This window comes from Cervus canadensis, chromosome 5 (assembly GCF_019320065.1).
Source record: "Cervus canadensis isolate Bull #8, Minnesota chromosome 5, ASM1932006v1, whole genome shotgun sequence".
Lineage (NCBI taxonomy): Eukaryota > Metazoa > Chordata > Mammalia > Artiodactyla > Cervidae > Cervus > Cervus canadensis.
The window spans coordinates 47,662,096-47,734,184 of NC_057390.1; the positions used below are offsets into that span (position 1 = coordinate 47,662,096).

The 72,089-nt window shown below is 43.4% G+C and overlaps 1 long non-coding RNA gene, 1 other non-coding gene and 1 pseudogene across 2 annotated transcripts; 2 read left to right on the plus strand and 1 right to left on the minus strand.

The window, feature by feature from the left end:
- Positions 1 to 8,164: 8,164 nt before the first annotated feature.
- On the minus strand, positions 8,165 to 46,896 carry LOC122442487 (annotated as a pseudogene).
- A 9,912-nt stretch (positions 46,897 to 56,808) lies between these two features.
- Positions 56,809 to 58,484, plus strand: LOC122441268. Its single transcript, XR_006269309.1, has 3 exons — positions 56,809 to 56,923; positions 57,003 to 57,487; positions 58,363 to 58,484. It is a non-coding gene; the product is annotated as an uncharacterized LOC122441268 (long non-coding RNA).
- Positions 58,485 to 71,621: 13,137 nt separating this feature from the next.
- LOC122442801 lies at positions 71,622 to 71,744 on the plus strand. The gene has a single exon (XR_006269786.1). It is a non-coding gene; the product is annotated as a U6atac minor spliceosomal RNA (small nuclear RNA).
- The last annotated feature ends 345 nt before the right edge of the window (positions 71,745 to 72,089 follow it).

Sequence of the window (72,089 nt, forward strand, 5' to 3'; positions counted from 1 at the left end):
CTGCTCTGGTTTGGGGCCGCCTTTGCTTTTAAGTCTCTCTCCCGTGTCTGTTCACTGCCCAGACATGAGGGGGTGAAAGCAGCAGTTTATTCAGGCTCATTTGCTCAGCTGTGCTGAGGTGTGTAGGGAGTGGTCACTGCAGCGAGGCTGTGCAGGGGTCGCCCCAGTCTGAAGAAGGTCGTGGGCTTCCCCAGGGCAGTTGGTCCCAGGTTGTGGGACCCTTTGCAGAGCCAAGCCCCTAAGGTTCCCAGGAAGATGTGGGTGGTGACACTCACAGCTTGGCAGTAGTTGTGATCTCTGGGGCTGGGTTCATAGTGTTCTTCTGCCTTCCACCTCTGGCACCATGCCTATCTCTTTGTCTCTGGGGCTGCAGACCACAAGCAGCTCACCCCCTTTCAGCATCTGCTTGGGAGGGGTCCCTTGTTCTGTGAGTGTGCGTAATCGAAGTGTAGCATTAGAGCCTTCTTGCAGGAATGATCCTTTGTTTCTCTGGCAGATTGAGAGTTTTCCTGGTTTGCCTCAGAGTATCTCTGTGGCAGTCAGCACTGGCCCCCCTCTCTGAGGTCTGACTCCTGAAGCCTGGGCTTTGGCAGCTAGCCGCCACTCACTGTGGGCCGAGGAGAGTGTCAGGGAATGTTTGATGGGAGGATTCCTACATGCTGTCTCTCATGAGTCCTTTGTCCCTCTTCAAGCGGAACAGCACGCTGCTCCCAGGGACTGAGGTCATTGTGTGAGGCAAGCGTGAGTCTCCTTTAGTAAACATTCTCCATAGGACAAAACAGCTTAATCTCCTTCCCCTTTCTTGAGATATGGTTTGTCTCCTGACCTTGTGACTAACATTACCCCTTGTTCCCTTGGTAACGGTTGCTGTACATTTGGTTTTCTGATCTCTATCATTCCCGAAAGAAGTTTCTTGTACTGCAGCCTATATATACTCATAGAAAAATCATTAAAGCACATTTGCTCCATCAGAACTTAGGTCCCCGGGTCTTTTTTGTCTCTCTCTCTCTCTCTTTCTCTCTTTCACTTTCTTATCGTCGACTCCGTACCACAAGGTTCCGGCCCATTAAAGGACCCCAACAGGAGAGCACTTGAGCCACTCCTCAACTGGGAAGTGCTCTTTGGCTGAATCTCTGTGGTGAATTTTCTCTATTTTGCCTTTGGAGCACCTGTCTTGCTGCACTGCACTCCCCTCTGAGGTTCCAAAGCACCCCCTGATCCCGCCTGTGAGGGGTTTCCCAGCGTGCAGAAACCTCCTCTCCTTCAGGACTCCCTTTCCCAGGGCACAGGTCCCCATTCTGAAATCCTTTGTAGCCCTTTTAGTATCTATCTTTTGCCCTACTTCATTCCAGGGAGATTGGTTTGAACTTCTGGAAGTCTGGGGTCCTCTGTCAGCATTCAGAAGATGTTCTGTGGGAGTGGCTCTACATGCAGGTTATTTTTCAATATATTTGTGAGGGAGAAGATATTCTCCCCATCCTATGCTTCTGTCATCTTGAAGGTCCTCTTGATCATATGGTTTTTATCTTTCAATTAAAAAAATTTTTTTTAAAACATTTTTTTTAATTGAAGGATAATTGCTTTACAGAATTTTGTTGTTTTCTGTCAAACCTCAACATGAGTCAGCCATAGGTATACATACACCCCCTTCATTTTGAACCTCCCTCCCATCTCCCTCTCCTTGCCACACCTCTAGGTTGATACAAGCCCCTGTTTGAGTTTCCTGAGCCATACAGCAAATTCCTGTTGGCTATCTATTTTACATATGGTAATGTAAGTTTCCATGTTGCTCTTTCCATATATCTCACCCTCTCCTCCCCTCTCCCCATGTCCATAAGTCTGTTCTCTATGTCTGTTTCTCCATTGCTGCCCTGTAAATAAAATTCTTCAGTACCATTTTTATAGATTCTGTATATATGCGTTAGAATATATTTACCTTTTGCTTTCTGACTTACTTCACTCTGTATAATAGGTTCTAGGTTCATCCACTTCATTAGAACTTACTCAAATGTATTCCTTTTTATGACTAGTAATATTCCATTGTGTTATCTTCAAATTTTTTAATATGGTCTATCACATTGATTGATTTGCTTATATTGAAGAATCTTTGGATCTCTTGGCTGAACCCCACTTGACCATGGTATATGATTCTTTTAATGTGTTGGTAGATTCTGTTCATTAGAATTTTGTTGAGGATTTTTGCATCCATGTTCATCAGTGATATAGCCTATAATTTTCTTTTTTTGGTGATATCTTTGTCTGGTTTTGGTATCAGGGTGATGGTGGCCTCATAGAATAGGTTTGAGAGTTTTCCTTCCTCTGCAAATCTTTGAAACAATTTGAGCAGGATAGGTGTTAGCTCTTCTCTGGGTTTTGATAAAATTAGACTGTGAAGCCATCTGGCCCTGGGCTTTTTTTTGTTGGGAGATTTTGATCAGCTTCAATTTCAGTGCTTGTGATTTGTCTGTTCATATTTTCTATTTCTTCCTGGTTCAGTTTTGGAAGGTTGTGCTTTTCTAAGAATTTGGCTATTTCTTCAAGGTTGTCCATTTTATTGGCATATAACTCATAGTACTCTCTTATGATCATTTGTATTTCTGCACTGTCTGTTGTAATTTCTTTTTCATTTCTAATTTTATTGCTTTCCGTTTTCTCCCTTTTTCTTTTAATGAGTCTGGCTAATGGTTTGTCTATCTTATTTTCTCAAAGAACAAGCTTTTAGTTTCGTTGATCTTTGCTATTTTTTCCTTCATCTCTTTTATATTTATTTCTGCTCTGATTTTTATGATTTCTTTCCTTCTAGTAAATTTGGGCTTTTTATTCTTCTTTTTCTAGTTGCTTTCAGCATCTGGTGAATTTTTACCATGCTTCTTCATGTGCTGCATGTTTCTTTGTCTTTTCATTTTGTTTAATTACTATGTTTGGAGTCTCCTTTCTGCAGACTGCAAGGTCCCAGTTCATCTTACGTGTGGAGTCTCCCCCCAGTGTGTGCAGTTGGACCAATGCTTTGTGAAAGTTTCTTCGTGAGGGGACTGGTTCCTGTGTTCTGGTGAATGGAACTGGATCTTGTCTCTCTAAGGGGCAGTGTCATGCCCAGTGGTGTGATATGGGATGTCTGTGAGCTTGGTATGACTTTGGGCAGCCTGACTGTTAATGGGTAGGATTGTGTTCCTGTTTTTGCAGTTGTTTGTTGTGTGATGTCCAGTATTGAAGCTTGCTGGCCTTTATATATGGCCAGGTCTTAGTGTTAAGATGGAGGCCTTTGGGAGAACTCTCACTGGTTAATATTCCTTTGGTTTAGGGGTTCACTGATGATCCAACATATTGGATTCAGGTCTCTCATCTTGGAGGTTCAGGCCCAACCCCTTGCTGAGCACCAGACCTTCACAAGTCACATGGTACAGAATTGTAAAAGAAAGAGAGAGAGAAAAAAATGAAACCCACCCAAAAATGAAAAAAATTGGCAGGCAGACAAATCCCCAACATAAGCAGTAAAACAATATTAATTAGACAGGAACACACAAAGAAACTCAAACTCATACTCAGAAAAAGGAAGAAAGAAAGAATAAAGAGAAGAACTAAAGAAAGAAAAGAACAATCAAATCAATAAATAAATTCATAAATGAAAACAATCACTAAAAACTTGAGTAGCAAAAATACAAAACCAAAACATGGGAAAATACATTATAATGAAAATGTATTGTAGAAATAGGAGGGAAATAAAATAAATTTATTTAAAATAAAACATAAAAAGAATAAAAGGCAAGCAAAAAATAAAAATTAAATGATTATTAAAAAGGAATAAAAACAGAACAAAACAAAAACAGAAAAAACTATATATAGATATATAGACAGAGAGGTACTAAGAAGAATATTATCCTGTGACATTAGTTGTCCTCACACACATTTTGCTCCAGTCAAAGTGCCTACTCAGAAAGTCCTCCAGTATTTCTCAGAAGGTCTCTGGGCCTGCTCCAGGCACTGTGGAGTCAGCTCCTACTCAGATATGCCCTAATTGAAGCTTGTTCTTGCTTCCAAAGTCCACAATTGCCCCCAGGGCCCACAGTCTCAAGCTAATTGTAGGGTTTAAATCCAAAGCACCTGCTTCTGCAAGAGTGAATTCTCTCCTTTTCTTTATTCACACAGCACCCGTGTTCTGCTTTGGTATTGGTCCTGCCTCTTTGCAGGCTTGCTTGCAGGCTGCTCTCCAGCATCTGTTCTCTGCCCAGAAAAGAGGGAGTGAAGGTCCAGGCTTATTAAGGCTTATCTGTTCAGTCGGACTGGGGAGAGGGAGGGGTATGGAAGCCACAGTTGGAATGTACAAGGAGTGCCTGCGGGAGTAGAGGCCTGCCATATGTTGCTATAGTCTGAGGCAGGTCATGAGCTCTCCCAGAGGAATTAGCCCTAGGTCATGGATCCCTAGAAAGAGGCAAGCTGCACAGGCTCACAGGAAGTTGTGGTTAGTGATATGCACCTGCTCACAGGTTGGCAGTCACTGGAACCACCATCACACCCACCTCTGGGGTCACAGACCCCAGCCTTGTCTCATCCACACTTCTGGCACTCATGACCTTGACAACAGCAGGTCGACAGGTGTGCCAATCTCTGGGTTTGCAGACCACAGCCAGCTCATCCCACCTATGGCACTTGTGAAGGCAGGATCCTGCAATCTGAGAACACTTAGAGTTACAGGATCCAAGGAGTTAGAGATTCCCCTAACAATGATCTCTTACTCTCTGGCAGGTGCAGAATTTTCCCTGGAACCCCTCAGCTTTGTCATATTAGTCCCTCAGAGTTTCTTCACAGCAGTCAACCTCAGGCTTCTCCCTGGGGTCCAACCCCCAAAGCCTGAGCCTCAGCACCCAGCACCAATTTTGCAGCAATGGACTTACATACAGCTTCTTGGTTGTGAGTTGCTAGTCAGCACTGATCTCTCTGCCAAATTCTCTCCTCTTTGTCTTCCACACACTTGTAGCTGCACTTCCCCTCTGAAGTTCTGAAATTTCCCCTGGTCCTTGCCTGTGAGAAGGTTTCTGAGTGTGCAGAAACTTTTCCTCCTTCAGAACTCCCTCCCAAAAGTGAAGGATCCAAAGGATGCAACTTCAGCAAAGGGAATAAATTATTATAAGAGGCCTTTTCCGTTGCTCTCATTTACATTGTCTTATACAAAAGCTCTATCAACTGTGTAGAAAAATTTGACAAAAGCAGGTAAGAGAGACGTTAAAGGGTAAACAAGAGCATTTAAAAATTTTATTTAGTTTTAATTGAAGGATAACTGTCTTACAATATTGTGTTGATTTCTGCCATTTATCAACATTAATTAGCATATGTATATATAAGTCCCCTCCCTCTTGAAACTCCCTCCCACCTCCCACCCCATCCCAACTCTCTAGTTTGTCACAAAGCATGGTTTGAATTTCCTGCACCATACAGCAAATTCCCACTATTTTACATATGGTGATATGTATGTTTCCATGTTACTCTCTCAAGTCATCCCACCCTCTCCTTCCCACATTGTGTCCACAAGTCTGTTCTCTGTGCCTGCATCTCCACTGCTCCCCTTCAAATAGGTTCATCAGTATCATCTTTCTAGATTCCATGTATGTGCATTAATATATGATATTTGCTTTTCTTTTTGATTTACTTCATTCTGTATAGTAGGCTCTAGGTTTATCCACCTCATTAGAACTGACTCAAGTGCATTCCTTTGCAAGGCTGAGAAATATTCCATTGTGTATATATATACCACAGCTTGGTTATGCATTCATCTGTTAAAGGACATCTAGGTTGCTTCTATGTCCTAGCTTTTGTTAACAGTGCTACAATGAACATTGGAGTACATGTGTTTTCTTCAATCATGGTTTTCTCAGGGAATATGCCCACTAGTAGGACTGTTGGGTCATCTGGTCATTTTATTCCTAGGTTTTTAAAGGAATCTTCATACTGTCCTCTAATACTTTGGCCACTTGATATAAAGAGCTGACTCACTGGAAAAGACACTGATGCTGGGAAAGATTGAAGGCAGAAGGAAAAGGGGATGACAGAGAATGAGATGGTTGGATGGCATCACCAACTCAATTGATATGAGTTTGAGCAAACTCTGGGAAATAGTGAAGGACGGGGAAGCCTGGCATGCTGTGATCCTTGGGTTTCCAAAGAGTCAGACACAATTCAGTGACTGAACAACAAACAGTACTGTTCTCCATAGTGGCTGTATCTATTTACATTCCCACCAGCAGTGCAAGAGGGTTCCCTTTTCTCCCCACTATCCCCAGCATTTATAGCTTTTAGATTTTTTGAGGATGGCCTTTCTGACTGGTGTGAGGTGATACATCATTGTAGTTTTGATTTGCATTTCTCTGATAATGAGCAATGTTGAGCATCTTTTCATATATTTATTAACCATCTGTATGTCTTCTTTGGAGAAATGTGTTTAGGTCTTATGCCCACTTTTTGATTGGATTGGTTATTTTTCTGGTGTTGAGCTGCTTGTATATTTTGGAGATCAAGCATTTGTCAGTTATTTCAGTTGCTATTATTTTCTCCCATTCTGATCTTGTCTTTTCACCTTGTTTATATTTTCCCTTGCTGTGTAGAAGCTTTAAGTTTTATTAGATCCCATGTATTTATTTTTGTTTTTATTGCCACTACTCTAGAAAGTGGATCATTGAGTATCTTGTTGTGATTTATGTCAAAGAGTGTTCTGCCTATGTTTTCCTCTAAGAGTTTCATAGTTTCTGGTCTAACATTTGGGTCTTTAATCCATTTTGAGTTCATTTGCATGTATGGTGGTTTCATGTTTGGTTTTCATGTATGGTATTCTAATTTCATCCTTTTACACAAAGCTGTCCAGTTTTCCCAGAACCATGTATTGAAGAGGTTGTCTTTCCCTCATGGTATATTCATGCCTTCTTTGTTGAAAATAAGGTGTCAGGATATAGTGCATGGGTTTACCTCTGGCATCTCTCTCTTGTTCCATTGAGCATTATTTCTCTTTTGTGCCAGTGCCATACTGTTTTGATGACTGTAACTTTGTAATATAGTCTGGAGTCAAGAAGCTTGATTCCTCCTGCTCTATTCTTTTTTCTCATGATTGCTTTGGCTATTTGGGATCTTTTGTGTTTCCATACGAATTGTGAAATTTTTTGTTCTAGTTCTGTGAAAAATGCAATTGGTAATTTGATAGGGATTGCATTTAATCTGTAGATTACTTTGTGTGGTATAGTCATTTTCACAATATTCATTCTTCCAGTCCTGAAACGTGGTATACTCTTCATCTTCTAATGTCATCTTTGATTTCTTCAGTTCAGTTCAGTCGCTCAGTCATGTCCGACTCTTTGCAACCCTGTGAATCTCAGCACACCTGGCCTCCCTGTCCATCTTAGACAAGAATATTCTGAAAACCTATACCAGAACATTCTCATGTGTCTCCTTGATTGATAATTGCTTCAGTTTTCTAAAAAGCTTGCTAGGATTGCTTTAGGCAAATATAGTTCATAAGCTTAAAAACATTCTTAGGAGGAAGAATCTTCACTAGTGCAAGTTGCCAATATAATGTATTAGTTTGTTAACATCCCTAATTAAACTATGATAAATATATATCAATCTGCTTACATGTGTCATTTTTTAAAGATTTTCTTAAAATTTTCCTGTAAGTCTACAATTTATTTTGCAGTTTTGTACATAAGCAACTTTAAGCATTAAGCTTAAAGCATTAAATCCTTTGGATTAAATTTTTTAAAATTAATCATAAACATTTATTGAATCATTAAATGACAGTCTCTAATGGCAAGTCTAATACTACTGTAATTTTTGAAAAATTAAGACATTTTTATTTTTAGAAACATTTTGGGTTTACAAAAACTGAGCAGAAAGTACAGAATAGATTTATTTTAAATTGGTGCCAGAATTTTTTTACCTTCTAAATTCTACTTATGATCAGCTTCATTGTTATTATCATCATTCTAATCATCAGATTGTCTTCATTCTTTTTTTTTTTCCTTAAAATCTTTACTTTTGAGACAGAAGTGTTACAGGTACACATGGGAAAGCAATACGTGATCACAGTTGAAAGTGAAGACAATCTAGTCAGAAAGTTTTTACACCTGTCAGCTAGTGCTGAAGCTCTGATTACGATATGCTGCAGGGCTCAAAGAAATGGTAATTAGTATTCCTCTCCTTCCTCTCCCTTTCCTTCAACAGAATCCACACCAACCTCCTCATAATCTTTCTCAAGGGCAACCATGTCCTCACAGGCCTCAGAAAACTCTCCTTCCTCCATGCCCTCACCCACATATCAGTGAACAAAGGCATGCTTGGCATACATCAGGTCAACTTGTGGTCCAGGTAAAGCCCACACCTCAGTGATAGCTGTGGTGTTGCTCAACACGCACATAGTCCACTGGACTTTGGTCAAATCTCCACCAGGTACCACAGTGGGAAGCTAGTAATTAAAGACAACCTTGAAGTCAGTGGGGCACCAGTCCACAAAATGGATGATGCACTTGGTCTTGATGGTGGCAATGGTGATACAACATCTTTGGGAACCATGTCACCACAGTACAACAGGCAGCAGGCCATGTATTTACCATCACGAGGGTCACTTTTCACCATCTGGTTGGATGGCTCAAAGCAAGCATTGGTGATCTCTGCTACAGAGAGCTGTTCATGGTAGGCTTTCTCCACAGAGATGACAGGGGTGTATGTGGCCTGAGGGAAGTGAATGTGGGGATAGGGCACCAGGTTGGTCTGGAACTCTGTCAGATCCACAGTCAGGGCTCCATCAGACCTCAGGGAAGCAGTGATAGGGGACACTATCCGGCTAATAAGGCAGTTAAGATTCATGTAGGTTGGGTGCTCAATATCAAGGTTTCTACAACAGGTGTCATAGATGGCCTCATTGTCTACCATGAAGGCACAATCAGTTGCTCCAGGATGGTGTGATGGTGAGGATGGAGTTGTAGGGCTAAACTAATTGTGGAAACCTGGGGGGCTGGGTAAATAGAGAATTCCAGCTTGGACTTCTTGCTGTAATCAACAGAGAGATGTTCCATCAGCAGGGAGGTAAACCCAGAACCAGTTCTCCCAGCAGAGCTGTGAAAACCAAGAAGCCCTGAAGACCTGTGCACTGGTGAGCCAGTTTCCAAATTCGGTCCAAGACAAGGTCAATGATCTCCTTGCTAATGGTATAGTGACCTCAGGCACAGTTATTGGCAGCATCTTCTTTGTCTGTGATAAGCTGCTCAGGGTGGAGGAGCTGGAAGTAGGTCCCAGTGCAAACCTCATCAATGACTGTGGGTTCCAGGTCTACAGACACTGCCCTGCCAGCACCTGTCTTGCTGAAGAAGGTGTTGAAGGTGTCATCTCCTCCCCCAATAATCTTGTCATTTGGCATCTGGCCATCAGGCTGGATGCTGTGTTCTAGGCAGTAGAGCTCCCAGCAGGCATTGCTAATCTGGACACCAGCCTGGCCAACGTGGAAGGAGATGCACTAATGCGTGGTGGCTATAGGTCAGCAGGTGCAGGCAATAGGAGTAGACACCAGATCCTGGTTACCATCCCTGACATACTAAGAGTCGAGGTAAGTAATGCACTCTGTCTGCACTCTTTAGCTATGTATTCATTATTTAGCTATTTCTCCAGAAGTCTGATGGAAATTCTGAGCTTTATTTTTTTCCACCTCTTGCTGTATAAAAGAATAGGCTAGTCAGGCACATTATCAGGACAAAATCAGAATCAAGACACTCTCTCTCATGAATGTTACTAAAGGTACACAGATCCTCAACTTTTGGAAAAAGTCTCTTTTTGTAAGTAGGTAAAAACCAGAGGAATTGACAGACTCCCAGATACTGCTCGAGATCCTTGCTGTTGTTTAGTCACAAAGTCATGTCTGACTCTTTTGCAGCCCCATGGACTGCCAGGCTCTTTTGTCCATGGGATTTTCTAGGCCAGAATACTCAAGTGGGTTGCCATTTCCTTCTCCAGAGGATCTTCCCAATCCAGGGATAGAACCCATGTCTCCTGAATTGCAGGAAGATTCTTTTATCTGTGAGCCATCTGGGAAGGACAAGTTTATTAAAAGATGAATAGGAGTTTGTTTTGTGAAAAATATTAGTGTACATGCTGGAGAGGGTACAAAATAGGAAAAGAGAATGAGTAAAATGAAAAAGACCTCAAGAGAAATGACAATTTTTTGATAAAATAATAAAAGGGAAATAAATTCTAATATTACTACTAACTCAAGTTTTTGTTAAACTTTCAGAAACAAGGGAAGGCTGTTGTTTCTGGAATGGAGATCACTCTGGATTTGATAGACAATCTGAGACTCAGTAGTTCTAACATTAGAACGGAAAGTATACCTGTCACTGTGATCCTCCTTTTCTGCACATAAGGAAAGCAGAAATGCTTAAGAAAAATACAGAAGCATAACTCTGCTAACAGCATTGATATCTACAGAAGAACAAATCATTCAATATTATTTTCTTTATTAACTTACTCATGTTGGCCAGTACTCTATCCTCATATAGGATCAGACTGGAAGACAGTGGGGATTCAGTCATTGAGAGTTCATCAAGTAACATGCAAACAACAGTCCTTTCTTCTGGTTTCTACCTGTAAAAGATGCCTGGTATTCCATAAAAACAATAATCAGCTTATGCTTAAATGCATTCACATCTTTAGATATATCCAAATAGCATTTTTGCCTTTTCATAGTGTTCATGGCGTTCTCAATGCAGGAATACTGAAGTGGTGAAAAGCTGGCTTAAAACTCAACATTCAGAAAACAAAGGTCATGGCATTTGGTCCCATTGCTTCATGGCAAATAGGTAGGAAAACAATGGAAACAGTGACAGACTTTGTTTTTGGGCTCCAAAATCACTGCAGGTGGTAACTGCAGCCATGAAATTAAAAGACACTTGCTCATTGGAAGAAAAGCTATGACCAACCTAGACAGCATATTAAAAAGTAGAGACATTACTTGGTCGACAAAGGTCCGTCTAGTCAAAGCTATGGTTTTTCCAGTAGTCATGTATGAAAGTGAGAGTTGGACCATAAAGAAAGCTGAGCCCTGAAGAAGTGATGCTTTTGAAGTGTGGTGTTGGAGAAGACTCTTGAGAGTACCTTGGACTGCAAGGAGATGAAACCAGTTCATCCTGAAGAAAATCAGCCCTGAATACTCATTGGAACGACTGATACTAAAGCTGAAACTCCAATACTTTGGCCACCTGATGCAAAGGACCGACTCATTGGAAAAGACCCTGATGCAAGACAAGACTGAAGGCAGAAGGAGAAGGGGATAATAGAGGGTGAGATGGTTGGATGGCATCACTGACTTGATGAACTTGAGTTTAAGCAAAGTCTGGGAGTTGGTGAAGGACATAGAAGTTTGATGTGCTGCAGTCCATTGGGCTACAAAGAGTCAGACATGACTGAGTAACTGAACTGAACTGAAATAACACTTTTAAATCTGGATAATTTTAAAGATTTTTCAATTGACAAATTGATTTCAACTGGAAATCCCATTTGAGAACTGATAATATTAATAAGCCATTGACAACTGACGTTAGTTAAACCCATATTGTTATTTCTTTGAACAGGATTAGATCAGTAAGAACAAGGATGGAAAACAGACAAGCAAACACAGAGCATGTGTACATTTGTATCTATGAGTGAGTGATCATTTACAAAAATCCCTGAACTAAGAACATGAATCCTAGTCTACCCTAAGCTACCATAGGCATCCATCCTGCAGTCTAAGTTCTTATATTGATATTATCAACCCATAAAACTCACAGTTTGTCCAGAAAAGTCTATTAATAGAAGTTCAACAAAAAAGACAAGTGTGCATAGGAAAATATCGAATTTTTGAGAGGTACTCCAGAAGTTATCTCAGAACTAAAATAAAATTTGAGAGCCCAGAACACAATTCTGTTGTTAAAATGCTTGTAAACCATTGATATACTTGAATTAATGTATGCTTTCCTCTTCTTCTTTCAATTTCACCTGAGATTTTAAAATTAATTTTTATTAGAGTATAGTTGATTTACAATGCTTTATTATCTGTTATACAGCAAAGTAAATCAGTTATACATGTTGCACTTTTAAAAATATTTTCCCATATAAGTCATTACAGAGTATTGACTGGAGTTACCTGTATTATACAGTAGGTCCAGATTAGTTTTTATATATTACTATATATAATATATATATACTATATATATAGTATATATATATAGTAAATAGTATATACTATTACTATATATAAATAGCAAATAGTATAGTATATATAATAGTAAAAAATTACTATTTTATATATAGTAATGTACATATTTCAATATCAGTCTTCCAATTTATTCCCCCCTCCATTTCCTCTTTGGTAACCATACATTTTTTTCTATACCTGTGACTATTTCTGTTTGTAAATAAGTTCAGTTGTGACTTTATTTTTAGATTTCACATATAGGCAATATCATATTTGTCTTTGTCTGACTTATTTCACTCAATATGATAATCCATATTGCTGCAAATGGCATTATCTCATTTTTTATGGCTGAGTAATATTCCATTATAGCTATCTATCTATCTATATATATATATCAGTTCAATTTAGTCCCTCAGTCATGTCCGACTCTTTGCGACCCCATAGACCACAGCACACCAGGCCTCCGTGTTCATCACCAACTCCCGGAGTTTACCCAAACTCATGTCCATTGAGTCGGTGATGCCATCCTACCATCTCATCTTCTGTTGGCCCACTTCTCCTCCTGCCTTCAATCTTTCCCAGCATAAGGGTTTTTTCAAATGAGTTAACTATTAGCATCAGGTGGCCAAAGTATTGGAGTTTCAGCTTCAACATCAGTCCTTCCAATGAACACTCAGGACTGATCTCCTTTAGGATATATACCACATCTTTTTTCATTCATCCACTCCTTAATGGACATTTAGATTGCTACCATGTCTAGCTATTGTAAACAGTGCATATATCTTTTTAAATTTTGGTTTTATCTGGGTATATGCCCAGGAGTGGGATTGCTATATTATATGGTAGGTCTATTTTTAGTTTTTTAAGGAGCTTCCATACCATTCTCTGTAATGGCTCTACCAATTTACATTCCCACCAACAAAGTAGGAGGATTCCCTTTCCTCTACATCCTCCTATTGTTTGTAAGTTTTTTGATGATGGCCATTCTGACCCATGTGATGTGACACCTCATTGTGGGTTTCCTTTGCATTTATTTAAAAATAATTAGTGATGTCACATGTGTCTTCATGTGTTCTTTGGCCATTTATATGTCTTCTTTAGATAAATGTCTTTTCAGACCATCTGCCCATTTTTGACTGAGTTGTTTGTGGTTTTAATATTCAGCTAAATAAGCAGCAAAGCTGTTTTTGTGAGCTTGGATATTGGGCCCTGATGGCAAAAGGATTATTTTCCCCTTGTGAAAGCTAGAAAGTTGCAGCCTCAAACCTGCCTCTGGTTCATTTATCTTTTCGTTACAACAAAAAGTTTGGTCAAGCATTTGGGTTTTCTGAAAGAAACAGTCTGCTTGTCCCTACTTGCTGGGAAGTCAACTGACAGTACAGTTTCAGCTAATCAGGGTAACAACCTATATGGAAATCAACACTCATAGAACTCTTTTCCAAGATATGTTTACTCATGAAAGGGTGCAGTGTGTCCTATGTATGTCTTTTACACTGCTCAGAAACTGCAGGGCCAGATGGCAAAAGCAGTGTTTTCCCACTTTGAGGCTAGAAAGTTGTAGACTCAAACCTGTTCAGAAAATACTCTGATTCTTTTATCTCTTGATGTCAGCAACAACTTTTGTCTGCATCTGAGTTTTCTGAATGAAACAGGCTGCTTGCCACTCCTTGCTGGGGTTTTCATATAGTAGAGTTTGGCCTAATCAGGGTAACAACAGGTGTGACAGTCAACACTCACAGAATATTCTCTCCATTCACCTTTACTCATGAAAGTGTGTAGTGTGTCCTAGGTGTGTGATTTACACTGCTCAGAAACTGTAAGGTAAGTAAGGTTAGTTGTTTTTGAGAGTCTGGGTACTGGGCCCTGATGGTAAAAGAACTATTTTCTTCCTGTGAGAGCTAGAGAGTTACAGTTTTCAAACCTGCCGGAAAAGCAGTCTTGATCATTTATATCTTAATTACAGCAAAATCTTTGGCCAAGCATTTGAGTTTTGTGAAAGTAACAGGCTGCTTGTCACTGCTTGCTAGGAAGACATAGATAGTACAGTTTTGCCTCATCAGGGTAACAACAGGTATGGCAGTCAACACTGAAAGAACACTCCCCCCAGATATCTTTACTCATAAAATGGTGCAGTGTGTCCTAGGTGTATCTTATACACTGTTCAGAAACTGCAGGGAAAGCTGCTTTTGTGAGCCTGGATCTTAGGGACTGATGGCAAATTCAGTATTTTCCACTTGTGAAAGCCAGATAGTTGCGGCTTCAAATCTGCCTTGAAAGAAATCTCTGGTTCCTTTATTTCTTCATTGCAGCAACAACTTTGGTGAGCATTTGAATTTTTTGAGTGAAATGGACTGCTTTATGGCAAAAACACCTGCAATATTGTGAAGTAATTAGCCTCCAACTAATAAAAATAAATGGGGGAAAAAAAAAAAGAAATGGACTGCTTGCCATTCCTTGCTGTGAAGTCATCACACAGTACAGTTGACTTAACCAGGTTAACAGAGGGTATGGCAGTCAAAACTCACAGAACTCTTGGCTCAGACACCTTTTCTCATGGAAGGGTGCAGTGTGTCCTAGTTGTGTCTTTTACGCTGCTCAGAAACTGCAGGGAAAGCTGCCTTTGTAAGCTTGGTCATGGGAGCCTGATGGCAAAAGCAGTATATTTCCCCTGTGAGAGTCTGAGAGTTCCAGCCTCAAACCCACCAGAAAAGCACTCTGCTTCATTTATCTCTTTATTACATCAAAAACTCTGGTCAATCATTTGAGTTTTCTGGAAGAAACAGGCTGCTTGCCAGTAGTTGCTGGGAAGTCTTCAGAAGGTTCAATTTTGCATAATATGGTAATAAATTGTATGACAGTCAACACTTACAGAACATTCTTTCCAGACATCTGTACTCATGAGAGGGTGCAGTGTGTCCTAGTTGTGTCTTTTACACTACTCAGAAGCTGCAGGGAAAGCTCATTTTGTAAGCATGGATATTGGGGCCTGATGGCAAAAGCAGTACTTCTCTCCTATGAAAGCTAGAGTTGTAGCCTGAAACCTGAAAGGAAAACACTCAAGATCATTTATCTCTTCTTTACAGCAAAAGCATTATTTTATCCCTGCGAGAGCCAGAGAGGTCAGGCCACAAGACTGCCAGAAATACACTCTGGGTCATTTATCTCTTCATTGGAGCAAAACATTTGGTCAAGTGTCTGAGTATTCTGAAAGAAACAGGCTGCTTGCTATTATATGCTCGTAAGTCATCAGGCATACAGTTTCACCTAATCAGGGTAACAACAGGTATGGAAGTCAACACACACAGAACACTCTCCTCAGACATCTTAACTCATGAAAGAGTGCAGTGTGTCCTAGCTGTGTCTTTTACACTGCTTGGAAACAGCGGGGAAAGCTGCCTTTGTTAACCTGGATATTGGGGCCTGATGGCAAATGCAGTATTTTCCCCCTTTGAAATCAAGAGAGAGTTTCGGCCTCAAACCTGCTAGAACAACACTCTGGATCATTTCTCTTCATTACAGCAAAACCTTGTTCAAGCAATTTTGTTTTATGAAAGAAACAAGCTTCTTGCCACTCTTTGCTGAGAAGTCATCACATAGTACAATTTGGCCTGATTAGGGTAACGGCGTCTATGGCATCAACGTATACTAAAAATTCTCCCCAGACATCTTTTCTCATGGGAGGGTGCAATATGTCCTAGGTGTTTTACATGGCTCAGAAACTTCAGGGAAAGATGCTTTTTTTGAGCCTGAATATTGGGGCCTGATGGCAAAAGCCATACTTTACCCTGTGAGAACTAGAAAGGTCAGCCTCAAACCTGTCAGAAATATACTCTGGATCATTTATCTCTTCATTGAAGAAAAAATTTAGTCAAGCATATGAGTATTCTGAAAGAAACAGGATGCATGCCACTACTTGCTAGGACATCATCAGACAGTATAATTTCACCTAATTAGGGTAATAACAGATATGATAGTCCCCACTCACCAAAAACTCTACTCAGACATCTTTACTCATGAAAGGGGCAGTGTGTCTTGGTGTGTCTTTTACACTGCTCAGAATCTGCAGGGAAAGTTGCATTGTTGAGCTTGTATGTTCGGGCCAGATGGCAAAAGCAGTGTTTTCCTCCCTGTGAAAACTATAGAGTTCCAGTCTCAAAACTGCCAGAAAAACACTCTGGATCATTTACATTACAGCAAAAACTTTAGTTGAGCATTTGAATTTTTTGAAAGAAACAGGCTGCTTGCCACCCTTTGCTGGGAATATATCAGACATCACAGTTTGGCCTAATCAGAGTAACAACAGGTATGGCAGTCAACACTCAAAGAACACTCTCCCAAAACATCTCTTCTCATGGAAGTGTGTAGTGTGTCTTAAGTGTGTCTTTGACACTGCTTGGAAACTTCAGGGAAGTTGCTTTTGTGATCCTGAGTATTGTGCTTGATGGCAAGAGCAGTTTTTTTTCCCTGTGAAAGCAAGAAATTTGCAACCTCAGACTCCCCGAAGAACACTGTTTCATTTATCTCTTCATTAAAGCTAAAAATTTGGTCAATTAAGTGAGTTTTCTGAAACAGGCTGCTTTCGACTATTTTCTGGGAAGTTGTCAGATAGTACAGTTTTGCCTAACAAGGATAATAACAGATATGGCAGTCAACACTCACAAAACACTCTCCCTAGACATCTTTACTCATGAAAGGGTGCAGTGTGTTCTAGGTGTGTCTTTTTACACTGCTAAGAAACTGCAGAGAAAGTTGCTTTAGTGAGCCTAGATCTTGGGGTCAGATGGCAAAAGCAGTATTTTACCTGTGGAAGCTGGATAGTTGAGGCCTACCTTGAAAAACTTTGGTTCTTTTATTTCTTCATTACAGCAATACAGAGTGAGACACTTTTGGCTGCTGTGTTTTGCCCTAAAGAAGTAGCTGTTATGGGTATTGGCCCTTATGGTGAAAGCTTTATTTTGCACCTGTGGAAGCTGGAATATTGGAGCCTCAAACTTGCCTGAAAAACACACTGTTTCATTCTTATCTTCATTGCAAGAACAGCTCTGGTCAAGTTTTAAGTTTTCTTAAAGCAACAAGCTCACCAATCTGCTTGGCATGTTTTACTGGGAAGTCATCTGACAATACGGTTTCACATAATCAGAGAAACAACTGGTGTAGTAAACAAGATTCACAAAACACTCTCCCCGGACATCTATTTTCATAGAATGATTCAATGTGTCATAGAAGTGTCTTTATACAGCTCTGAAACTGCAGGGAAATGTGTTTTTCTGAACCTGGGAATGGGACTAATGGCAAAAGAAGTGTTTTCACCCAGTGAAAGCTGGATAGTTGCTGGATAGTTGCAAGAAAGCTTGATAGTTGTAGAAAAACACACTGGTTTATTTTTCTCTTCTGTAATTACAACAACAGTTTTCATGATTTTGAGTTTTCTAAAATAAAAAGGATGCTTCCAACATCTTGCAGGTAAGTCATCTGACAAAAGTTTCTTGTCATCAGAGTAACAACATGTATAGCAGTCAACACTCACAGAACAGTCTCCAATGCCATCTGTTCTCAAGGAATGGTAGGGTGTGTTCTAGGTGTGTTTTTAGACAACTCTGAAACAGCCAGGAAACTTGGTTTTGAAGATGGGAATCGGGTCCTTATGATAAAAGCTGTATTTTCCACTTGGGGAAGCTGGATAATTACAGCCTCAGATCTACCAGAAAAGCACACTTTTCTCTTTATTACAACAGCTGTGGTCTAGTTTTTGCATTTTCTGAAAAAGCAGGCTGCTTGTCATATCTTGCTGAGAGTAATATGATATACCATTTCACCTAATCAGGGTAGCAACATGCATGGCAGTCAACATTCAAGAACACTCATCCCTGCCCTCCTTTCTCATGGATTTGTATATTGTGTCCTAGGAGTGTCTTAAAAAAACTAAGATCATGGCATCTGGTCCCATCATTTCATGGCAAATAGATGGGGAAACAGTGATAGAATTTATTTTGGGGGGCTCCAAAATCATTGCAGATGGTGACTGCAGCCATGAAATTAAAAGATGCTTACTCTTTGGAAGGGAAGTTATGACTAACCTAGACAGCATATTAAAAAGCAGAGACATTACTTTACCAACAAAGGCCTGTCTCGTCAAGGCTATGGTTTTTCCAGTAGTCATGTATGGATGTGAGAGTTGGACTATAAAGAAAGCTGAGTGCCAAAGAATTGATGCTTTTGAACTGTGGTGTTGGAGAAGACTCTTGAGAGTCTCTTGGACTGCAAGGAGATCCAACCAATCCATCCTAAAGGAGATCAGTCCTGGGTATTCATTGGAAGGACTGATGTTGAAGTTGAAACTCCAATACTTTGGCCACCTGATACGAAGAACTGACTCATTGGAAAAGGCCCTGATGCCGGGAAAGATTGAGGGCAGGAGGAGAAGGGGACGACAGAGGATGAGATGGGTGGATGGCATCACCGACCCAATGGAGATGAGTTTGAGTAGACTCTGGGAGTTGGTGATGGACAGGGAAGCCTGGTTTGCTGTGGTCCATGGGGTCACGAAGAGTCGGACATGACTGAGCGACTGAACTGAACTGAACTGAATTGAGGAGTGTCTTTGCACAGCTGTGAAAATACAGGGAAACTTGTTTTTGTGAACCTGGGACTTGAAGCCTGTTGGCAAAAAAAGTGTTTTCTCATCGTGAAATCTGGATAGTTACAGGCTAAAACTGTTAGGGGAAGCACACTGATTGAAACTGCCCACCCTGGCCAGGCACCATAGTAACCATTTGCATGAGTTGTTTTATGACAGGAGATCCTGATAAGGAATACGGAACTAATAAGCCACCACCAGCTGGAAGATTTTGGGAAAGGTCGAGAGGAGACACTGCCTGTCTGTCCACTTCCCAGAATCCCTCTTGCTAGCATCCATCTTGGCTGAGCGATGCGTGCGCCACCAGGAAAGACTCTGAATTAGAATGATTGGCCAAAGACCACCCGGAAACTAATCCCATCACCATAAAACCCAAGACTGAGAGCCATGCGGCAGAGCAGTTCTCCTGGGTTCCCTTACCTACTGCTCTCCACCTGGGTGCCCTCTTCCAATAAAATCTCTTGCTTTGTCAGCATGTGTCTCCTCAGACAATTCATTTCTGAGTGTTAGACAAGAGCCCAGTTTCGGGCCCTGGAAAGGGTCCCCCTTCCTGCAACAAAACCTTCCTGGAAGACACATGGTGAATGGTTGCAGCTGTGAGCTGTGAGCTATGTGGGGATTTGTGGCCTCCAGAGGAGAGGATTTGAATCCTGGGTCAGAGACGAGGCTTGATTACCTGAAGCTTTTGTGTAATACAGTTTTATTAAAGTATAAAAGGGATAAAGGAATCTTCTGATGTACACACATCAGAAGGGGGCAGAAAGAGTGCCCCCTTGCTAGTTTTTAGCAAGGAGCTGTATATCTGTTAACAAATTGCTAATCAGATAAAAAAATCACATCAAAACTGAGAGAGTTGCATCAGGAACCACTCCAACAACATGCATTTTCAGATAGCACTGGGACAAGGTGAATCATCCCTGACCACAAAACAATTGACCTGAATCTTAAAGAAAGGCAGATTTCCAAGCAAATACACAGCTTAAGAGAACATTTCCATGAGTAAGAAATACTGGTTTGTTGAGCCATTATTGGTTCAAGGTTTGAGTCTTAGGTGGAACAAATGAAGAAAGGCAGATTCCAAGGCAAATACATAGTTCATTAAGGTAACTTAAGATAAACATTTCCACCAGAAAAACGCATTGATTAGTTCAAGGTTTGAGAAAAGTTAAGTTCAAGTGAACCTGGTGTCGTCATGACAACACAGAATTTAAAAGAAACCTCTTTTTACGTTTGTAAAGAGAAGGGAAAAAAAAGGTCTGTGATTTGCAATTTATTTCCTACTTCCAATTAAGAAAGAAAATTCCTCTGCCACTTGCAGTTTATTTCCTTCTCATGGGGACCCCTGGCCTTCCTACCTGCTACCCTCACGAATCTCCACGAAGCTCACAGCTCACAGCTGCAACTAACTGTTCACAGTGTGTCTTCCAGGAAGGTTTTAGCCTGCAACTATCCAGATTTCACAGTGCGAAAATACTTTTTTTGCCAACAGGCCTCAAGTCCCAGGTTCACAAAAACATGTTTCCCTGTATTTTCACAGCTGTGTAAAGACACTCCTAGGACACAATATACCAATCCATGAGAAAAGAGGATCTCAATTGGTTCATTTTTCTTTTCACTACAACTACAGCTTTCATCAAGGTTTTGAGTTTTCTGAAAATTGCGAAATGCTGGGCTGGATGAAGTGCAAGCTAGAATCAAGATTGCTGGGAGAAATATCAATAACCTCAGATATGCAGATACCACTCTTATGGCAGAAAGTGAAGAGGAACTAACAGTCTCTTGAAAGTGAAAGAGGAGAGTGAAAAAACTGACTTAAAACTCAACTTTCAGAAAACTAAGATCATCGCATCTGGTTCCATCACTTCATGGCAAGTTGATGGGGAAACAATGGAAACAGAGAGACTTTATTTTCTTGGGCTCCAAAATCACTGCAAATGGTGACTGCTGCCATGAAATTAAAAGATTCTTGCTCCTTGGGAGAAAAGCTATGACCAACCTAGACAGCATATTAAAAAGCAGAGACATTACATTGCCAACAAAGTCTAGTCAAAGTTATGCTTTTTCTAGTAGTTATGTATGGATGTGAGAGTTGGACTATAAAGAAAACTGAGCACCAAAGAATCAATGCTTTTGAACTGTGGTGTTGGGGAAGACTCTTGAGAGCCCGTTGGACTGCAAGGAGATCCAACCTGTCCATTCTCAAGTAAATCAGTCCTGAACGTTCATTGGTAGGACTGATGCTGAAGCTGAAACTCCAATACTTTGGTCACCTGATAAGAAGAACAGACTCATTGGAAAAGACCCTGATGCTGGGAAAGATTGAAGGCAGGAGGAGAAGGGGTCGACAGAGGTTGAGATGGTTGCATGACATCACCATGAGTTTGAGCAGAAGTTGGTGATGGACAGGGAAGCCTGATGTGCTGCAGTCCATGAGGTCTCAAAGAGTCAGACATGACTGAGCGACTTAACTGAAAATTGGCTGCTTGCCAATTCTGCTGGGCAGTCATCTGACAAAACTGTTTTCCACTAATCAGGGTAACAACAGATATGGCAATGGAAACTCACAGAAAAGTCTCCCTGAACATCTTTTCTCATGGACTAGTACACTGTGTCCTAGGTTTGTCTTTACAAAACTCTGAAACAGCCAGGAAACATACTTTTGTGAACCTGGGAATTGGGCCCTTATGCTAAAAATCTATATTTTCCACCTATGGAAGCTGGGTAATTGCAGCCTAAACATGCCAGAAAAACACACTGGTTCACTTTGCTTTTCATTACAAAAACAGCTTTGGTCATGATTTTGAGTTTTCTGAAAGAGACAAGCTGCTTAACACTTCTTCCTTGAAGTCATGTGACAGTACATTTTCACCTAATCAGTGTGACAACAGGTATGGCAGTCAACACTCATAGAACACTCTCCCCTGACCTCTCTTCTGATGGAATGTCACCCTGTGTCCTAGTAGTGTCTTCACACAGCTCTGAAGCTGCTGGGAAACATGTTTTTGTGAACTTGGGAATTGGGGCCTGATGACATAAGAAGTAGTTTTCTACTGTGAAACCTGTATAGTCGCAGCCACAGACCTGCCAGGAAAGCACACTGGTTCATGTTTCTCTTCATTATAACAACAGATTTGGTCAGGTTTTTGATGTTTCTGTAAGGAACAGGCTGCTTGCTTCTTCTTGCTGGGAAGTCATTTGACAGCAGTTTCATCTAATCAGAGTAAAAACCGGTATGGCAGCCAACACTCACAGAACACTCTACAATGACATCTTTTTTCATGGAATGGTACAATGTGTCCTAGCAGTGTCTTTACATAACTCTGAAACAGCTAGGAAGCATATGTTTGTGAACCTGGGAACTGGGGCCTTGTTCAGTTCAGTTCAGTTGTGTCCAAATCTTTGTGACCCCATGGACTATAGCACACCAGGCCTCCATTTTCATTGCCGATTCCTGGAATTTACTCAAACTCATGTCCATTGAGTCTGTGATGCCATCCAACTATCTCATCCTCTGTCGTTCCCTTCTCTTTCTGCCTTCAATCTTTCCCAGCATCAGGGTCTTTTCAAATGAGTCAGTTCTTCGCATCAGGTGGCCAAAGTATTGGAGCTTCAGCATCAGTCCTTCCAATGAATGTTCAGAACTGATTTCCTTTGGGATTGACTGGTTTGATCTCCTTGCTCTCTGAAGGACTTTCAAGAGTCTTCTCCAACACCACAGTTCAAAAGCATCAATTCTTTGGCACTCAGCTTTCTTTATAGTCCAACTCTCATATCCATACATGACCACTGGAAAAACCATAGCCTTGACTAGACGAACCTCTGTTGGCAAAGTAATGTCTCTGCTTTTTAATATGCTGTCTAGGTTGGTAACTTTTCTTCCAAGGAGCAAGTGTCTTTTAATTTCATGGCTGCAGTCACCATCTGCAGTGATTTTGGAGCCCCTAAAAATAAAGTCTGTCGCTGCTTCCATTGTTTCCCCATCAACTTGGCATGAAGTGATGGAACCAGATGCCATGATCTTAGTTTTCTGAATGTTGAGTTTTAAACCAGCTTTTTCACTCTCCTCTTTCACTTTCATCAAGAGGCTCTTTAGTTCTTCTTCACTTTCTGCCATAAAGGTGGTGTCATCTGCATATCTGAGGTTATTGATATTTCTCCTGGCAATCTTGATTCCAGCTTGTGCTTCATCCAGCCCAGCATTTCTCATGATGTACTCTGCTAGAAGTTAAATAAGCAGGGTGACAATATACAGCCTTGGCATACTCGTTTCCCAATTTGGAAACAGTCTATTGTTCTATGTCTGGTTCTAACTGTTCCTTCTTGACCTGCATACATATTTCTAAGGAGGCAGGTTAGGTGGTCTGGTATTCCCATCTCTTTCAGAATTTTCCTTGGTTTGTTGTGATCTACACAGTCAAAGGCTTTGGCATAGTCAATAAAGCAGAAGTAGACGTTTTTCTGGAATTCTCTTGCTTTTTCTAAGATCCAACTGTTGTTGGCAATTTGATCTCTGGTTCCTCTGCCTTTTCTAAATCCAGCTTGAACACCTGGAACTTCACAGTTCATGTACTGTTGAAGCCTTGCTTGGAGAATTTTGAGCATTACTTTGCTAGTGTGTGAGATGAGTGCACTTGTGCAGTAGATTGAGCCTTCTTTGGCATTGCCTTTCTTTGGGATTGGAATGAAAACTGACCTTTTTCAGTCCTGTGGCCACTGCTGAGTTTTCCAAATTTGCTGGCATATTGAGTGCAGCACTTTCACAGCATTATCTTTTAGGATTTGAAATAGCTCAACTGGAACTCCATCACCTCCACTAGCTTTGTTTGTAGCGGTGCTTCCTAAGGCCCACTTGACTTTGCATTCCAGGCTGTCGTGCTCTAGGTGAGTGACCACACCATCACAGTTATCTCGGTCATGAAGGTATTTTTTTGTATAGTTCCTCTGTGTATTCTTGCCACCTCTTCTTAATACCTTCTGCTTCTGTTAGGTCCATGCCATTTCTGTCCTTTATTGTGCCCATCTGTGCAAGAAATTTTCCCTTGGTATCTCTGATTTTCTTGAAGAGATTCCTAGTTTTTCTCATTCTATTGTTTTCCTCTATTTCTTTGCAATGATCACGGGGGAAGGTTTTCTTATCTCTCCTTGCTCTTCTTTGGAACTCAGCATTCAAATGGGTATTTCTTTCCTTTCCTCCTTTGCTTTTTGCTTCTCTTCTTTTCTTAGCTATTTGTAAGGCCTCCTCAGACATTTTGCTTTTTTCATTTCTTTTTCTTGGGGATGGTGTTGATCCCTGCCTCCTGTACAATGTCGCGAACCTCTGTCCATAGTTATTCAAGCACTCTGTCTATCAGATTTAACGCCTTGAATCTATTTGTCACTTCCATTGTATAATTGTAAGGGAATTAATTTAGGTCATACCTGAATGGTTGAGTGGTTTTCGCTACTTTCTTCAATTTAAGTCTGAATTTGGCAATAAGGAGTTCATGATCTGAGCCACAGTCAGCTCCTGGTCTTGTTTTTGATAAGTATATAGAACTTCTCCATTTGGTTGCAAAGAATATAATTAATTTGATTTCAGTGTTGGCCATCTGGTGATGTCCACGTGTAGAGTCGTCTCTTGTGTTGTTGGAAGAGGTTGTTTGCTATGATCAGTGAATTCTCTTGGCAAAACTGTTAACCTTTGCCCTGCTTCATTTTGTACTCCAGGGCCAGATTTGCCTGTTACTCCAGGTATCTCTTGACTTCCTTCTTTTTCATTCCAGTCCCCTATAATGAAAAGGACATCTTTTTTGGGTGTTAGTTCCGGGAGGTGTTGTAGGTCTTCATAGAGCCACTCAACTTTTGCTTCTTTGGCATTAGTGGGTGGGGCATAGACTTGGATTACTGTAATATTGAATGGTTTCCCTTGGAAAGGAACAGAGATCATTCTGTCGTTTCTGAGATTGTACCCAAATACTGCATTTTGGACTCTTCTGTTGACTATGATGGCTACTCCATTTCTTCTAAGGGATTCTTGCTACCGTAGTATATACAATGGTCTTCTGAGTTAATTTTGCCCATTCCAGTCCATTTTAGTTCACTGAATCCTAAAATGTCAATGTTCACTCTTGCTATCTCTTGTTTGAGCACTTCTAATTTACTTTGATTCATGGACCAACACTCCGGTTCCTATTAATATCGCTCTTCACAGCATTGGACTTTACTTCCGTCACTAGTCACATCCACAACTGGGTGGTGTTGTCGCTTTGGCTCCATCTCATTCTTTCTGGAGTTTTTCTCCACTCTTCTCAGGTAGCATATTGGGCACCTACCAGCCTGGGGAGTTCATCTTTCAGGTTCTATCTTTTTGTCTTTTCTTACTGTTCATGGGGTTCTCAAGGCAAGAATACTGAAGTGGTTTGCCATTCCCTTCTTAAGAGGACCACCTTTTGTCAGAACTCTCCACCATCTCACATAGTTTGCTCAAACCATCTAACCATCTCATCCCCTGCCACCCCTTCTCCTTTTGCCTTAGAATGCCAGTAATAGCTGCCAGTGGCAGAATCCTATTATTGGGTTGGCAAAAAAAATTATTTTTTCATAAGATGTTATGTAAAAACACAAAAGAACTTTTTGGTCAACCCAATATATGTCAAGCTTAGTTCTTAGTGTTGTACCTGTACTATTTATTTAACCCTTTGGGAAATTCTATGGGGTAGGTTGTTATTATTATTAGTGAGGTCTACCCCTTCCTGTGATGTAGGATCTGTCACAGCCCCTATTCTTCAGAAAAAAATACATTAAGATTTCCTTTTAGACATGTTCTTCTTCCTGCTCAAATTCTGATTTGGATTTTATGTGATCAAGCTGGTGAGGCTCCTGACAAAGCATTTGTGCTTAAAGGTGGAGAGAAAAAAAGCACAACCACGTGGATTCTTTGTAAGGAAAATGCACTAACAAAATTCTAAATAATTGTCCTTGTCTGGGTGTTGGATGAAAGCACCATGTAAGAGCATTGAAACTGAACCAATTAGCACTTTTATATGATGAAAACCTGACATGCCTTCTAACAAAACAAAAGAGTCTGAACCAGTCTCTTGAGACTCATTGAATTCAGTCTCATTGCAGTGGTGTTCCCTTTTGTGGCACATGGGCATGGGAGTGTGAGCTTCAGTAGCTGTAGCAGGTGGGTTCAGTAGTCACAGCACATGGACTTAGTTGCTCTGCATACCACATGTGAAATCTTCCCAGACTTCCCAGAGCAGGGATTGAACTCTTGCCTCCTGCATTGGGAGGCAGAGTCTTATCCACTGCACTACCAGGGGAGTCCTGAGGCATACTTTCTGGGATACAAACACATACATTGTGCCTTGTCTCAAGAGTTTTTTGCTGTTGGCAAAAAAGCCTGTGGTTTCCTTGACATATTTCAGCAATTCAGTGACGTGATCACTGCACAGCTGGTCCCACTCGGTCATCGTCTGTTGAATTGCTGTGACACGTGAACAAGACATGTAAAATTTGACCTAAACACTAGAGTATGTGGGTCTGGAAGGATGGTGCCTGAACTAAATGAAGACCTCTGCAACTTTCCCCCCATTTCCTTACCACATGTCACAGTATCTAATGTGAATCTTTAAGGTACTTCTTATGTAAGGCAGTCTCTGTGAGGAATAATCAGATAAACACCTCTTCCTTTGTACCTTTTGCAAAGGAGACCCAATTGGAATGGTCATTTTGTAGAGTCCAAACTCTAAATATCAAGGACTTCAAAGCTCAGCTCACTTCCCACTGTGCTGAGATGTAGGGAAGGTTGGCAGCGGGGTTTCTTTTTTGTTTCTTTATTTATATTTAATTGAAAGATAATTGATTTACAGAATTTCATTGCTTTCTGTTAGACTTATGAATGTCAACATGAATCAGCCATAGGTGTGCATATGTCCCCTCCCTCTCAAACCTCCCTCCCAACTCCCTCCCCATTCCATCCCTCTGGGTTGATACAGAGCTTCTGTTTCAGTTCCCTGAGACATACAGCAAATTCCCATTGGCTATCTATTTTACTCATGGTAATGTAAGTTTCCATGTTACTCTCTCCATACATTTAACCCTCTCCTCTCCTCTCCCCATGTCCATAAGTCTGTTCTCCATGTCTGTTTCTCCATTGGTTGTTGGTTGATGTTGGTTTAGTTGCCAAGTCATGTCCGACTCTTGCAACCCCATGGACTATATAGCCTGCCAGGCTCCTCTGTCCATGGGATTCTCCAGGCAAGAATACTGGAATGGGTTGCCATTTCCTTCTCCAGAGGATCTTCCCACCCCAGGAATCAAACCCAGGCCTCTTGCATTGCAGGCAGATTCTTTACCAACTTAGCTACATTGTGAAAAGTGAAGTCGCTCAGTCATGTCCAACTCTTGCAACCCCATGGACTATAGCCTGTCAAGATCCTCAGTCCATGGAATTTTCCAGGCAAGAATACTGGAGTGGGTTGCCATTTCCTTCTCCAGGGGCTCTTCCCGACCCAGGGATCAAACCCGGGTCTCCGGCATTGTAGGCAGACGCTTTACCATCTGAGCTACCAGGGAAGATTACTGTCTTGCAAATAAATTGATCAGTACCATCTTTCTAGATTCCATATATATATATGCTAGTATACAATATTTATCCTTCTATTTCTAACTTACTTCACTCTGTATAATAGGCTCTAGGTTCATCTGTGTCATTAGAACTGATTCAAATGCATTCCTTTTCATGGCTGAGTAATATTCCATTGTGTATGTACCACAGTTTCTTTATCCATTCATCTGTCGATGGACATCTAAGTTGCTTCCATGTTCTAGCTGTTGTAAATGGTGCTGCAATGAATGTTGGGGTACATGTGTCTTTTTAAATTTTTATTTCCTCAGGTATATGCCTAGGAGTAGTATTGCTGGGTCATATGGTGGTTTTATTCCTAGTTTTTAAAGGAATCTCCATACCGTCTTCCATAGAGGCTGTATCAGTTTACATTCCCACCAACAGTGCTAGAAGGTTCCCTTTTCTCCACACCCTCTCCAGCATTTATTGTTTGTAGACATTTTGATGATGGCCATTCTGACCAGTGTGAGGTGATATCTCAATGTAGTTTTGATTTGCATTTCTCTACTAATGAATGATGTTGAGCATCTCTTCATGTGTTTGTTAGCCATATGTATGTCTTCTTTGGAGAAATGTCTGTTTAGATCACCCCCACACACACACTTTTTATTGGGTTGTTTGTTTTTCTGCTATTGAGTTGTATGAGCTGCTTGTACATTTTGGAAATTAATCCTTTGTCAGTTGATTCATTTGCTATTATTTTCTCCCATTCTGAGGGTTGTCTTTTCACCTTGTTTATAGTTTCCTTTGCTGTGCAAAAGGAAGTTTAACTTCCTTTTAACTTCCTTTTTAAGTTTAACTAGGTCCCACTTGTTTACTTTTGTTTTTATTTGCATTACTCTAGGAGGTGTGTCATAGAGGATCTTGCTTTGATTTATGTCATCAAGTGTTCTGCCTATGTTTTTCTCTAAAAGTTTTATAGTTTCTGGTTTTACATTTAGGTCTTTAATTCATTTTTGAGTTTACCTTTGTGTATGTTGTTAGAAAGTGTTCTAATTTCATTCTTTTACACATAGCTGTCCAGTTTTCCCAGCACCACTTATTGAAGAGTCTGTCTTTGCAACATTGTATATTCTTGACTCTTTTGTCAAAAACAAGGTACCTGTAGGTGCATGGATATATTTCTGGGCTTTCTATCTTGTTCTATTGGTCTATATTTCTGTTTTTGTGCCAGTATCATACTGTCTTGATGACTGTAGCTTTGCAGTATAATCTGAAGTCAGGAAGGTTGATTCTTCCAGCTCCATTCTTCTTCCTCAAGACTGCTTTGGCTATTCAGGGTCTCTTGTGTTTACCTATGAATTGTGAAATTTTTTCTTCTAGTTCTGTGAAAAATCCCATTGGCAATTTGATAGGGATTGCATTGAATCTGTAGATTGCATTTGGTAGTATAGTCATTTTCACAATATTGATTCTTCCTAGCCAGCCAGGAACATGGAATATCTCTTCATCTTTTTATATCATCTTTGATTTCTTTCATCAGTGTCTTATAATTTTCTGTATACAGTTCTTTTGTCTCCTTAGGTAGGTTTATTCCTAGATATTTTATTCTTTTTGCTGCAATGGTAAATGGGATTGATTCCTTAATTTCTCTTTCTGATTTTTCATTGTTAGTATTTAGGAATGCAAGTGATTTCTGTGTATTGATTTTGTATCCTGCAACTTTGCTAAATTCACTGATTAAATCTAGTAATTTTCTGATAGTATCCATGTATAGTATCATGTTATCTGCCAACAGTGAGAGCTTTACTCCTTCTTTTCTGATCTGGATTCCTTTTATTTCTTTTTCTTCTCTGATAGGACTTTCAAAACTCTTTTGAATAACAGTGGTTGGAGTGGACACCCTTATCTTGTTCCTGATTTTAGGTGGGGGGTGGAATGCTTTCAGTTTTTCACCATTGAGAATAATGTTTCCTGGGGCTTATCATATATGGCCTTTTGCCGGGGTCCAGCCCCAGCAGGATCCAGGGGAACCCTCAGGATGAACGGCGTCGGCGAGAGAGAGACACGTAGGACCGGCCTTGATAGGGCCAAGTCTGCTAGGGAGAGAGAGAGAGAGAGAGAAAGAAAGAGACCAGACCAGGAATATGCAGCAGAGTCTGGCAGTTGCTTTATTTTTCACCATAGCCTTTATACCCTAAGTCGGTACATTTCTAAGGGGGAGATAAGCACACAGACTTAGTTTGTCCTAAGCTGACATGACATCAGCTTGTCCTTCACGAAGGTGTTCTCTGTATGTTTTTTGTTTATGAGAGTCTTTTCCCATAGATTTTTTGTACATTATCTTCTGGCCTTGAGGTTAGCAGAAAACAGAAAAGTGGCAGTCTCATGGTACAGCAAGTTGTAACATAATAGAAGTACAATCCTGTTAACATAAAGTCAGTCTTTTTGCAGAAATTCTCAGCTAAATTTATCTAAAAAGTTTAACACACAAAGACTCTGCAGCTCTGGTGAGGCAGCCCCTGTTTAGCGCTCTTGGTTAAAATTAACAATTATCTTATTGTTTTTACACTAGGGCTAGACTCTTATTTTACTATATCTTTAACTATATTAACAATAGTTTCCACTGCACAACCTCAGCGCAATAACATCAATCAAGCGTTGATCTAATAACCACTTTTAAAACAATATTTTTTGTATTTTCTAATAGGGCTTCCTCACCCCCCAAAGGGCTCTGTGCCTATTAGGGCCTTTTTAATGGTTAATCTCTATGTATCATATCTTTTGGCTTTCAGGCCTGTTGACAATTTATGGTTTGCACCTGGTGCAACTTTAAGCAACTTCAGTAGCTGACCCTGTCTTTTTTGTGGTTAATCTATTTTCTTTCTATTAGGTGTCATCTCCAAGGGAACTAGATAGGATTGCATTTTCACAGGACAGAAATGCAAAGGATTGCAAAAACAGCAGATATGGCACAAAACAGGCTCTTAGTCTAAAAGTTAATTACCTGCAAGAAGTCGTCAGCTAATCTCTATCTAAAGTATTTTCTATTAGGCACATTTGTGGCTATCATATTTGTGGAGCTTTTCTCACCCCGTGAAGAGGCCTACACTTAATAGTTTTTTTTGTTAGCGTACTGTGCTTAGGATGTTTAGAACAATCAAGAGCATTTTGTGCAATGAGATCACACATTTATCAAACAAGCCAGAATGCCAGCAAAATGTTTGAATGGAAGCATTTCCTTCATCTCTGGCCCCTTCATAGGGCAGCAGCATCCAGGGGATTTATTAATTAGGGTTTTAAGTTGGTCCTCATTCAGTGAAAGAGGAGCAGGAGAACTCTCGGCAGGCAACACAAGAATCTGCAACAGGGCAAACAAGAACAACAGCAGAAAAGCGGGGAGGATACAGGGTGGGGTAGAGGCCGAGGCCAACCTGGAGGGTCCCTTATCCTAGACGGCCTTGCCTGTCAGGTTCTTTCCTCGTGACCTCGTCATGGATGGGGTCCCGGACGGCCTTGCCTGCCTGGTATTTTCTTCATGACCTCATCACGGGCGGGACCCCCCATAACGGCTCCTGGCAGCCTTTACTATATTGAGGTAGGTTCCTTCTGTGTCCATTTTTTGAAGAGTTTTAATCATAAATGGATGCTGAATTTTGTCAAATTTTCTACATCTATTGAGATTATCATTTGGTTTTTATCTTTCAATTTGTTGACATGGTGTATCACATTGATTGGTTTGCATATATTGAAGAATCTTTGCATCCCTGGGATAAACTTGACTTGATCATGGTTTATGGGCTTTTTAATATGTTGTTGAACTGTTTTTCCTAGAATTTTGTTGAGGATATTTGTATCTATGTTCATCAGTGATATTGGCTTGTAGTGTTCTTTTTTTTTTTTTTTTTTGCTGTCTTTGTCTGGGTGATGGTGGCCTCATAGAATGAGTTTGGAAGTGTTCCTTCCTCTGCAATTTTTTGAGAGAGTTTTAGAAGGATAGGTATTATCTCGTCTCTAAAGGTTTGATAGAATTCACCTGTGAAGCCATTTGGTCCTGGGCTTTTGTTTTCTGGGAGATTTTTTTTTAAATCACAGTTTTGGTTTCAGTGCATGTAATTGGGTTGCTCATAATTTCTATTTCTTCCTGGTCAGTCTTGGAATATTGAACTTTTCTAAGAATCTCTCCATTTCTTCCAGGTTATCCATTTTATTCCATATAGTTGTTTATAATAGTCTCTTATAATCCTTTGTATTTCTGCATTGTCTGCTGTAACCTCTCCTTTTTCATTTCTAATGTTGTTGACTTGAATCTTCTTTTTTTCTTGATGAGTCTGGCTAAAGGTTTGTCAGTTTTGTTTATCCACTCAAAGAACCAGCTGTTAGTTTTATTAATCTTTATCATTCTTTCTTTCATTTCTTTTTAATTTATTTCTGCTATGAGCTTTATGATTTCTTTCCTTCTGATAATTTGTTGTTGTTGTTGTTGTTGTTATTCTCCTTCTTTTACCAGCTGTTTTAGGTGTAAAGCTACGTGTGTCTATGTTTTTCTTGTTTCTTGAGGTAGGATTGTATTGCTATAAACTTCGGAGAGGTAAGTGGCCGAGAGAAGATACCCTATGTCCAAGGTCAGTAGTGGCGGCCGTGAAGAGATATCCCACGTCCAAGGTAAGAGAAACCTAAGTAAGATGGTAGGCGCTGAGAGAGGGCAACAGAGGGCAGATAGATTGAAACCACAATCACAGAAAACTAACCAATCTAATCACATGGACTACAGCCTTGTCTAACTCAATGAAACTAAGCCATGCCATGTAGGGCTACCCAAGATGGATGGGTCTTGGTGGAGAGTTCTGACAAAATGTGGTCCACTGGAGAAGGGAATGGCAAATCACTTCAGTATTCTTGCCTTGAGAACCCCATGAACAGTAAGAAAAGGCAAAAAGATAGGACACTGAAAGATGAACTCTTCAGATCCATAGGTGCCCAATATGCTACTGGAGATCTGTGGAGAAATAACTCCAGAAAGAATGAAGAGACAGAACCAAAGCAAAAACAACACCCAGTTGCGGATGTGACTGGTGATAGAAACAAGGTCTAATGCTATAAAGAGCAATATTGCATAGGAAAGTGGAATCTTAGGTCCATAAATCAAGGCAAATTGGAAGTGGTCAAACAGGAGATGGCAAGAGTGAACGTTGACATTTTAGGAATCAGCGAACTAAAATGGACTGGAATGGGTGAATTTAACTCAGATGACCATTATATCTACTACTGTGTGCAAGAATCCCTAAGAAGAAATGGAGTAGCCCTCATAGTCAAAAAAAGAGTCCAAAACGCAGTATTTGGATGCAATCTCAAAAATGACAGAATGATCTCTGTTCATTTCCAAGGCAAACCATTCAATATTACAGTAATCCACGTCTATGCCCCGACCAGAAATGCTGAAGAAGCTGAAGTTGAAGGGTTCTATGAAGACCTACAAGACCTTTTAGAACTAACACCCAAAAAGGATGTCCTTTTCATTATAGGGGACTGGAATGCAAAGGTAGGAAGTCAAAAAACACCTGGAGTAACAGGCAAATTTGGTCTTGCAGTACAGAATGAAGCAGTGAAAAGGCTAAAAGAGTTTTGCCAAGAGAACACACTGGTCATAGCAAACACTGTCTTCCAAGAACACAAGAGAAGACCTCTACACATGGACATCACCAGATGGCCAACACTGAAATCAGATTGATTGTATTCTTTGCAACTAAAGATGGAGAAGCTCCATACAGTCAGCAAAAACAAGACCGGGAGCTGACTGTGGCTCAGATCAAAACTCCTTATTTCCAAATTCAGACTTAAATTGAAGAAAGTAGGGAAAACCACTAGACCATTCATGTATGACCTAAATAAAATCCCTTATGATTATACGGTGGCAATGAGAAATAGATTTAAGGGACTAGATCTGATAGACAGAGTGCCTGATGAACTATGGATGGAGGTTCATGACATTGTACAGTAGGCAGGGATCGAGACCATCCCCAAGAAAAAGAAATGAAAAAAGCACAATGGCTGTCTGAGGAAGCCTTATAAATAGCTGTGAAAAGAAGAGAAGTGAAAAGCAAAGGAGAAAAGGAAAGATATACCCATTTGAATGCAGAGTTCCAAAGAATAGCAAGGAGAGATAAGAAAGCCTTCCTCGGTGATCAGTGCAAAGAAAGAGAGGAAAACAATAGAATGGGAAAGACTAGAGATCTCTTCCAGAAAATTAGAGATACCAAGGGAACATTTCATGCAAAGATGGGCTCAATAAAAGGACAGAAATGGTATGGACCTAACAGAAGCAGAAGATATTAAGAAGAGGTGGCAAGAATACACAGAAGAACTATACAAAAAAGATCTTCATGACCCAGATAATCACGATGGTGTGATCACTCACCTAGAGCAAGACAACCTGGAATATGAAGTCAAGTAGGCCTTAGGAAGCATCACTACATCAAAGTTAGTGGAGGTGATGGAGTTCCAGTCGAGCTATTTCAAATCCTAAAAGATGATGCTGTGAAAGTGCTGCACTCAATATGCTAGCAAATTTGGATAACTCAGCAGTGGCCACAGGACTGGAAAAGGTCAGTTTTCATTCCAATCCCAAAGAAAGGCAATGCCAAAGAATGCTCAAACTACTGCACAATTGCACTCATCTCACACGCTAGTAAAGTAATGCTCAAAATTTTCCAAGCCAGGGTTCAACAATACTTGAGCCATGAAATTCCAGATGTTTTAGAAAAATCAGAGGAACCAGAGATAAAATTGCCAACATCTGCTGGATCATTGAAAAAGCAAGAGAATTCCAGAAAAACGTCTATTTCTGCTTTATTAAATATGCCAAAGCCTTTGACTGTGTGGATCACCACAAACTGTGGAAAATTCTGAAAGAGATGGGAATTCCAGACCACCTGACCTGCCTCTTGAGAAATCTGTATGCAGGTTAGGAAGCAACAATTAGAACCAGACATGGAACAACAGACTGTTTCCAAATTGGGAAGAGTATGCCAAGGCTGTATATTGTCACCCTACTTATTTAATTTGTATGCAGAGTACATCATGAGAAATGCTGGGCTGGATGAAGCACAAGCTGGAATCAAGATTGCCGGGAGAAATATCAATAACTTCAGAATATGCAGATGACACTACCCTTATGGCAGAATGTGAGGAAGGACTAAAGAGCCTCTTGATGAAAGTGAAAGAGGAGAGTGGAAAAGTTGGCTTAAAGCTCAACATTCAGAAAACTAAGATCATGGCATCCAAGCGCATCACTTCATGGCAAATAGATGGTGAAACAGTGGATAACTTTACTTTATGGGGCTCCAAAATCGCTGCAAATGGTGACTGCAACCATGACATTAAAAGACGCTTACTCCTTGGAAGGAAAGTTATGACCAACCTAGATAGCATATTAAAAAGCAGAGACATTACTTTGCCAACAAAGGTCAGTCTTGTCAAAGTTATGGTTTTTCCACTAGTTATGTATGGATATGAGAGTTGAACTATAAAGAAAGCTGAGCACCGAAGAATTGATGCTTTTGAACTGTGGTGTTGGAGAAGACTCTTGAGAGTCCCTTGGACTGCAAGGAGATCCAACCAGTCCATCCTGAAGGAGATCAGTCCTGAATGTTCATTTGAAGGACCGATATTATAGCTGAAACTCCAATACTTTGGCTATCTGATGTGAAGAGCTGACTCATTTGAGAAGACTCTGATGCTGGGAAAGATTGAAGGCAGGAGGAGAAGGAGACGACAGAGGATCAGATGGTTGGATGGCATCACTGACTCAATGGACATGAGTTTGAGTAAACTCTGGGAGTTGGTGTTGGACAGGAAGGCCTGGCATGCTGTGGTCCATGGGTTTGCAATGAGTTGGAGATGATTGAGTGACTGAACTAAACTCCCTCTGAACTGCTTTTGCTGCATCCCACAGGTTTTGAGTTTTCATGTTTTCATTGTCATTTGTTTCTAGGAATTTTTTTATTTCCCTTTTGATTTTTCAGTAACCTGGTCATTATTTAGAAATGTATTATTTAATATCCATGTGTTTGTGTTTTTTTTTTTTTTACTGTTTTTTTCTTTTAATTGATATCTAGTCTCATAGCTTTATGGTCAGAAAAGATGCCTGATACAATTTAAGTTTTCTTCAGTTTACTGGCGTTTGATTTGTGACCCAAGATATGGTCTTTTCTGGAAAATGACCCATGTGCACTTGAGAAAAAGGTGTATTCTTCTGCATTTGGATGGAATGTCCTGAAAATATCAATGAGATCCGTCTCATCTAATGTATCATTTAAGACTTGTGTTTCTTTCATGTCAATGTATGGCAAAAACCACTACAATATTGTAAAGTAATTAGCCTCCAACTAATAAAAATAAATGGGAAAAGAAAAAAGAAAAAATAATAATGTTTATAAAGATTAAAAAAAAAAGACTTGTGTTTCCCTATTTATTTTCTGTTATGATGATCTGTCCATTGGTGTAAGTGTGGTGTTAAAATCTTCTACTGTTATTGTATTACTGTCAATGTCTCCTTTCATGTCTGTTAGTATTTGTCTTGTGTATTGAGGTGCTCCTTTGTTGGGTGCATAGATATTTCTAATTGTTGTCTTCCTCTTGGATTGATACTTTGATCATTATGTAGTGTCTTTCTTTATCTCTTGTAATATTTTTTATTTTAAAGTCTATTTTGTCTGATACAAGGATTGCTACTCCAGCTTTCTTTTGATTTCCATTTACATGGAATATATTTTTCCATCCTCTCACTTTCATTCTTATGTGTCTTTAGGTCTGAAGTGGGTTTCTTGTAGGCAGCATATATATGGGTCTTGTTTTTGTATTCATTCAGCCAGTCTGTGTCTTTTGATTGGAGCATTTAATCCATTTTCATTTAAAGTATTTGTTGACATATATGTTCCTGTTGCCATTTTCGTAATTGTTTGGGATTTGTTTTTGTAGATCTCTTACTTCTCTTGTATTTCCTGACTATATACATCCCTTTAACTGTTGTTATAAAGCTGGTTTGCTCGTACTGAATTCTCTTAACTGCTTGTCTGTAAAGCTTTTGATTTCTCCATCAATTTTGAATGAGATCCTTCCTGGGTAGTAATCTTGGTTGTAGATTTTTCCCTTTCAGTACTTTAAATATATCCTGCCATTCCCTTCTGGCCTGCAGAGTTTCTGCTGAAAGGTCAGCTATTAAGGATTTCCCTTGGATGTTACTTGTTGCTTTTCCTTTGCTCCTTAATATTCTTTCTTTGTGTTTAATCTTTGTTAGTTTGATTAGTATGTGTCTTGGTGTGTTTCTCCTTGGGTTTATCCTGTATGGGACTCTTTGCGCCTCTTGGACTTGACTGACTATTTCATCTTCCATGTTGGGGAAATTTTCAATAATAATCTCTTCAAAAATTTTCTCATACCCTTTCTTTTTCTCTTCTTCTGGGAACCCTATTGCCGGGAGCCAGCTCACGAGATCCCACAAGGTCATGAGGAGAAAACCTGACAGGCAAGGCGGATCAGGTTATCAGGGATTCCGAAAAGCTGCCCTCGGCGCTCACCTTACAGATGATATCTGTCTTTCTGATGCTTGCTTCAATAGACTACTCCCTAATTTCTGTGACACAGGCAGAAGGCCTTCCCCGACCTCTTCTCAAATAAGAATCAATTTAGAACTTTAATCAATAAGTTTCCTGGGTGGTGGTATTTTATGAGATTATCCAGGGTGAGAGGAGTGTTTTAATTTAAACTCCTTTGTTGGTATTTTAGTTTGTTTGGCAAATGCGTTTATGCCCTTGGTACTAATATGCATGATTGCTTATAGTACCCTATTCATAAAATAGCATAAAGAACCTGATCATATAAAGGCCCTAATAGACATAGAGCCTTTTTTGGGGGTGAAGGAGTCCTATTAGAAAACATAAGAAAAATTATTCTAAAGGTGATTATTGGGTTGACGTTTGCTTGCTGTGTTTTGCTTGCTGTGTTTTTGCTTTTAATGTGCTAAGGTTGTGCTGTGGAAACCATTGTTAATATAGTTATAAGATCTAGAAAAATAAGAGCTTAGCCCTAGTGTGGTAACAATGAAACGGTTGTTAATTATTAGCCAGGAGTGCTAGGCAGGGGCTGCCTCACCAAAGTCGCAGAGTCAGTGTGGGGTAAACTTCTTAGATAAACTCAACTGACAGCTTCTGCAGAAGGATTAATTTTTGTGTTAACAAGGATATACTTCTACTCTGTACTGTTGCCCTATGAGACTGCTACCTTTCAGTTAAGGTCACCACAGAAACAGAAAATAGGTTTGCATTCACCTGACCCGCATAAAATGTTAATGGGCCCCAAGGCCAGAAGATAATGTGTTAAGATTTATTATAGAATTAGAAAGCAGAAAACATCTTGCTTTTCCTGAAAAACAAACTGATGTAATACTAATCCTGTGTAAGCATGAGTAAGCATCTTGTACCTTGGAAACGTTCTGAGTGAGGATGTAAAAACTGTTGTCAAACAGTAAAACACAGACTTGGCCCTATCAAGGCTGGTCTCACATGTCTTCTCTCTCTCACTGATGCCGTTCATCCTGAGGGTATCCCCTGGATCCTGCCAAGGCTGGACCCCGGCACCCTATAATTCAATTGCTGGTGTGTTTAATACTATTCCAGAGATCTCTGAGACTATCCTCAGTTCTTTTCATTCTTTTTACTTTATTCTCCTCTTCAGCAGTTATTCTCACCATTTTATCTTCCAGCTCACTGATCCATTCTTCTGCCTCAGATATTCTGCTATTGATTCCTTCTAGAGTGTTTTTAATTTCAGTAATTGTGGTGTTTGTCTCTGCATTCTTGAATTCTTCTAGGTCTTTGTTAACTGAGTCTTGCATTTTCTGCATTTTATTTTCAAGGTTTTAGATCATCTTTACTATCATTATTCTGAATTCTTCTTCAGGTAGTTTGCCTCTTTCCTCTTCATTTATTTGGACTTGTGTGTTTCTAGTTTTTTCCTTCATTTGTGCTGTATTTCTCTGTCTTTTCATTATCTTTTAAAAAACTTATTGTGTTTGAGGTCTCCTTTTTCCAGGCTTCAAGGGTGAATTCTTTTTTTCTTTTGGTTTCTGCCCTCATAAGTTTGGTCCAGTGGTTTGTGTAAGCTTCATGTAGGCTGTAACCTGTGCTTGGGTTCTGGTGGGAGGAGGTGAGTGTTTCTTTTCCTCTGATGGGCAGGGCTGGGTAAATTGGTAATCCTGTCTACTGATGATTTGGTTTGTATTTTTGCCTTGTTTGTTGTTTGGATGAGGCATCCTGCAACTTGCAGTTGGGTGATGCTGGATCTTGTATACAAGTGGTTGCCTTTGTGGGAGTTCTCCCTATTTGATACTCCCTAGGGTTAGGAGTTTTCTGGTAGTTTAGGGTCATGGAGTCAGTGCTCCCACTCCAAAGGCTCAGGGCTTGATATCTGATCAGGAACAGAGATTCCACAGGAGGTTTGTTATGGCATTAAATGGGATTAAGACAAATACCCCAAAATGAGAAACTAAAGATGACCCCACACAAATGGCAAATACAAAATCAGGTAAATAATAATTAAAATAATGGAACATACATGCTTATGTATAACCATAAGCAAAATCAAAACAGTCCAAGGACAATAAAGTGCAGTAGATTGACCCAGTGAACAAAGGAAACCAAAAATGATATTCACCAATTAAGAATAAACCTAAATCACAAACTAGAAAGCAAAACTAAACAAAGGTATCAACTGGGGAATAAAGCAATGAAAACAAAACTAACAAATATGGTGAGAAAAAGAAAGAAAAGAAAGAAAGAATAGAAATGCAAAGTTAAATAGAGGTAGATAAGAAGATTTATATATATTAAAGATTAACTGCAAGGGTAAAATAACAGTAGGGAAAGCAAACAAAGGAATAAATGTAGAAAAATAATGTTTAAATAATTTTAAAATTAAAATTAAAAAAAGAAATAGAATACAAAACTGCAAAAGGCTAACAGACAGGCAGAAGTTTATAACAGAAATAAAAAGTCTGACTGAAAAAAAAATCCCAAAAGCTTAAATAGATTTCATAGTGCTAATAAAATTGACAACTACAATGGTGGAGCAGCGAGGCGGGGGGGGTGAAGAAAAAGAAAAAAAAAAAATCCGAAAGAAACTACAGACAAGTCAAAGTATAAGAATAATAAATGTTTTTCTTGAGTCTCTGCTGTCAGCATCCTCTCCCTTGCTGGGAGTCACAGTCCACCTCACCTCCCTAGAATGCCCTCCAACACTGCTGGTCCTACTCCTTGTACAGCTGGTGGGAGGGTTTTGGGTCTTCTTCCTCAGCCACACTGCCCCTGAGTTTCAATTGTGGTTTTATCTCCACCTCTGCAGGTGGGTCATCCACTGGGGTTTGCTCCTGAGGCTGCCCTGGAGGACTTGGGTCTGCCCCAGCGAGTCCCAGGTGTGGCGGTGGTGCAGGTTCTTGGGTTGCAGGGCCCCTGGCAGTACCAGGCATTCAGTGGAGTTGGCACCTAGGGCAGCAGGAAATATAGTGCTCTAGAAGGGTATGGCACCCCACTCCAGTATTCTTGCCTGGAGAACCGCCCCCCTTACAGAGAAACCTGGGGTGGCCACAGTCCACAGGGTCACAAAGAGTTGGAAATGACTGAAGTGACCCCGCGCGCAAAGTCTTTCTTGCAAGACTTTCTTTTGCCTGTGGCATCTCTGCCTCAATGAGGGTTGAGAGTGAAGCCCCTTGGGTCTTGGGGACCCTGGAGGTGCCAAGTGTAAAGCGACATCGACTGCCTCAGCCACAGGAGTTATGGCCCTATCAGAGTCTTTTTTCAAGCCTCTAGCAGCTGGTGATCAGAAGGCCTCTTTGACTAGTCTTTCTCCATTAGCTCCACTCGTTCAGGCACTTAGAGGGCTCCCTTGCCTGGCGTCCTCCTCTGTTGTTTGGTGCCTCTGGCGTTTGAAGCAGCACCCTGGGTGGGGTCCTACTCTGTTGTTCTGGGGTCAGGCGCTTGATGAGCCAGCCTCTCTATTGTTCAGCTGCTGACTTGGGGAGAGAGAGAAAGCCTACGGTGATGGCTCCACCCCTTACGCGTGACTTAGCAGTATCGCCTTTCTTCCATGGCTGCCTAGCTTTCCTCCACTGGCGTTTCCCACCACAATCTCCTCCCTCACGGCCCCTCAGTCCATCTCTTCACAGTCAACAGTGGGATTGCTCCACAATCCTTACACTCCACCCCCCAGATGCTGCACCATCTTGGGGACCTGCATTCCTGTCTGACCTATGTTAAGCTGTGGCAAGGATTGCCTGATTCTCCTTCCATTTAGGCTGCCACAGATCAACTGCTTCACTCTCAGGCTCAAATGTTTCTCCTCTGCCCCAGACAATTGCCCCCGGTGTGGGGACTGGACCCCTGCTTCAGTTTCCCTACCTGCCGAGGGCAGGTCCAGTCCTACTAACACTCCTGTTTTTCCCCCTAGTTCCTTTGTCCTACCCAGTTTTGCGTGGTTCTACATATTCTTTTCCTGTGGTCAGGTACTCCTGCCCGCTCTCAGCTGGTGTTCTGCAAGCACTTCTGTGTCTGAAGGTGTATTCCTGATGTATCTGTGGAGAGAGATGTACTCTACAGCCACCTACTCCTCCGCCATCTTGGCTTCCCTCTTCAGTGGGGCTTCTTTAGAGTACATTTGCCCAGCTAATGAGCCCATGAAGCCATCAAAGTATAAAAGCTGAAATCCATTTTTCCACTTACATTCAGATAATCCCAGCCACTCACATCACACAAGAACGTGGCAGGACTTCTTCAGGGCTGCCCCCGGGAGATGACAGCCTGACCTCCCATAGCTGCGATGTAGAAGTTGGCCCTCCTTCTGCCACCCCCGTAGGTGGGGCCAGCCTCGTGCTGGGGCCCTGAGCCCTGCCGTTCAATCCCTCTGACTTTCATGGGTATCCCTTACCAAGCTGGCTTCCAGCCTGCATCTGGCCTCAGGATGCAGCTGCTTTGCGTCTTCCTCACACCAGTAAACCCAGGATCAAGTCTTCTCCAGCTGCCCCTGTCATGTCTGCTCCTGAGGGGCTGGCCATTGCCAGGTGTGACATATACAAACACATTCCGCTGCAGTGGATCTGGTTTCCAGGGGTTATTTTTAGTTGAAATTAGCACCTCCCCCAATTGTCCATGTTTCTGTGTGCTGTGCTCAGTCGCTCAGGCATGTCTGACTCTCTTGCGACCCCAGGGACTGTAGCCTGCCAGGCTCCTCTGTCCATGGGAATCTCCCGGCAAGAATTCCTTCCTCCAGTGGATCTTCCTAAACGAGGGAAAGCGGGTTCTTTACCACTAGTGCCACCTGGGAAGCCCAAATCTTTGCTCTTCTATTGTTTTTTTTTAAATTTTTGGTTGCATCATGTGGCATGTAGGATCTTAGTTTCTTAACCAGGGATCGAACCCACACTCCCAGCATTGAGTACATGGAGTTTAAACCACTGGACCACCAGGAAACTCCCAATAAGCTTGAAAGTGAAAGTGAAAGTCACTCAGTCATGTCCGACTCTTTGCAATCACATGGACTATACAGTTCATGGAATTCTCCAGGCCAGAATACTGGAGTAGGTATCCTTCCCCTCCTTCAGGGGATCTTCCCAACCCAGGAATCGAATCCAGGTCTCCGGAATGGCAGGAGGATTCTTTACCAGCTGAGCCACAAGGGAAGCCCAAAGCCCAATAAGGTTGGCTCTCATTAATATTACACTCTCTGAAGAGAAATCCAGTTTAACCTTTGCTTTTCATAGACTCTTGGTTTCCTTTCTTCATAACTATTAAAAACACAAAACAAAACCCTGGTCCAGTGTGGATGTTCAAAGTGTATAAACTGCAAAGAATCGGTTAGTTAAAATGTCACGGGAAAAATGAGCATGTTCCATCCCACCATGTTACCTCCTGGAAGATGTCCAGCTCTCAAAGTACCATCACCATTGTCCTTTGGCTTGTCTTTAAATAAAAATCTTTTCTAGACTGACTGTAAAGAACTTGGTGTTAGAAAAATTAGCAAGTTTAATGCTTGTGCAGAGTCGGAGACAGTTGTCCCACAGGTATATTTTGGGCTTGTTTTAGCCAAGTCAGCTCCAGTGTTTGGTGAGATCAGATTTTCAGCTGTTCTTCCGTAACACAGAGACACAGCACTATAGTGTTCATTTCATAGAACATAAACCCTAAATCTCAGTGTTCCCAAGGGCTCTCATCATAGACCAAAGAAAAGAAGAGACCAGAAAGGCATTATTATTATAACATTATCAGTTCTGGTTGTGGGCTAAGCACAGAGGTCTGGGTTTAAATGACTGCATCCAGGATGTGGGATAAAGAGGAATGGAACTGTGGAATATTTGGGATGAAATGCAAGCATTTGGGGAATGTATATCAGTAGACATGGCCTCCATCCTCTCACTCCTGTCTAGGCATCCGTCCACACTGCAGCGCTGTTGAGCACGTATGAGGGGATGCAGCCCAGCTTTCCAGGGAGAGCAAGATGGCAAACTAACCTCCATGCTCCTATCAGAGAACAGTGCTAAGATGATACGTACACTAACAATATAAATGCCCACAGTCCACACATGAGTGAAGACATTTCATGTTCTCAAACTTTGGTTATAATCACACTGTCGGAGTCCAGGGCTAAATTCTGAAATGTGTATGGTAGCACAGTCTGCATGGATACTTGTGTCTGCTAAGTAGTCATTTGTTGCTGGAACCAGAGAGAAGCTCTATTTTGTGATCTCAGGCATGTTGAATGTTTATTCTACTAGGAGTTAAAAATAGTTTAGTTTTTACTCTGAGTTTAATAGGGAAAAAATAGAATGAAGACAATAAATAAGATGCAAGAGAAGGAACAATAGTGCAGATTATTAATAGTTCCTTATAAATGTTAAGAATATCAGACATATATTTTTCAAAAATGCACTTGAGGGGGAATTCCCTGGTGGTCCAGTGGTTAGGACTCGATGCTTTCACTGCCAAGGACCTGGGTTCTATCCTTGGTTTAGGAACTAAGAATCCATGAGCCATGTGGTGCGACTGACAAATGCATTTGGGAAACTGAATAATCGAGGTTCATATAAACTATTGGAATGATCAGCTAGTAGGTTGCATGTTGTTGTTGTTTAGTCGCTAAGTCATGTCTGACCCTGCAAGCCCATGAACTGCAGCACATCAGGTTCCTCTGTCCTCCACCATCTCCAAAAGTTTGCTCAATTTCATATCCATTGAGTCGATGATGCCATCAAACTATCTCATCCTCTGCCACCCCCTTCTCCTTTTGCTTTCAATCTTTTCCTGCATCAGGGTCCTTTCCATTGAGTCAGCTCTTCACATCAGGCGGCCAAAGCATTGGACTTTCAGCTTCAGCATCAGTCCTTCCAGTGAATATTCAGGGTTGATTTCCTTTACAACTGACTGGTTTGATCTCCTTGTTGTCCAAGGGACTCTCAAGAGTCTTCTCCAGCACCACAATCTGAAAGTATCAGTTTTTCAGCACTCAGCCTTCTTTATGGTTGTATAATTGTGCAAAACATTTTAAAAAACCACAGGAAAAATTGTGTCAGTCCTTAAACACTTATTCCTTTGACAAAATAGGTATGAAGTAGCCCAAATCACACCCTTCGGATGGCCGGGAATTCTACTTCTGCAAGAAAATGCTCAGAGTAAAGGAATTGTAGCGTTCGATGTCCTTGCATGAAAAGGTGTAAGTCAAATTGTATCCACCTGAAAGGGACCAACTCTTTATTTCGGAATGGTTTTTAAAAGCCAAAGGAAAATCAACTCTGCCATCTGGTGCATAAACAGGTTATTGCAGCTTCTTTCTTAAAATAATAATAATAATAACAGCTAACCCAGTTCTCCCTTTACAAAGAATTTTCATGACACCGTGATGTTCCAGCTGAGTGGTTTTCCCTGGGTAACTGAAACCTGTTACAGATTTTTAAAAACTGTAGTAGTGTTTCTAAGACAAGAACTCACTTACTGCCCATGGTGAACCCAATGGCCCCTTTCTTCCGAGACTCAGATGCCCATATGAACATCAGTTACTGCCTGGTTCCTCTAGCTCAGGGTTTCCCATGTGGCTCAGTGGTAAAGAACCTGCCTGCCAATGAAGGAGATGTGGGTTTGATTCCTGGGTCAGGAAGGTCCTCTGGAGGAGAAAATGGCAACTCACTCCATTATCTTGCCTGGAAAATCCCATGGACAGAGGAGCCTGGTAGACCACAATTCATGAGGCCACCGAAGAGTTGGATATGACTTAGCGACTAAACAACAGTGACAACCCTAGACTTAGTGAGACTTGGCCCTGCCCCGAGGGAAGCCCTGGACTACACTTTTCTGGAAGGCAGCTCAGTTGGGAGCTGGCCAGGCCGCTGGGGCTGGGAAACCAGACACCTGAAGCCATGAGGCAGGGAGGGAGCTGGTAGGAAACAGGTGATCTCTAGATGGCGAGGCAAACCTGAAAGATGGGATGGAAAGTCAGCAGGTCAGCTCAGCAGGGGACACTTGGGACAGGAGAAAATGACACCCCAAAAGGATGACGATGGAGGGAAGGGATGAAGGAGACAGAAGAGCTCTTAGTGGGATTGTTGAGTCCTAAGGTAAATTTATTCATAGTTTTTTTTAAGGAAGCTCTGTACTGCTCTCCATAGGCCCTATATCAATTTGCATTCCCACTAACAGTGCAAGGGGGTTCCCTTCATACCCTCTCCAGCATTTATTGTTTATAGATTTTTTGATGATGGCCATTCTGACATATGTGAGTTGATACCTCATTGTAGTTTTGATTTGCATTTCTCTAATAATGAGTGATGCTGAGCATCTTTTCATGTGTTTATATTCATGAGGGAGGGACATACATATACCTATGACTGATTCATGTTGATATATGGGAGAAACAAACACAATATTGTACAGCAATTGTCCTCCAAATAAAAATAAGCAATTTAATAAAGAAGAGCTCTTAGACAGAGTCCTGTAGCCCTGTCCAGTCCTGGCCCCTGCTCTCCTCCACTGAGCTCACCCCAAGCCCCACATTGGCTTCATCCTCACTGCTGCCCACAAGGGAGCAGCCTGAGGAGGGCAAGAGGTTGATGCTAAGGGTTCAACTGAGTCCCTCCAAATTCACAGCTTAAAGACCTAACCACCAGTTCCCAGAATGTGACTCTGGGTGGCTGCAGATAGAATCAGTTAAGATGAAGTCATATTGGAGGAAGGTGGGCGCTTAATTCAGTACTACTGGTTTCCTTATAAAAAGGAGAACTTTGGACATAAACAAGAACACAGGGAGAAAGACCAGGTAAGCCTGAAGGCAGAGATTAGGGGGAACGCGTTACAAGGCAAAGGCTTCCCTGGTAGTCCAGATGGTAAAGAATCCATCTGCAATGCAGGAGATCTGGGTTCGATCCCTGAGTTGGAAAGATCCCCTGGAGGAGGGCATGACAACTTAACTCTAGTATTCTTGCCTGGAGAATTCCCATGGACAGAGGAGCCTGGTGGGCTTCGGTCCACGGGGTCGCAAAGAGCTGCACACAGCTGAGCGACTAAGCACACATTACAAGGTAAGTCAGTTTCCAGCAGGCTAGGAGACACCAGTGGGGGGCGGGAGGCCTGGGACAGAGTCTCGGTAAGATCCCGCAGGAGGGACCGAGTCTGTGACCCCGTGACCTCTGACATCTGGCCTCCAGAACCGGGGACAATGCACTGGTGCTGCTTGTCACCTGGTGGATGGGCTTTGTCACAGCAGCCTTAGGAACCTGATACAGCTGGGGAGGGAGTGGTGATGACAAGGGGAATGGTTGGTTCTTCTTGCCTTTTCTTCTCACACAACACTGGCAGCTGGCATTTCAGAGGCGAGCCATGTCAGGGCGGGTGGGGGCAGTGTTTGGACAGCGAGCAGCTACATGGACAGGAGCTGGCCTTGGGCTTCCTCCCTGGTTTTCTGTCCACATGTTGGTCTCTGGGAGGTATCCTCCAGGCCTCTAGAAATGGGCTGACTGGCATTTGCCATAAATTAAGAGGATCAAGTTTGCCAAAGGCAAACTCAGGTTAAAGAGAAAGGCCTGCTCTTAGAGCAGCTGGTGGGAACCAGGCTTCCGAGGGCTTCACTCCCGTCCTCCCCTGAAGCCTCCCACATACTGGTCATCCTGATGTGCCTCTCAGATCGCAGCTCCTGTTAGCGTCTGCACAGCTGGGGCTGAACTCCAGAGCATGTCCTCACATGCCCCCTCTGGAGGGAGCCGGACTCAGGTGCAGGACATGAGGAAGGGGCCTTCTAGTCACCTCCCTGCAACCCCTCTACACAAGCCCCAAGTCTCCCAACTGCGGGCCCCTCCCACCAGCAGGTCTGCGCAGCTGAACACTGGTGGAGGCTCACCTGCGCCCCAGGGATTCCTGCTCGCCCAGGGCCTGCGGACCAGTCCCACCCCGCCATTCCTGCCAGCAGCTCCTCCATCCAGGGGCTGCAGCTGCACTTCCCTGGGAGGTCTGCACCGGCCTTGGGGTGGTCCTTCCCAAGTTTGTCCCTCCTTGGACATCATCCCTCCACCCTGGGAGCCATGGAGAAATCTCTTTACATCTTACATTTACTTTTTAAACTCACTGCGTAATAATTCTTTCAACTGAACATCCTCTATTTAGATCACTGTGTGGTCCTGTCACCCCTTTCTCTACTTCTGTGGTCAGCACGGAAAAGAGGACCACACTGAGTAAGGAGGATCTTGAGTAAGGTCCAGGCAACACAGAGGACCATGTGGAGCATGGCTGGGCACACAGCAGATACTTGGTAACTTCCTGCTCATCATCTCGGCTAACGATATTGATAGAATTCGGCAAATTACGATTAAGATGTCATAAAATTAGATGATAAGATGAAGAATCTAAACAGCCAACTGGAAACTATAAAAAGCAATCAGATGATGATTCATATTGTTGTATGGTGGAAGCCAACACAACATTGTAAAAATTAAACAAAGAATATGAAAAAAGAATACAGCTGAATAACTGCTGTACACCAGAAACTCACATATCATTGCAAGTCAGTTATTGAGCCTGTGCTGTGTCTGGGCCTTTGAAGCTCTGGAGCTGAGTTAAAGCTTGCGATGAGTACACAGCTGGCTGGGCATCACGGGAGTTTCCAAAACCCCAACTTGGCCATCGTACTCATCCATGGCCCCGGGGAACTGAGAACAGACAAATCAAAGCTCTTTTTCAGAAATGTGCTACAGAAGGACAGCATTGCCCCTGACAAGTCTTTCACATCAAAGTGGCTCCACATGCAGGCTGCAGCTCCGGGGGAGGACTGGAGTGTCACGTCAAGAATGTCTTCTGCAAAGAGGAGTATGGAGGCTGGGCGGGAGGCAGGGTTCTGGGAACATGGGTCCAGAAGGAGGCAGCGGGAGGTGGGGGCCAGCCTGGCGTGGGGGGCATCAACCAAGCCAAGTGTCTGACTGCTCCGTCCTTCTCAAGGAGGCCTACAACATTAACACTGTCAGTTTAGGTATTTTACCTTATCTAAAGTGGCTCAGATGGTAAAAAAAAAAATCTGCCTGCAATGTAGGAGACCTGGGTTCGATCCCTGGGTGGAGACGATTCCCTGGAGAAGGAAATGACAACCCACTCCAGTATTCTTGCCTGGAGAATTGCATGGACAGAGGAGTCTGACAGGCCACAGTCCATGGGATCATGAAGTGTTGGACATGACTGAGGGACTAATACATAAAACTCGGAGCAGTACTTCAAGCCCTCTCTGTTCCATGATAGGGAAACCAGGGTCAGAGAGATGGTGTGACTTTCCCAAGGATGGATGAAGTTTGAATGACCTGTTAATAAACTTGATCTATTAAATAATACTTACTGATCCTGACTATACCTCCTGCATCAGGAAATAGGAAACAGATGGCACTCTCACATGAGGATCATTTGAGGAGGTTTCTTGACACAGAGGCTACCAACCAAGGAGTGGGTGAGCAGAGCTCCTGCTTCATGGCAGCCACGCTCTCCTCTCAACCTCACCCCTGGGAGGGGAGAGCGTGGCTGCCTGAGCCCAGAAGCAGGGACTGCACAGAGCAGCTGTTTGCCGAGAAGATAGAGCCTTGTCCAAGCAGCCCCATAGGGCAGGAGGTGAGGAGGTAAGAGGGCCTTGGTCCCTGCCTTCATTCTCCGGGTTCCCTCCTCCTCTCCCTCCCAGCCCTGCCACACCACCCCAAGCAGAAGCCATGGGAACTCTTGTTGTGGTTCCTGCAGGTCAATCCTGGGACAGAGGGCATGATGGAGAGGGGTGGTGAGCAAATCTGAAGGCTGAGAAGTAAGAAGCAGCCCCAACGTAGGATGTGAAATCTGCCTGGCAGTTCATCAGTCTGCGGAATATGAATAATACAGACAGACGTGAAGCAGCTGAGAAGCAGACTACATTCTCCCAAGGACATGCGGACACTGTGAGTCATCAGAGAGACTTCTGCATGGGACACCTTCCTCTCTCCACCATGAACTCTGAGATGCTGGCTGTATGAGGAGATATCTGACTCCTGGATCTAAGTGACTGACCCAGAGCAGCTGTGGGGACTGAGTGTCAGATGGGGGTGGTCTGGGCACGAATTCCACATGCTTCTTACCTTCCTGGTTTCCAAGGAAATAGGACCCTGGCCTCTGCAGTCCAGACCTGACCTGCGGACATCAGTACTGCTTTGCTTGGAGTTTTGAAAACACTGCTGCCTGTCAATTTCATCTCGACTCCACCTTCCCCCAGATCCTGCACCAGTGCCATCTTTTCTTTCCTGGCTTTATCCGATTCCATGTTTGCCTTGGTCCCCGGCTTGGCAAGGACCAGGGGAGAAGTCTGGTCACCCTCCCTCCATCACACTGTAATGTAATGGTCAGATTTTTTCAATTTCTAGTTTCTAAGCCTCCCTCAAGCTTTCAGGAAGGAGTGTGGGCTTGAATCCTAGTAGGCAGTCTGCTTTTTCCCACTCTGGTGGGTTCAGCAGTTTTCCCTTTTTCTTTAGAATTCTTGGTCACTTTCACTCTGATTTGTGGATTTTCTCTTCTCTGCCCAGCTGGATATCCTGTGAGCCCTTTTCGGTTGAGATTGGGCTGTGTGGGTGTCCTGGCATTGTAAGATGGCTGCTCAGCAGTACCTCTGGCCTCTCAAGGTGAAAAGCCACAGGTAAAGTTATAGAACGGCATGCCTGACAGCTACACCACTCCGCCTCATTTATTCCAATGAACTTGTTTCATTTCCTTCACAGCCCATTTTCCAGATATGAAGACAGACATCAATCACTGGTCTAAGGTCACCAGCCAGCAACTCACACTCTTGACATAGGAGTCACGAAAAGGAGGGGTCACGGGAGCAGAGAATGAGGAACTGAATCTTCTCTGTCATCAAATAGGATATGGGCTTACAGGGCTCAGGTCTGCAAACAGCAGCAGATTTCGCCCCGACTCACAGCCTGGTCTCCCCTGAAGGCCTGCAGGAGCACCAGATGACTCCAGGAGACTGCAGCAAAGAGGGCCATTGGGGGCCCTGCTCCCCCTACTGTTCCCAAAGCTCCCAGCCCTATTGTCTGAGAAGCCTCGGCTCACCCCTCCTGGGCTCTCCTGTCAGGGGAGGGTGGTAGCATGGCATCGAGATGCCTGCCTTGGGACCCCTCGATGCCATCACCAGCTGTGTGATCATCTCACTATGCAAACCTCAGGGTCTGCTCCCCCAAGGACACTACACCCACCTCCCTGGGCCAGGAGGCTGCAGAGCACATGACAAACTCTCAAACGCAGCCACATGCCCACCCTGAGTGGGCTGCCTGAGGTGCCCCAGGCTCCCTCCACCACCTCTCGCCTCATCCTACTTCTCCTCTTGTGAACTTTGAGCCCAGACAGTGTGCACAGTCATCTCAGGCGACACGTGACTGTGGCAGGATGGCAGGTCAACTTGGAGAGCCTGGCAACAAGCGCTGAGTCATTCAGATGAAAATCAGTATCAGAAACCGCTCAATGTCATGTGGCAGCCTGGACAGGAGGGGAGTGTGGGGGAGAGAACTTAGAGACTGAACTTAGGTTCCCATGGTGGGAAAGATGGGGAGAAGGGACAGTTATGGAGTTTGGGTTGGACATGTACACACTGCTATATTGAAAATGGATAACCAACAAGCACCTACTGTACAGCACAGGAGACTCTGCTTAATATTATGTGCTAGCCTGGATGGGAGGGGGGTTTGGGGGAGAATGAATACAAGTCTATGCATGGCTGAGTCCCTTTGCCTTTCACCTGAAACTATCACTTGAAACCTGAAACTATTAACATTGTTAATCGGCTGTACCCCAGTACAAAGTAAAACGTTTACAACAGTAAATAAATTCTGCTCCTCAGGACCATAGCAGATGCCCTCATTGCCTGTCCCTATGGAGCAGCTCTTGGTAGCATCAAGAAGGCTGTCTGCAATGGAGGATTCATCTTACTCTCCCTACCAGATAGCTCTGCCCTTGTTTTGAGCAATTGGAGATGAAATGAAGCCAACTGTGAGAAAATGGCCCAGCAGGAAAGACTAGAACGGGGCTCTGACCCCGGGTGTGTCATAGCAACAGAAGTGCAAGGGCTTATTTGATTCTAGACAAGTCAGCAGGGTGGGGCTGTTTCCTAGGGCCATTTGCTCAGCAGTGTGGAGTTAAGAGAAAGCACAGAGATCCAGGGAAATCTGGGCTCCTCTGCTCAGCAGCTGAGAGACTTCAGGCTCAGTAATGACTTTTCTGGATATTGCGGGGCTCATTGATCACATGAGGAGAACTCTCACCTCTGTCAAGATTGTCTCCTTCTTTGGGATAATTACTTGGGTCCCTAGGAGGCCACCTGGCACGCTGTGACCGCCCAGGCCTGTGGCTCCATGCTGGGTCCCCTCCTCAGTCCACCCAGCCCAGTCTGACGTGTGATCCTATTCCCTCATCAGTGTCGTTGTTCACTTGCTCAGTGAGTCCGACTCTTTGCAACCCCATGGACTGCAGCACACCAGGCTTCCCTGTCCTTCACTATCTCCTGGAGTTTGCTCAAACTCATGTCCATTGAGTTGATGATGCCATTCAACCATCTCATCCTCGATCTCCCCCTTCTCCTCCTGCCCTCAATCTTTCCCAGCATCAGGATCTTTGCCCCATCGGTTGTGTCCACTCTTTATTCTGGCTGCCTGACAGTCAACACCCCCTCTGGTGACAGACACAGCATCTGAGGCTGCTCTGGGTGGTATCAGTGGAACTGGAATTCAGTCAAGCAATTTCTTCACACCTGATGCAGAGAGCCAACTCATTGCAAAAGACTGTAATGCTGGGAAAGATTGAGGGCAGGAGGAAAAGGGGATGACAGAGGGTGAGATGGTTGCATGGCATCACCGATTCAAAGGACGTAAGTTTGAGCAAACTCTAGGGGATGATGCAGTCTGTCATGCAGCAGTCCATGGGGTCACAGAGTCGGACATGACTGAGTAACTGAACAAACAACATAGTTGATTTACAGTGTTGTGTGACTTCCTGCCTTACAGCAAAGTGAATCAGTTATACATACATCCACTCTTTCTAGAGTCTTTTCCAACACAGGCCATCACAGAGCATTGAGTTGAGTTCCCTATACAACACAGTAGGTTCTTATTAGTTGCTGGGGGCATACCTGTCCTGTTTACTATAGTGTCCCTGGTACCTGGCCCAGGTTAGGCAATCAAAACATTTATGAAATGAATGAACAGATTTATGGACATGGGAGTGGGGAGGAAGAAGAGGGTGGGATGTATGGAGAGAGTAGCATGGAAACATATTCACTACCATATGTAAGTAGATAGCCAGTGGGAATTTTCTTGTGACGCACGGAACTCAAACTGGGGCTCTGTAACAACCTAGAGGGGTGAGAAGGGGTGGGAGGTGGGAGGGAGGTTTCAGAGGGAGGGGACATATCTGTTGTACCTATGGCTGATTCATGTTGATGTATGGCAAAAGCCAACGCAATATTGTAAAGCAATTATCCTTCAATTAAAAATAAATAATTTTTTAAAAAAAGAAATGAATGAATGCATGAAGAACTACAAACCAAATGAAGAAGGGCAGTTAAAATACATAGGCAGGATTAATTTAAACATTCAACACAGTATTCGTACAAACTCTGGATTTTTACTGGAAACAAATAATCAGATACAAGTCGGCCTCGCTTGTGTGTCTTTCCCATCTCCCCTGGTGTCTGTTGTTTCTCTTCATGAAGTGGGAGCAGAGAGTTCAATGTCAGCAAGAACCTGCCCCTCCTGGCCCCAGGGACTTGAGCAACAATATCTTGGAGTGGGAGGATGGGGGTGGGGTGGCCTTGGAGTATTTTAAAACCCAGCATCCCCTCCCAGGGAGCGTGGAATGTGATTACAGCCTGGCCCTGGGTACAGGAGAGTGTGGCTTTGTGTGTTTTGGATGAGCTGTGCTCATGAATATTAATTCTTCAGCCTTTGAATAAATGACACCCTGGTGGGCCATGTCCCCAAACCACAGAGACGGGAGCACTTACACAGAGCCTGTGGATGTGGAGAAGTCAGACAGCGCAGAGCGGGGAGTCAAAAACCAGGTTCTGAGGGTGTTTCTGCAGTTTGGAGATGAGCAAAGTGTCCAGGGAATCGACAGAGCTAAAAGCAAAGGCGGAACAACCCTTCTAAAGGGAGCCCTGAGCCCTGAGCTGCTCATGCCACCCCCGACTCCCAGAATTGACTCCCACCCCCTGGAGACACTGTTTGCTGTGACTGACCTACTTTTCCGCTGGAAAGATGCGCTTGCTGAAGTGTCCTCCCCCCTCAGTTATTTTAAAGCCTTCTTTTTCTAGCTCCGGCACAGCAGTGCTGGGGAATGGTGCACATTAGCCGAGGACAGTGAGCCACGCCACGGCTGGGCTGCAGAAGCTTCTGGGATGATAGAATGAGTGCACTGGGCAATCCAGGACCATGGCTGCAAGCCTACCAGCCTGCTGGATGCCTGGACACATGTGGCTGCTCATGTGACTGAGGAACTGAATTTTTAAAATTCAATTTAATTAATTTAACCTTAGCTACTGCAGCTACTCCAGCTTGGTTAAATTAAATAAAATTAAATTTAAAATTTCAGTTCCTCAGTCACACATAGCTGGCGCTTCCCTGATGGCTCAGATGGTAAAGAATCTGTCTACAATGTGGGAGACTTGGGTTCAATTCCAGGGTTGGGAAGATCCCCTGGAGAAGGGAATGGCAATCCACTCCAGTATTGTTGCTGGGAGAATTTCATGGACAGAGGAGCCTGGCAGGCTACAGTATATGGAATCACCAAGAGTCAGACACGACTAAGAGACTAACACACGTAGCTTATTGGCTACAGTACCCACTACATCAAAAGAGCCCTGTCAGCACCTTGACTCAACTTTCCGCCTCCAGACTGTGAGACAATACGTTTATGTTCTTTGCAGTCACGAGTTTTTTGGTCCTTTGCTACAGCAAAAGAACATACCCTGTGAAGACCAGGGACAAGCCATGTGACCCAGGCCTGGCCAGCAGAACCCTCAGCCATCCTTTGCCCACCATGATCACAGGCCAGGAAGGGGTAAGGATCACCTCCAGGCTGATGAGGGGCACCGATGCTAAGTGCTACATCACTTCAGTCATGTCCGACTCTTTTGGTGACACTGTGAACTGTAGCCCGCAAGGAATTCAAATTCTTCAAGCAAGAATACTGGAGAGGGTTGCCGTGCCCTCCTCCAGGGGATCTTCCCAACCCAGGGATCGAACCCGTGTCTCTTGTGTCTCCTGCATTGGCAGGCGGGTTCTTTACCATCTGAGCCACCAGGGAAGCTCTCCTGCTTCAGGCAGGGGGATGTGCTAGTAACTTCAAGAATGTCACAGTCATTCACAGGTGGACAGGGCCACGTCATCTCCCTGAGAGCTAAACAAAGGCATCAGAGTGTTTGCCAAAACTACAGAGAAAGAGAAGTTTGTTTTCTGACAAGTTCCTCAGCTGCCAGTGTTGGCTTGGAGCATCTGTTGATTGCCTGGATCCAGCCATACCTGCAGCCATCTCCCTTTTAGACACACAAGCCCCAAATTCCTCTTTTTTTTTCTCTTGGGTTGTGCTTCCCTCACTTGTGACCAGAGAGTGATTGTGTCAGATGGACATTGTCACTAGAGCTCTGTGTTGGGTCTCACTTGTGACCAGAGAGTGACTGTGTCAGATGGACCCCATCGTTACTGCAGCTCTGTGCTGGGGGCCTGATGGGCCAGTTACCTTCCTCGGTCTCACCTTCGGCACCTGGGAAGCTGATGCTTCGGAGAAGCCAACTAAGAAACTGTTTAGTGATACTGCCAAAATCATAGCCTCTTAGAACAGCTTTTTCTTCATGTGGTTTTCAAGCGGGATGTGAGGTTGGCATGTCTGTGCTGGTGACTTACTCAGCAGGACCAGGGAAGGAGGAGGGAGGGGGAGGGAGATTGGGGCCCTGCAAAGCCTCCCCCTCCCCTGCAAGATCTCAACCCACCTCCCACCTCTCACACTATTTCCCTGGGCTAGGACTTTGCTGCTTTGAGTGAAACTCTAAGGTGAAGGGACAGAAGCCCGGGTTGCAAATTAGTCTGAAAAGACCTTGCTCACGGAGGAGGGGAAGTGGTTGGAATGAAACCTGCTGAAAGAAGGAAGCACATGACCTTAACAGATGTGTAACCCTTGATTCTGCTGGAAAAAATTAGATCATTGAGAAACTATGCATTTTACATCAAAAATTGGCACTTTTATAAAGCGAGTATAATTTCAGTATTTTTATTCTGTGCCCTCAATGCAATTTAAATATGACATAGTGAGCAAGCACTCAATTTTGTCCTTAAGAGAAAGAGCCAAACTTGTGACTGTCTAGAATTCAGCATTTCCTTGAACAACCCATGTTAATCGGTAGAATTTTTAATGTATGTATGTATGTATATATGTATGTATATGTATATATAATGTATGTATGTATGCATATATATATACATATATATATATATATATATATGTATCTCAAAACTTGCAAAAGTGAGAAACTGATTTAACTTGAACAGATTAGTAGTGGGTATCTTCTAATACAGGGAACATTTTTGGCCCTTAACCTTGAAAGCTATCAGACAAAGCATGATAAAAACTTGAATTTGGGAAAAGTATATGGAATGCTTTTAGTGGCAAAACATAACCTAAACGATATAGGAAATGTAAAAACTCACAAGAATTTATTAAAGTCTGAAGGAATGTTGCCTTCATGTAAGTCTTGATCCAGGGCCTCCAATGCTTTGATCAGATTAAGTTTCTGTCTTTCCTCTGTCTCGTCATGCCGTCCCCGTTCTTGGCAGTGTCCTCTCCACTCACCCAACCCAGTCTGTACTTTCAATCCCTCCACTATCCTGCACCCAGTGGATCAGCAAGAGGTGCTTTGAATCTGGAAGGCAGAGTATGTGTCGGATTGACAATAAGGAGAGCACACTGCAGCAGAATGTATCCTCCCCAAAGGCATGGAGGAGTGAACTTGCTGGAAGCTTGAGGAGCTTTGAGTGGCTCCATGTTGCTAGAGAAGTGAGTTTTGGGAAGATGGTGAGTTTGGGGGTGGGTAGGGTCTCTTTCCCAAGCTGAGGCGAGGAGGCAGCACTGTATCCTGAAGGTGACGGAGAACACCCCACACTGGGTATACAATGATAAGATCTGTGCTTTAGAAGGAAAACTAAAGAGACTGGTTCAGACTGGTCTGAACAATAAGGAAGTTTATCATCACACACGAGGCAAGTTCAGGTGGAGGGCAGGTCCAGGCTTGGCAAGACCCACAGCTCAAAGATGCCCCCACAGACCTGACTTCTTCCTACTTCTCTACTCTGCCAGCCTCGCTGTGCACTTCAACCAAAGTCTGGCTCTCCTCATGGTCACAAGAGGGTTGCGTGGGACAGGCAAGGCTTATGCCATTCCCTACACACCCAGTAGTAGGTGTCAGGAGGCTGTGAGGGGGAGAATGGCATCAGGAGAGGAAGAGAAGGGGTAATAGAGGGAAGAGAGGGGGCAGCCAGAGAGATAAAGAGAAGCCAGAGTGGGAGAGAGAGAAAAATTCTCTTCCAGGAGCAAACTCGAACTTTTTCTCAAGGAGCCTCAGGTGGGAGACCAACAGTGGCCGTACAGCAGGCCCTTCCCTCAGCTAACACCAGGGGGGCTATTGTACTTGGGAACTGGCAATGTTTTGATTTCAGAAAGGAAACAGAGAGCCTGTGACTCATCACACAGTCCATCCCCAGGGGCTCTGGGCTGATGTCACACTCAGCCACAGGAGGCCTGGGCGGGGACAGTGGCTGTAGGGCTGGACAGCTGGGTGGACACAAGGGATTTGGGGAAATAATGAGGCAGACGTGGAGCCAGAGCACCTGGAGAGACAGCAAGCCCACTCTCCTGCCACTAGAGGTCATGAAGAACTGAGACCAAGTCCGTTGGTAACCGTAACTATTGAGGTATCTGCGATTCATTCCTGTGAGATGCTCCCTAGCACACAGAGCCTGGGCTTCTATTTGCTTTAATACTTTGTTTCAGATGCAGAAGCTCGGGCTCCCCTGGCCTCCCTGACCTATGGAAGCTTGCGTTCCCCTGTGTGCATTCACCTGTGCGTCTCCTCGGTTCACGTGTCTGAAGGACACTCGCGAGAACACACCTGGGGCTCCAGGCTCAGGCCACCTTCAGGCCTGCATCCCACACCTGGAGGTCCGCCTCTTGCACTTCTTGCCACGTGGAGAAGGCCGCCTGGGGTCTCAGAGTGCATGGGGCAGAACTCACCCGTAATCAGTTCCCTGGCTGGAAGGACAGACCAGGAGCCAAAGTTACTTGTGTTTCCTCTTCGGCCAGCAGCCCTGACCCCTCCGGACCTCTAGTGCTCCTGCCAGATTTTAAACTCCTTCTCCCGGGGTTTCAACGGCTGCTGACTTACACCCTTCTCTTTGTGGCCTTGACCTCTTTCTCTCTGACTGGCTGGTTTGCAGCTTGGCCGTGCAACAGACACTGCTCCCCAACTACAGGCACAGGTAAGATCCACCTCCCTCCTCCAGGGCTCCGCCTGCCTGGTCTTTTCCTGGTTCGAACTTCCTGTGGCTCCTGCCAGCAGCCCCCACCAGCCACATCTCTGGATCTAGTGTGTGATGCTGACAGATGGAGGCCACACTGCTATCTGGACCAAGTCCCCACTCTGAGATGACTGGTGCATTTCGTCACACATGTAATCCTGTATGGTGACTGCGTGTGTTGTTGTTGTTCAGTTGCTAAGTCATGTCCGACTCTTTGTGACCCCCTGGACTGCAGTGTGCCAGGTTTCCCTGTCCTTCACTACCTCTTGGAGTTTGCTCAAACTCATGTCCAATGAGTGGGTGATGAGATATAAAATCTCATCATCCAAAATCTCATCTCATCCAAAATCTCACCTTCTTCTCCAAGTCTCAATCTTTCCCAGCATCAGGGTCTTTTCCAGTGAGTTGGCTCTTCACATCAGGTGGTCAAAATATTGGAGCTTCAGCTTCAGCGTCAGTCCTTACAATGAATATTCAGGGGTGACTTCCTTTAGGATTGACTGGTTTGATCCCCTTGCTGCCCAAGTGATGGTGACTGTATATGAAGCCAAAGATGCGGGCTCCTTTAAGGTTGCAGTTAATCCATTCACCTGGATGGGCTCAGATTGTTCCTTTCAAAGTAGGAATCATCTCTGCCCAGAAAGATAGACAGTTTTAAGGATGGATGTGTGGGTAGGGGATGCCTCAGGTATAGACAAGTGAACTCACCTGGAAGAAGGCTTGTTCACAGTAAGCAACATCACTATGTCCATCGGCGGTTCACTAACAAAATGTTCCATTAATCCTCCATTAGTAGGGCCCACTGGGCATCTTCAGTGATCTGTGGTTGCTCACAGGAAGCCACGGTGCTAATGGATTGAAAACAGGATCCCATAATCCCAGGATGCAACTACTGAAGTCTGTGTACCCCAGAGTCCGCGCTCTGCAACAAGAGAAGCCGCTGCAATGAGAAGCCCAAGCACCACAAGAAAGAGTATTCCCTATTCACCGCAACTAGAGAAAAGCCCGTGCAGCAACAAAGACCCAGCATGGCCAAAAAGAAAATAAACAATTGGATGCATGAGACAAGTGCTCTGGCCTGGTGCACTGGGAAGACCCAGAGGAATCGGGTGGAGAGGGAGGTGGGAGGGGGGATCAGGATGGGGAATACATGTAACTCCATGGCTGATTCATGTCAATGTATGACAAAACCCACCACAATATTGTAAAGTAATTAACCTCCAACTAATAAAAATTAATGAAAAAAAAAGAAAATAAACAATAATAATAAATATTAATCCAAAGAAAACAGAACACAGTAATAAAGACAAACATAAAATAAAAATAAAAACAGAAGCAATGTTGTAAGAAATTCAATAAAGACTCAAAAAAATGGTCCACACAGACAAAAAATCTTAAAATAAAATATCCCATGACAGCATGTATATGATTGTTTCTGAATCCCAGAAAGATGGTCTTTTGCTCAGAGAACTGACTTTTCTTTGCAGCCTTCTTTCTGCTGTGTTTAGACTTTGGCGTTTCACAGCACCCCTTCTAGGGGACAGGGACTGACTTCACAATGTCATTTGTATTAGGCTTCGCTTTGTTATTCAGTTGAAGTCTTCTGTAGGTGGAAGGCAGGAGTGAGTTCTGGCTTGTTTACCGTCTGTTTATCTGGCTTGATGACGCCATGTTTGTATAAAAGGAGCTCAGGAGATGAATCAGTATTTCTCATGAAGCAACACGCTGCTCCTCTGTGTACAGAATAACTGGGAAGGTTTGGCATGATTGCAAATGGCTGCTGCTCTGGCCCCTTATTTTCTATATTGGAAGGGTTCCGGCTTTTATTCACCCTGAATTCTCTAAAATGTCAGGTCTTATACCGGTTGAACTCTAGCTTGTTCTGAGACGCTCAGTCATGTCTGACTCTTTGTGACCCCCTGAACTGTAGCCCGCCAGGCTCCTCTGTCCATGGGATTTCCCAGGCAAGAATACTGGAGTGGGTTGCCATTTCCCTCTCCAGGTAAACTCTTCCTAAATAATGTTGAATTATCAATATGGGAATGGGTGCTTTCCTGAGATGTTTTTTTCACACTCCAGCAGCTTTAATTTCCTGCATCTCTTTCTTGTTTTCTATTCTCCTGGCAGCCCTCCATGCTTCACCTCATCGTTCTGTAACTAAGCTTCCAGAAACAGAACGGCCCTCCAGGTGTGGTCGCCTCTAGTCTTTAGCAGTGAGGTCACTCTTCTCTTCATAATGGTACCTTGTTCTTACCTGGCACACACACTCCTTCCAAAAGCTGAGCCAAAATAAGTTACCAGCTCCTTCAGCAAACAGAGACCTGCCAGCCAAGTGCCCCCCACCCCCGCCCCATATTTTTAGAAACTTACTTAACAGGCATGGTGTGTTTCTAACAGAAACCAGTAATAATAACCTTGGAGGTTCAGGGTTCCTTTGCTCTTGGATCTCAAAGTACAGGGGAAACTTGAGTTTATAACATCCCTGGGGAATAGCTCCCCTGCTGTTTAGTTTAAGTGGAAGGTGGGAGGCTTTGGGGAAAAGTACCAACCCCCAGGAAGGCCTGGAGAGTTATAGTCCATGGGGTCACAAAGAGTCGGGCGTGACTGGGTGACTGAACGACTGCACAACAGCAACACTCACCCCCCAGAGGGTGGGGCTTTTGAAACTGGATCCAGGGTGACATCAGGGAAAACGTGCTTGGTAATGCGGCCTTGAGAGTGTCATTTTTTCTAAAAGCTCTGTGTAATTACTGGCCAATTACCAGGTGACTCTAATGGTAAAAAAATCCCACCTGCCAATGCAGGAGACATGAGACACAGGTTCAATCCCTGGGTTGGGAAGATTCCCAGGAGAAGAAATGGCAACCCACTACAGTATTCCTGGCTGGGATATCCCATGGACAGAGGAGCCTGGCGGGCTACAGTCCATGGGGTCACAAAGAGTTGGATACGACTGAGCGACTTAACAACCACCACCAGCGAATCACAGTAATGAAAACAGGATACAGTGAGGAGGAAATTATTTAAGAAATAACAAAGAAGAGTTTCCTAGAACCTGAGAGGGGGCTTTCCTAGGAGGATAATATTTTCTAGATTAAAAGGGTCCACTTTAAACCCTGCCTGAAGTCTAAAAATGAGCCAGTCTAAGGACATCACTGCAGAATTTTAGGACCCCACGAAGGAGGAAACCCCAAACACTTCCAGGGGTGAACCAGCCATTCACAGGTCAAGACTCCAGGATAGAATGGCACTATTTGCCCATCTTCGTACCAGTCCTGGAAGGTGGGAGACAATGAAGCAGAGCTTTCAAAATTCCAAGGAGAAATGATTCTGATCCTGGAATTCTGTCTCCAGCCAGAAAATCAACCAAGTGTGTGGATGGAATAAAGAAGACTAGTTAGGATGTGTGAGATTTGCGGAAACTTGTCAGGAAGCTGCTGCAGGGTATAGCCTCTGAATCGGGGGAGGGAACCACAGAAGAAGAATTGAGATTCAAAAAATGAGGGCAGGACAGGGCATTTCCCTGGGAAGAATGGACAGACACCCTGACATGTTTGGCTATAGAAACGGGAGATTTACACTAATAAATTTCAGAGTTTGAAAGTATGGTAGTAATAAATAGTTAAATGCACACACACATACAACCCTGGTACAATGGTAAGCTCCAAAGAAAATGTTGTGTAAGAAACAAAAAAACAAATAGCTTGCACTGTGACTCAGCTGTGAACAGCATTTACGAGCATCGTTCTGTAAACACTGAACTGCTGTAGCCAAATTATGTGGAAACTTTATTGATGCAGAGAGGATGGGAAGCCAGGAGACATGTATGAGTGAGGTGGGGGCACAACAAGTGAGGGGGAGCGCTGTTTGAAGATAGACTTGGCATCTCTGGCTGGGGAGCCCCGAGGCAACGCCTAAATGGGAGACTCTGGGAAGAGGAGCAGAAGCGTGTTGTCTGGAGACAGATAAGGAAAAAGCCAAGGATATGCTCATCTGGTGCAGGTGGGCTGCCTCCCAGGAGCAGAGTGTGCTCAGAGTCTCTGCTGCTCTTCATAAAAGCTTGTAGGACCCCCGCGGGACTTTAAAATTGCGCATAGGTAATTTGTGCTGGAGAAGACTCTTGAGAGTCCCTTGGACTACAAGGAGATGAAACTAGTCAATCCTAAAGGAAATCAAGCCTGAATATTCATTGGAAGGACTGATACTGAAGCTGAAGCTCCAATACTTTGGCTACCTGATGTGAAGAGCCAACTCATTGGAAAAGACCCTGATGTTGGGAAAGATTGAGGGCAAGAGAAGAGGATGACAGAGGGAGGATGAGATGGTTGGATGGCATCACCAACTCTACGGACATGAGTTTGAGCAAGCTCGGGGAGATGGTGAAGAACAAGGAAGCCTGGCATGCTGCAGTCCAAGGGGGTCACAGAGTTGGGCACGACTCAGTGACTGAATAACAACATACATTATTGGGATGGAAAAGTCCCAGATAGCTAAGTTAGGAATGATAGGGACATTGCTCTCCAAGGGGACTCAGGGGCCATGGTGAGGACTCAGATGGGGCAGATGATGCAGGTGAGACAGGTGTGGGCATCCTGACTGCAGGCTGGGGTGGAGTGAACCTTCAAGGGCTCCTCCCTCCTTCCAGGGACCTACAGACCTCACTTTGGGGAACTTAACATTCCCTTGGGAAACAACTACTCTCCAATCACAGGACTGCTCTATTACTGCAAAAAAAAAAAAAAAAAAAAAGGGTAAGAGTGTGTTTCGAGGGTAGGACATATGGATCATAATTAGAATTAATGAGTAAAAATTCCAGTGTTAGTCTGGGCAGCACGAGGATTCATTACAGATTTGATGAAAGAGATTCGAGTTCATTAAAAGTTAAATGTTCTCATTCCTCAGGATGTTGCTCTCAGTTAGTGAGATGAGGGTCTCCATTCTCCAGCGCGTCCTGCCCGGGATCCCTGGGCTGAAGCTAAAGCAGGTTAAGTACTGTTTCATCTTCCCGTGCCCCAGCCATCCTAGAAGCCATGCTCAATTTCCACGATGAAACCTCTTTAATCCTCTCTGTTTCCCCTCAGGCTGGCCGCAGGCTCTCAACCCTGTGAATTTTTAATTAAGCTTGAGCTGGTGATGCACATGCAGTTCTACAGTCCCTGAGACCCAAGTGGCTTTTCTGCACCTCTTTGGATGGCCTTTTCCAGCAAGGCTTGGGGCATAGTTCTCCAAGAGATGAATGTACAGAAGAGGGCTCAGGGTAGAGAAAGAGAGAGAGGTGGTTATCATGGTCAAAGGCCCTGGGACGAAGCCAGTTCTCTTCTCTGCTGGTTATTTGCAGGCACCCGACTTCATGGTCCCATTTTCTGCCTCCATTGTGCTTTGAATCCCAGGATCTAAGCTTTCTAGGCTCCATCGCTTGTCCCTTGGCCTCTTGACCTCTGGTTAGCTCTGGGGTCAGCAGGGTAGGACGGTGGGCAGTGGCTGAGAGTCTCTGGCACCAAGTTCTCTCGGGGCCTCACTCCCTCTGCTGACGCATCAGCTCCCCAGATGCCAGTCACCATGGGAAACCCCTCCACAATCCCTGAATAGCTGTTTAATTAAACTCACTTCACTTAGGCTTTATGATTGGGCCATCTGTTTCCTGCCAAGACCTGAGCTGATAAGAGTCTGGTTTTAGCAGTGTCATCTATTTGTCTCTGGGTCTCCCCACCAACTGATGAGTTCCCAAGGGCAATGACTCTGACCTACTCATCCATGTGTCCCAGGATCTAGAACATGGGCTGGCATCCACAGGCATTCAACGTATACGTGACAAATGAAACACGCAGCTGCTAGGGAGTGTCCGCATGTGGTGCTGAATTTCAGAGAAACACTGAAGCTATTCAACATATGCAGACTAGGAAACAAGAGTGGAGACTATGATTGAGAAAGAAATATTTACCACTGTGCTATTTCACAATCACTAATTTTTTTTAAGATTTATTTTTCTTTTGAACTTTTAATTTTGTTTTGGAGGGTATAACTGATTGGGTTTCCCTGGTGGATCAGATGAAAAAGAATTTGCCTGCAATGCAGGAGACCTAGGTTCGATCCCTGGGTTGGGAAGATCCCCTGGAGGAGGGCACTCCAGTATTCTTGCCTGGAGAATCCTCATGGGCTAAGGAGCCTGGCGGGCTACATTGCATGGGGTTGCAAAGAGTCAGACACAACTGAGCGACTAGGAACATAGCCGATTAACAATGTTATGATAGTTCCGGTGAACACCTCAGGTACTCAGCGATACATAAACCTGTGTCCATACTCCCCCAACCCCCTCCCATCCAAGCTGCCACGTAACATTGAGCAGAGTTTCCTGTGCTATACAGTAGGTCCTTACTGGTTATCCATTTTAAATATGGCAGCGTGCACATGACCATCCCAAACTCAGCATCCCTTGTATGTGGTGCCTAAAAAGAAAAGATACAAATTAACTTACAAAACAGAAAGAGATTCAGAAAACAAACTTACGGTTGCCATGGATGGGGGTTGGGGAGGAAAGGAATAGTTAAGATTTTTTTTTTTGATGTGGATCATTTTTAAAATCTTTATTGAATTTGTTACAATATTTTTAATGTTTTGGCCAAGAGGCATGTGGGATCCTAGCTCCCTGATCAGGGATGGAACCTGCACCCTGTGCATTGGAAGGCGAAATTTTAACCACTGGACTGCCAGGGAAGTCCTGTCACTAACTGCTTAGGCCAAGCCCTTTTCCACTCCAGACATGAACGTCAAGACTATCTACAACCTACTAGCCTCTCCAACCAACTTCACAGACTCTCACCTGAAGATACTGGATAAACGTATGAAACAGAAGCCAAGGCATACAGAACCTAGGGTGGGTTTGGACAACAAGCCCACCATTCTGGATGCTTTCAGCCATTAACAAGATATTCCATTTCTAGGGGCTTATACAATAAAGTTCATTATTTGTTGTTGTTGTTCAGTCACTAAGTGGTGTCCAACTCTTTGTGACCCCATAGACTGCAGCATACCAGGCTTCCCTGTCCATTACCAACTCCTGGAGCTTGCTCAAACTCACGTCCATTGAGTTGGTGATGTCATCCAACCATCTCATCTTCTGTCATCCGCTTCTCCTCTTGCCCTCAATCTTTCCCAGCATCGGGGTCTTTTCCATTGAGTTGGCTGTTTACATCAGATGGCCAAAGGATTGGAACATCAGTTTCAGCGCCAGTCCTTCCAATGAGTATTCAGGACTGATTTCCTTTAGGACTGACTGGTTTGATCTCCTTGCTCTCCATTATTATCTCACACAAAATTCTGGAGGCTCAGGGTCTTCTCTGATGCCTCATAAAGTTGACATTTATCCTTGCTGCCCCCCAAACCCCCACATTCGAGGGCCACCACATGACAGCCACAGGCCCAGGGGCCACCTTCACACCAAAGACAGGGAAGGAGGTTCTTCTCACATGCCTGGTTTTCTCAGCAAGGTCTCAGCATACGAACCCTCTTTTCCATTGGCCTCAATTGGCTCTCAGGCCCATGACCTGGCCACAGAGAGGGTGGGGAACAAATGTCTGGTGTTTTCAGGCTCCATGATGAGAAGCGATCACCACCAGCAAGAAGAAGGGGCTGAGGAAGGACTGTTGGGTAAACAACTAAGAGTGTTGGGAACACAGACCAAAGATGCAGTCGAGCACAGGTGCCAGATTTCCGAGGGCTGCACACACACTTCATTGAGAAAGTTATCTGATGGACATACTCACGTCCGTTCTTCATATGGGTTGACTTATTTGAGCAGAGAAGCCACGCTGACTTCAGCCTGCCCCTCCGGGAGATGCTCTGTTGATGGCCATGTCACAGAGAAGGACAGGTGACAAGCGAATGTTTTGAGGGGCTTTAGGAGGAGACACACAGATGAAAGCTGTCATGGGTCCTAAACATACACACACACCTTTGCATCTGATGTGATTCTCACTCTATTCCCAGCTGTATTTTCATGGTTTATTACATTTATTTGCATTTTATGGTAAAGGCATCTGACACACCAGAAAAGTCAATATTTGTCAATAATTCTGCTGTAGGTCTCCTTTTGCCAAAGTGCTATTTAAGCAAAAAAAGACACCTCTGGGTTAAAGCTTAGGGTAGAATATGTCATGAAAGTCTGTGCTGTGTGCTCAGTTGTGTCTGACTCTTTGTGACCCCGTGGACTATAGGCAGCCAGGCTCCTCTGTGCATGGGACTTTTTCAGGCAGGAATATTGGAGTGGGCTGCTATTTCCTTCTCCAGGGGATCCTCCCAACCCAGGGATTGAATCCGGGTCTCCTGCATTGGCAGATGGATTCTTTACCACTAGCGCCACTTGGGAAATTCAATCAAGAAAAGTGAGGTGCTAATATTCTCTTTTGATTAATGAAAAGATGTAAGCTTAAAAAAATTGTTTGAAAGAGGAGAGATCAAATATTTATCAAGTTCCAAATGTGAGTCAGTTGTAGTGAGGTGGATTAACCTAGAGCTTGTCACACAGAGTGTAGTAAGTCAGAAAGAGAAAAACAAATATCGTATATTAATGTGTATATGTGAAATCTAGTAAAACGGTACTGATGAATTTATTTGCAGGGCAGGAGTAGAGACACAGAAGTAGAGAACAGACTTGTGGACACAGTGAAGGAAGGAGAGGATGAGACGAATTGAGAACGTAAGATGTTATACACGACCACATGTGAAAGAGACAGCCAGTGGGAAGCTGCTGTATAGAACGAGGAGCTCAGCTCAGTGCTCTGCAGTGACCTAAGGAGCGATATAGGGATGGGTGGAATGGAGGCTCAAGAAGGAGGGAATATATGTACTCATAGAGCCAATACATACAGCAGAAACGAACGCAACATTATAAAGCAATTATCCTCCAATTAAAAATTAAAAAAGAATAAAAGAACATTGATCAAGTTCCTTCTGTAGGCTACATATTCTGCATATAATCTCATGGCCCCTTGCATGGGGTGCATACTGTGTGTATGTGTGTGATGTACTATGTATATGGTGTGTATGTGAAGGCATGTATGTGATTGTGTGGGGGGGATATGTATCTATGGGGATGTGTGTGTGTGGTGTGTGTATTTGTGTGTGTATGTGTGTGTATCCATGTGGGGTATGTGTGTGTGCTCTGTGTGTATGTGTGTGTATCTGTGTGTGGTGTGTGTGTGTGTATCTCTCTGTGTGTGTATCTGTGTGTGGTGTGTGTGCATCATGTGTGTATGTGTGTAGTGTGTGTGTATGTGTGTGGTGTGTATGTATGATGTGTGTGTGGTGTGGTGTGTGTGGTGTGTGTATGTGTGTGGTGTGTATGTATGTATGGTGTGTGGTGTTCATGTGTGGTATGTGTGTATGGCGGGTGTATGCGTATGGTGTCTGTATGTGTGTGGTGTGTGTGTATCTGTGTGTGGTGTTTGTGCATCATGCGTGTATGTGTGTAGTGTGTGTGTATGTGTGTGGTGTGTATGTATGTATGGTGTATGGTGTGTGTGTATGGTGTATGTATGTGTATGGTGCGTGTATGCGTGTGGTGTGTGTGTATCTGTGTGTATCTGTGTGGTGTGTGTGCATCGTGTGTGTATGTGTGTAGTGTGTGTGTGTGTATGGTGTCTGTATGTGTGTGGTGTGTGTGCATCATGTGTGTATGTGTGTAGTGTGTGTGTATGTATGGTGTGTGGCATGCGTGTGTGGTATGTGTGTATGGTTGGTGTATGTGTATGGTGTCTGTATGTGTGTGGTGTGTGTGTATCTGTGTGTATCTGTGTGGTATGTGTGCATCATGTGTGTATGTGTGTAGTGTATATGTATGTATGATGTGTGTGTATGGTGTGTGTACGTGTATAGTGTGTGTATGTGTATGGTGTGTGTATGTGTATGGTGTCTGTATGTGTGTGGTGTGTGTGTATGATGCATGGGAGGATATGTACATGCGGGGTGTATGTGTGTGATGTGTAGTGAGGGGATTGCAAGCCCCTTTTTCCAGCGAGGGAGCTGACTCCAGGACAAATCCCACAGCTCACTGGTGATCGTGTCCAGATTGACATCCAGGTAGGGGCACGATTTTTGACCACCCCTCCCCAGACAGTGTGACTGCGCTACAAACATGTAACCTCACAGGAGCCCTCACACCCATGAGCCAAAAATCCCCTCTTCCTGAGGGTGGAAACCCCTTCCCTGAGCAATAGGGCGTCCCTGTGACTCAGATGGTAAAGAATCTGCCTGCAGTGCAGGAGACCCCAGTTCGATTCCTGGGTCATGAAGATCCCCTGGAGAAAGCAATAGCAACCCACTCCAGTATTCTGGCCTGAAGAATCCCACGGACAGAGGAGCCTGGTGGGCTACAGTCCACGGAGTTGCAAAGAGTTGGACACAACTGAGCGACTAATGCTTTCATTTTCCTTGAGCAATGAGCAGCCCTGGCAGGAATGACCACTTTCATGAAATTCTGCTGTTAAGTGCATGGCCTGTGGCACTGCAATGTCCTCAGGCCTGGCCTGTGTTGAGGAAGTCACAGCCAGTTCGCTGACCCTGCATTTCCAGTGGTCGCTGGGAAGAGGTAGGCTGTCTTGGTGTGGGAGGTGCTCACATTTAATTATCACCCACCGACACTCCTCCAAACCATCCCTTTTCTGATTAAAATTCTACAGTTGACTTCCTTACATTCTTATTTAATTTTTTCTTAAAGGAGGATAAGAGAATGCAACCTGTCAGTACCTCAGGCTGTAAGTGAGAGGCCAGGTTCCTCTGCCCCCAGGCCCTTAAGTCTGGCTTCTCAGTCAGAGCCCAGCTCCAGTCCTGGGTCACTAGCCTGTCTGGGCTGTGTGGCCTCCTCCCATCTGGCAAGTCTCTCTAGGTATCAGTTTCCTCATTTATAGGAAGAAAGGGCTCACTCAGATGCTCTCAAAACTTGTCTCATGCTTTGAAATGCTTGATTCTAAGATTTGGGGAAAACAATAGTGTTTTCAGATCAGGGATCACTTCCAGATCACAACACAATCTGTCCCCACATGAACCAAAAGGAGTGTTTGGGACAGGATAGTTCCTTCAGCTCCAAGCGTGCCATCTCTGAGGTCGCATCTGCGATCTCTCCTTTCATGGGAGACTATATATCTAGTCCTTGTGTGTCCTTGATTCAGTCTGGTATGAAATCTAAGAACACAGTAGTTATCAAGCCATGCTCAGGGACAGACCCAGCTATAATCCCTCCCTGAGAACAAATGAAGAGAACAAAATTAAGCAAGGAGATTTGTTAACCTCTCTACAAGGCTGTTTGCAAAAGAAAAAAAAAATACATGTGAGAATTTTCCTCTAACTTACTTCTAAAATAGATCTGAATCAGTGGTTTCTTCCCCCAAAGGCAGAGCTGTAAGACGTTTCCCTACATCTCCTGTGCCTCTGTCCTGAGAACAGAGAGGTTGGCAGGTGGTGTGATCATAACCAGCAGACAGGGTACCAAGAGTACCTTAGGAACCCATTTTTACCATTCCCAACCTCCCAGGGTGTACTTACAATACACTGCACTTGTCATTGCTGTTGTTCAGTCGCTCAGCCATGTCCAACTCTTTGTGACCCTGTCAACTACAGCACACCAGGCTTCCCTGTCCTTCCCTATCTCCCTGAGCTTGCTCAAACTCATGTCCATTGAGTCAGTGATGCCATCCAACCATCTCGTCCTCTGCTGTTCTCTTCTCCTCCAGCCATCATTCTTTCCCAGCATCAGAGTCTTTTCCAGTGAGTCGGTTATTGCCATCAGGTGGCCAAAGTATAGGAGCTTCACCTTCAGCAACAGTCCTTACCAACTGATTATAATGCCTGGGTGGATGTGATAAACCTCTTAACACAATAGTTTTTAAAAAGTCTGTGCTGAACAATATGAATTGTGGGTTGTCACCTAATGTGCCTAGCAAATATTCCTGCCCAGACTGATTGTTCGAAGCCCTGATAACCAAGGCTGAGCCTTAATGACTCTGCCCTCCAGGCAGAAATGATTGAGTCAAAGAGGAAAATTAAAACTGAGCATACTTATTCCTCTTCACAACTTTACAGTGTTAACCATTTGCCCCAAGGATGAATCTCAGATAATTACACTGTTAACCACTTGCCCCCAGGATGAATCTCAAATAATTCCATGTGTAACTGTGACTGTTTAATAATTGGTTCTCTGTTTCTCACCATTGCCATGGAGATGGACATCTTGGGCCACAGTGCCAGAGGCATCTCCTGTCTAAATGCATTCTGATCATCAGTGCAATTCTTGCTGAGCCAGAGGCAAGCGTGGCTCGAACAGTGTGGTTGATGAGCCAAAGACTAGTGGTGTGCATGCCATCCGATTCCTTCAGACACTGTCAATGCCAAGGCGGCGACTTGAAAGGCCTTTCAGTCAGCGAGATGCTCCTTCAAACACAATCTGACCCAGAGAGCTTGTCCATCAAACAGAAAAGTGGAGAAGCTCAGGTTGAAGGTTGAAGCTCTGGGGAGAATGGCCAGGTTGGGGGAGGGGTTTGTTCCCTGGTTCCCTGGGGCACTTCTGCAGGGCCTGAGATGCTGAGATCGGAGGAGGTTAGCACATTCTGCCTTTGGTGCTCTGGGAGAGGCAAAAGAGAAAGCAACCAGCCCTGATTCACTTCTTAGCTAGAAAGGTTAGAAGTGACCAGTCTATTTTTCTGTTGTTCTTTTTAAAATTTATTTATTTTGAATTGAAGGATAATTGCTTTACAATATTGTATTGATTTCTGCCATACGTCAGCATGGATCAGCTATAGTTATACACATATCCCCTTCTTACTGAACCTCCCTCCCACCTCTCACCCCATCCCATCCCTCCACGTTGTCACAGAGTGCCAAACCAGTCTATTTTTTTAATTTAATACATCCACTAGAATATACACACACAGAAACAAAAGCAACCTTTTAAAGACTGAATCACAAAGGGACTTCATTTAGAGACACCCAAGAGCTCAAGTTCGAAGTACAACTTAGAGGAAGGGTGGGGACAGAATGACAGGACAGAGATGTGTTAAATCTGGTTTATGCCGGCTAACAAAAGCTGCTCAACCTTCAGGAATTTTTCAGGACAACTGCTCAACATTGATTTTATTAAAAATTAAACTATGTATCCAGCAATCGCACCCCTTGGTATTTCTCCAAATGAGTTGAAAACCCTCACACAAATGTTTATAGCAGCTTTTGTTATAATCACCAAAACTTGGAAGCCACCAAGATGTCTTTTGGTAGGTGGTGAATGAGTAAACTGTGATGCATCCAGACAATGGAGTTTGATTCAACATGAGAAAGAAAAAGAGTATCAAGCCATGAAAAGACATGGAGGAAACCTAAATGCGTGTTGCTAAATGAAAGAAGCCAATAGGAAAAGTATACATACTGTGGGGTTTCAACTCTATGAGGTTCTGGAAAAGGCAAAACGATAGAGACAATAAGGCCAGCAGTCACTAGGGATTAGGGTAAACAGGCCAAGCAGAGGATTTTTAGGGCAGTGAGATTTCTCTGGATGATACTATAGTGGTGGGTACGTGTCATTATACATATGTTCAAACTGATAGCCTGGTGGGCTGCAGTCCATAGGGTCACAAAGAGTTAGCACAGCACATAGATTACATAGGGCTTCCCCAGTGGCTCAGAAGTAAAGAATCTGCCTGCAACGCAGAAGACGAGGATTTGATCCCTGGGTCGGGAAGATCCCCTGGAGGAGGGCATGGCAACCCACTCCAGTGTTCTTGCCTGGAGAATTCCATGGACTGAGGAGCCTTGCAGGCTACAGCCCATAGGATCGCAAAGAGTTGGGCATGACTCAGTGACTGATCACAGCACATAGATTATCCAACACCAAGAGTGAACACAAATGTAACAATGGACTCTGGGTGGTGATGTGTCCATGTATGCCCATCAGTTTTAACGAAGGCCCCGTCCAGGGTAGGATGCTGGTCACAGAGGAGCGTGTGAGTAGGTGGAGGCAGAGGACATGGGAAAATCTCAGTGCCTTTCTCTCAGTTTTACTCTGAATCTGAAAGTTCTCTAAAAAAGAAAGTTTATTCAAAGCTAAACTGTAGTGTTGTATGAAAGAAGAGGTTAGCACTCTCCTTGACAAGGATGAAAGAGGTTCTCGGGCCTAACAGCTCACATACGGTTAAGGCATTGCCACCTACTTCATGGCATCTAACCACTGTTTTTTCCTTCTGCAGTTTTGAATGATCTGTGGCTAACTGTAGCATTAGATTTAAATCTGATCACAATGCAATTAATCGTATATTACTATTTGGTAATTAAAATATAGTATTAAAATTTTAAAAATTAAACTATAAATTTTAATTAATAAAATACATTAAATTAGAGGTAATAAAACCTCAAAAGTCACCACTTCCTCCTTGTTTATCACATTTTACTTTTATCTATGTTCTCAAGTTTACTCACTTGTATCATATCCGAAGAGTAGAATTATTATGTATATTATGTATTGCTTGCTACTGGACTGCTCTTCCCAGCTCTGTGATAAGCGGCCTCAGTCGGGTAGCTTGAA